This window comes from Chiloscyllium punctatum, chromosome 7, assembly GCF_047496795.1.
Source record: "Chiloscyllium punctatum isolate Juve2018m chromosome 7, sChiPun1.3, whole genome shotgun sequence".
NCBI lineage: Eukaryota > Metazoa > Chordata > Chondrichthyes > Orectolobiformes > Hemiscylliidae > Chiloscyllium > Chiloscyllium punctatum.
Window position 1 is genome coordinate 41690056 of NC_092745.1, and position 70656 is coordinate 41760711.

Here is a 70656-nt window from a genome sequence, read left to right on the forward strand (position 1 = left end):
GTGGTCTACACAGTCCTACATGCTGGGAGGGTAAATGTTCCTGGGTTACAAATCAATGTACTGGGGTGGTGTACACAGCCTTACATGCTGGGAGGGTAACTGTTCCTGGGTTACAGATCAATGTACTGGGGTGGTGTACACAGTCCGACATGCTGGGAGGGTAACTGTTCCTGGGTTTCAGATCAATGTACTGGGGTGGTGAACACAGTCCGACATGCTGGGAGGGTAACTGCTCCTGGGTTACAGATCAATGTACTGGGGTGGTGCACACAGTCGTACAGGCTGGGAGGTTTACTACTCCTTGTTTACAGATCAATGTCCCGGGGTGGGGTACACAGTCCTACATGCTGGGAGGGTAACTGCTCCTGGGTTACAGATCAATGCACTGGGGTGGTGTAGACAGTCCTACATGCGGTCAGGGTAAATGCTCCTGTTTTACAGATTAATTCACGGTGATTACTGCACTGTTCCCTGTGCTGGTCAGACTAACTGGGTGAGGTTTATAGATAGTGTCCGTGAAGCTCCACATACTGGAAAGATACATCTTTCAGGTTCACACATTAGTGCATTGCGGAATTCTGCACAGCGTCCGGTGCTGGACAGATATCTAACCTGGGTTTATAGATCAATGCACTGCTGTGGTCTGCACAGCTCCCTGCCCTGTACAGATATCTAGTCCGGGGTTATAGATCAATGCACTGCTGTGGTCTGCACAGCTCCCTGCCCTCTACAGATATCTCGTCCGGGGTTATAGATCAATGCACTGCTGTGGTCTGCACAGCTCCCCGTCCTGGACAGATATCTCGTCCGGGTTTATAGATCAATGCACTGCTGAGGTCTGCACAGCTCCCACACCTGGACAGATATCTAGTCCGGGGTTATAGATCAATGCACTGCTGTGGTCAGCACAGCTCCCCATGCTGGACAGATATCTAGTCTGGGTTTATAGATCAATGCACTGCTGTGGTCTGCACAGCTCCCCATGCTGGACAGATATCTAGTCCGTGTTTATGGATCAATGCACTGCTGTGGTCTGCACAGCGCCCTGTGCTGGACAGATATCTAGTCGGGGTTTATAGATCAATGCACTGCTGTGGTCTGCAAAGCTCCCCGTCCTGGACAGATATCTAGTCTGGGTTTATAGATCAATGCACTGCTGTGGTCTGCACAGCTCCCCGTATTCCCGTGTATCAGCTTTGAAATGCTGAATGTTCCCTTCCATTTCCTGTGTAACAGGTATGAGAGATTAACTGTTCTTTTCCAATCGCTGAGTAACAGCCTCCAATGGCTGAATGGTCTCATTCGGTTCCTGTTTAAATCTCTTGATGGGTTGAATAGCCTGCTTCAGTATCGATGACGTTGTGAATGGTGCTGAATATTTTGAAACCATCAGTGAATAGCCCACTTCTGACTTTATGATGAAGGGAAGGCCATTGATGCTGCGGCTGTTACTAGCCCACAGTGCCTCATGGTTGGCCAGTTACCATGTGCTCAACCCTTTAGAAGTATGTCCTACTTCACAGGAGGGAGTATCACATAACACAGTGAGCAGTACGCCTAATATGATTTATCTCTCCATCCCGGAGGCTCTCAGCCTCATTCGTTATGAAGGTCTGCTGCCCGAAACGGTGATTTTCCTGCTCCTTGGATATTGCCTGACCTGCTGTGCTTTTCCAGGAACACATTAATCTTGCGGATGTCAAATATGAGGCTGAGACTGTGCCTCCACCAGGACTGTGTGCTGGCTGCTCCTACAGATACTGTCAGGGACAGATCCATCTGGGACATGGAGTTTGGTGAGAATGTTTCCCCCAGTCTGACTGTTGTGTATTGAAGCCTGTCCCTGGTCATGCAGCGGTGGGGCTGTGGGGACACTCTTCATGATGGACATTTAAGTCCCACACCCAGAGGATCGTCTGAGTCCTTATCACCCTCAGTGCTTCCTCTGATTTGTTTCCAAGAGGAGGGGTGGGGGGGCAGGAGACAACCATCATCTGGCGTCTTCATTGTCCATGATCTGTTACCATGAGATTTCCTGGGTTCTGGAATCAATGTTGGGGATTTGCAGTGTAACTCCTTCCCTGACTGTATCCCAGGGTGTCCCCACTACTGGTGGGTCTGTCCTGCCGGTGGCTCAGGATATACCCAGGGATGGTGATGGGGCTTCATGAAACATTATGGGTGAGCACGGTGGCACGGTGGTTCGCACTGTTGCTTCAAAGCACCAGAGACCCGGGTTCAATTCCAGCCTTGGTCGACTGACCGTGTGGAGTTTGCACATTCTCCCCGTGTCTGCGTGGGTTTCCTCCGGGTGCTCTGGTTTCCTCCCACAGTCCAAAGATATGCAGGTTAGGTTAATTGGCTAGGGGAAATTGTCCGTAGTGTGAGTTCAAGGGGTAAATGTAGTGGAATGGGTTTTGGTGGGTTGCGCTTCGGCGGGTCGGTGTGGACTTGTTGGGCTGAAGGGCCTGTTTCCATACTGTAGGTAATCTAATCTAATCTAAATTACCCATCAGGCCTGATCCTGTGAGTATGACGGTGTCGGACTGTTCCCTGACTGGGAGTGTGGTGCTGGAAAAGTACAGCAGGTCAGGCGGCATCCATGGAGCAGGGCAATGAACGTTTTAGGCATAATCCCTTTACCAGGAATGAGGCTTGTGGGCCGGGGAGCGGAGAGATAAATGGGAGGGGGCTGGGGCTGGGGCTGGGGACTGGGGCTGGGGCTAGGGCTGGGGCTGGGGCTGGGGCTGGGTCTGGGGCTGGGGCTGGGGCTTGGGATAAGGTAAGGGAGCTGGGGTAAGGTAGCTGGGAATGTGATCGGGAGACGGAGATGGGGGAGAGTTGATAGGTCAGAGAGGATGGGGGAAGGTCATGGACAGGTCAAGGAGTTCCCCGGAACGTTCTGTCCCTGACATTCTATAACTGGCATTCCCCGGAACATTCTGTCCCTGACATTGTATAACTGCCATTCCCCGGAAAGTTCTGTCCCTGACATTCTATAACCGACATTCCCCGGAACGTTCTGTCCCCGACATTCTATAGCTAACATTCCCCGGAACGTTCTGTCCCTGACATTGTTTGTGAACGGCCGTACGTCAGTGAAATGAACAAACGATAAGATCCTGAGGGAAGAGATCCCGTTCCAGGGAGAAGGAGACACAGTTCCGAAGGCCCCTCAGGCAGTTAAAGGGGTGAATACGTTTTCCCTTCGTTTACATTTCTCCACGACACAGGATCGACCACAATTTAGACCAAATTACAGAAATCCGTTTGTCTTCAGGAAACTGGGAGAGAATCCTTCAGGACAGAAACGTTTCCACCCTCTGTATTAGGAACTGGGAAGGAGTGACCTGTGTCTGTTCTCGAGTGATCGAGTGTGTGGGAATGTTCTAGAAAGCATCTGTCCTTATGGATGTGTCTCTGTGTGTTTGGGGAGGGAGGGTTTCTTGTGGTTTATGTCACATTTTTGTCAGTAATTCAGACCTTCCCATTTGTTATTCCAGCTCCAATTATTTTTAAAAATCCCTGAATACAGGGACACATTTGAAAATCTCACTGGGTCCCCGATCAAACGGGTCCCTTTGCCTCCAGGCTGATGGATAATGGGTTTGTTTTCCTTCCTCACAGTTAACGTAGTGACCATCTACGTCCTGCTTTATAAAGATTGTGGATTGTCTCCATGTGTCAGACGTTACCTGGGGGCCATGGCAGCGGCGGATCTCCTGGTCATTATCCTCGACCTGATCCTGAGACACATTCCCATTGTTTATGGGGAACACTTTTATTTCCTGAAGTACACCATCCCCGTGTGTAATATCCACGCCGTCCTGCTTTATGCAGCCACTGACTGCTCCGTCTGGTTCACCGTCACTTTCACCTTTGATCGGTTTGTAGCCATTTGTTACCAGAAGCTGAAAAGTAAATATTGCAGTGAGAAAACGGCGGCTGTGGTTCTGGGAGCAGTGACTGTGCTGAGCTGTTTAAAGAACATTTTCTGGTATTTTATGCTCAAGGCTTGGTATTGGCTGGGGAACCAGCCCTGGTTTTGTGCTGTAACAGACGCTGTTCGATTCTCCAGTGTCTGGGTCACAATCGAGTTCCTCCACCACATTCTAACCCCGTGTGTCCCATTTCTCCTGATTCTGATGCTCAATGTTCTCACCATCAGACACATTTTAGTGACCAGCAGAGCCCGGAAGAGACTCCGCGCTCACACCAATGGGGACGCTCAGTCTGACACTGAAATGAGAAACCGAAAAAAGTCCATCATTTTACTGTTTGTGATCTCGGCCAATTTCATCCTGCTATGGTCAATGTTAATGCTGTATTCTATATGGTACCGGATGTGGTTTATTGGGTATAAGTCTATGTATCTCGAAGGCTTTGTGGGGGAATTGGGCTTCATGCTGCAGCTCCTCAGTTGCTGCACAAACACCGCGATTTATGCCGTGACCCAGACTAAGTTCAGGCAGCAGCTGAAGAATGTGCTGAAATATCCCTTCACCCAAATCCATCCATTCATCAAATTCCCTCATTAATCAATCCATCCGGGATTTTCTCATTTCAGTTCAGTGTTTCCGCGATGGAATAGCCTGTCGCTCTGGTAACAGACTGAGGGTAGCGCTGGTTTATCAATCCTTATCCCCCAGGGGGGTTACAGGGAAACATTTCAATGTTTCTCAGAACTCAGGGGCCAGTGAGAAAAGGCACCATCCCACTGATCCCACCATCCCACCATCCCACCAATCACTTCCATTTGTAAACAATAAAAATGTTGATTAAAGCGTGCCGAGCAGCAGAGTGACCGATGTTGTTGTGTGTCTTTGTGTTGGAGAAGCTGAGCTGGAGAGAGACAGACTCAGCCCCAAGTCCTGGTCCTCAGGGAAGGGGAGGGCACCGCGCCCTGAGCACAGGAGCTGGGTTTAACTCTCTCTGTCCCCCCCCCACTCCAACCTGGCCTCCCCATTTCCTCTTCCCCACTCTCTCCACCTGCCTCCCCTCTTTCCTCTACCCCTCCCCTGCACTCTCTCTCTCTCCTGCCATCTGTCTCCCTTCCGCAATTCCGTCTCTACCCCATTTTTCCCCCTCCTACCACTTTCTACATCTCTCTATCATCTCACAACCACATGCAGCCACAGCACCAACCACTACACCCCTCACCAGTCTCTGGATCAGATGGAGAGGGGCGCGTCAGGGAGACAGAGTGTGTCAGAGAGGGAGGGAGGGGCAGGAGGGAGAGAGATTTAGTCAGAGAGAAACAGAGGGAGGTGGGGAGAAAGAGACTGAGGTAGGGGGAACGAGAGTGAGAGAGGTGGACAGAGAGAGAAGGAGCAGGGAGAGACAGAGAGAGAGAGGCAAGGGAGAGATAAGGTGATGGAGAGAGAGAGAAATAGGGGAGGACATAATGACAGAGGGGTCAGAGAGTATGGGACAGAGAGAGGGGGACAGAGAGTGGGGGATGGAGAGAGTGGTGGACAGGGGGACACGGGGGATGGAGATGGAGGTGACAGAGAGAAGAGGGAGTGAGAGGCCGACACAGAGAGATTGGCGACAGGGGGAACGTGGGGACAGAGAGGGGGACAGAGAGAGAGCGATAGAGAGAAAGGGGGGACAGAGAGAGAGGGACAGAGAGATGAGGACAGAGAGAGCGTTACAGAGAGGGGGGGGATAGAAAGTGGGGGACAGAGAGAGAGGCGGACAGGGAGAGGGCAACAGAGAGAGGGGGACAGAGAGCAGGGGGATAGAGAGAGGGAGACAGGGAGTGGGGAACAGAGAGGGGACAGAGAATGAGGTACAGAGAGAGACGGACAGAGAGTGGGGGATGGAGAGAGTCGGGACAGAGAGAGGAGGATGGAGAGAGTGGGGGATGGAGAGAGTGGGGGACAGAGGAGGGGACGGGGGACAATGACAGAGGTGACAGAGAGAGGACGGAGTGAGGGGGGCACAGAGAGAGGGGGACAGATAGAGCGTGGGGACTGAGAGAGGGACAGAGAGAGAGGGGGGCCAGACAGAGTGAGGGGACAGAGAGAGGGGGTACATAGAGAGGGCTTGTTCCGAGAAGGCGGGACAGGGGTGGTGCAGAGAGGGGTGTCAGAGAGATGGGGGACAGAGAGAGGGGGGACAAAGAGGGGCGGGACGGAGATGCGGGACAGAGATGTGGGCAGAGAGAGTGGGGAACAGAGAGAGTGGGGACAGGGAGAAGGGGGACAGAGAGTGAAGGGGACAGAGAGACGGGGGGATAGAGAGGGGGGATAGATAGGGGGCAGAGAGAGGGGTAAAGAGAGACAGGGACAGAGGGGGCGGACTGAGAGCGGGGGGCAGAGAGAACGGGGACAGAGAGAGAGGGGGACCGAGAGAGGGGGACACAGAGCGGGAGGGAAAGAGAGAGGGCAGGGACAGAGAAGGGGGGAGCAGGGGGGGGAACAGAGAGAGGGGACAGAGAGAGGGGTACGGGGGGTTACAGAGAGAGGGGGACAGAGAAGGGGGACAGAGAGAGAGGGGGACAGAGAGAGGAGGACAGAGGAAGGGGGGACAGTGAAAGGGAGGTCAGAGAGAGGGGGACAGAGGAAGAGGGGGACACAGAGAGGCGGGTCAGAGAGCGAGGGGGACTGAGAGAGAGGGGACCGAGAGGGGGACAGAGATGGGGGTCACAGAGAGGGCTGGGACCGAGAAGGGGGGTACAGAAAGGGATACTGAGAGAGGGGAACAGAGAGGGGGTGGGGGAGAGAGAGAGGGGGAGAGCGAGAGGGGGACAGAGAGAGGGGACAGAGAGAGAGGGAGAACAGAAAGAGGTGGTACAGAGAGGGAGGGACAGAGAGAGAGGGGGAACAGAGGGGGGCACAGGGAGAAAGGGGACAGAGAGAGGGGCAGAGAGAGTGGGGACAGTAAGAGAGGTGAGACAGAGAGACGGGGCCGCAGTAGAGGGGGGACAGGGGAATGGAGAGAGGGGGGAAGAGAGAGAGGGAAAGAGAGAAGGGGACAGAGGGGGCGGACTGAGAGCAGGGAGAACAGATAGAAGTAGGGGCAGAGAGAGGGGGACAGAGAGCGGGAGAGACAGAGAGAGATGGGGTGACAGAGAGAGTTGGGTTCACAGAGTAAGGGCAGCAGAGGTGGCAGAGAGAGGTGTACAGAGAGAGGGGAACAGAGAGGTGACAGACGGGGGGTGGACAGAGAGAGAGGGGGGACAGAGAGAGAGGGGGGACAGAGAGAGATAGGGGGACGGAGAGAGTGGGGACAGAGAGGGGGGAACAGAGAGCGGGGGGACGGGGCGTCAGAGAAAAGGGGACAGAGAGAGGAGGGAACAGAGGGAGAGGGGGTCAGAGAGAGGTGGGTAGAGGGGAAGAGAGAGGCGTGACAGAGAGAGAATGGAGACAGAGAGAGGATGACAGAGAGAGAGTGGTGACAGAGAGGGGGGTGCCAGAGAGAGGGGAGAAAGAGAGAGAGAGCGGACGGAGAGAGAGAGGGGGGGTCAGGGAGAGGGAAAGGAAAAGAAAGAGGGGACAGAGAGAGAGGGAGAGAGAGAAGGGGGACAGAGTGGGGGCGGTCAGAGAGGGGGGACAGAGAGAGGGGGACAGAGAGAGAGTGGGGACAGAGAGAGGGGGGACAAGGGAGTGGGGGACAAGAGAGTGGGGGGAGAGAGAGGGTGGAGTGATAGGGGATAGAGAGGGGGATATAGAGAGGGAGAAGATAGAGATGGGGATAGAGGGAGAGGGAGGGACAGAGTCAGAGGGTGACAGAGAGAAGGGTGACAGAGCGGGGGGTACAGAGAGGGGGTACAGAGAGAGGCGGACAGAAAGAGCGTGGGGACAGAGAGAGGGGGGACATTGTGAGAGAGGGGTACAGAGAGAGAAGGGTGGAGAGTGAGATGGGGACAGAGGGGGATGGAGGGACAGATTGAGAGGGTGACAGAGAGAGTGGGGACAGAGCGGAGGGTGACAGAGCGGGGGTTACAGAGATGGGGGACAGAGAGAGAGGGACAGAAAGAGTGGGGCAGAGAGCGCGGGGTAAAGAAAGAGGAGGAAAGAGAGAGGCGGAGAGAGGGGACGGACAGAGAGAGTGGAGACAGAGAGAGGGTGGGACAGAGAGAGGGGGGACAATCAGGGAGGGGACAGAGAGAGAAGGCGACCAGAGAGTGGGGGGAACGAGGTAGGGGAGAGATGGGGAGAGAAGGGGGGTGTATAGAGAGGGGGAAGAGAGAGAGGGTGAACAGAGAGAGGGGGACAGAGAGAGGGGGACAGAGAGAAGGTGACAAAGAGAGGGGGAACGGAGAGACGGGGTGCTGAGAGAGGGGGACAGAGAGGGGGGACAGAGAGAGGGGGACAAAGAGAGGGGGACAGAGAGAGGGGGACAGAGAGAAAGGGGGCACCGATAGAGGGGGACAGAGAGAACGGGAGAGAGAGGGGGACAGAGAGAGGTGGAAAGAGAGAGGGCAACAGAGCGAGGGGTCAGAGAGCAGGGGGATAGAGAGAGGGAGACAGAGAGTGGGGGATGGACAGAATGGGCGACAGAGGGGGTACAGGGGGACAGAGAGAAAGGTGACAGAGAGAGGAGGGAGTGAGAGGGGGAAAAAGAGAGAGGGGGGACAGAGAGAGCCTGGGGACAGAGAGGGGGAGAGAGAGAGGGACAGAGAGAGCGGGATAGAGAGAAAGGGGGGCAGAGAGAAGGGGACAGAGAGACGAGGACAGAGAGAACGACAGAGAGAGGGGCACAGAGAGAGGGGGACAGAGAGAGCGGGATAAAGAGGGGGGACAGATAGAGGGGAACAGAGAGAAAAGGGGCACAGAGAGAGGGGGACAGAGAGAACGGGAGAGAGAGGGGGACAGAGAGAGGGCAACAGAGAGGGGGTACAGAGAGATGGGGGCAAAGAGAAAATGGGGATAGAAAGAGGGGGGCAGAGAGAGCGGACAAAAGAAAGAGGAGGAAAGAGAGAGGGGGACAGAGGGTTCGGACAGAGAGAGTGGGGACAGAGAGAGGGTGGGACAGAGAGAGGGGAGCCAGAGAGAGAGGGCGAACAGAGAGAGAGGGGGGACAGAGAGAGGGCGGCGGAGGGGAACAGAGAGGGAGGGGGAGAGAGAGAGAGAGGACAGAGAGAGGGGAGGACAGAGATTAAGGGGGACAGAGAGAGAGGGGGACAGAGAGGGGGTACGGAGAGAGGGGTGGACAGAGAAATGGGGACAGAGGGAGAGGGAGGCACAGAGTCAGAGGGTGACAGAGAGAGAGTGGGGACAGAGAGGAGGGTGACAGAGCAGGGGGTACAGAGACGGGGTACAGAGAGAGGGGGAACCTAGAGGGTTATGGGGACAGAGAGAGGGAGGACATTGAGAGAGGGAGGACAGAGAGATGGGGGCGCAGAGAGAGGGGGAAAAAAGAGGGGAGATAAGAGACCGGGAAAAAGAAAAAGGAGAAAAGAGAGAGGGGTGCAGAGGGGACAAACAGACAGAGTGAGGACAGAGAGAGGGTGGGACAGAGAGAGGGGGAGCAGAGAGGGAGGGGACAGAGAGAGGGGGACAAGAGAGTAGTGGAGCGAGGTAAGGGAGAGAGGGGGTAAAGAGAGGGGGAAGAGAGAGAGGGTGGACAGAGAGAGGGGGCAGTGAGTGGGGGGACAGAGAGAGGGGAACAGAGAGAGCGGAGAAAAGAAAGAGGAGGAAAGAGAGAGGGGGACAGAGGGGTCGGACAGAGAGAGTGGGGACAGAGAGAGGGTGGGACAGAGAGAGGGGGGGCAGAGAGAGAGGTCGAATAGAGAGAGAGAGCGAACAGAGAGAGAGGGGGGACAGAGAGAGGGCGGCAGAGGGGGACATAGAGAGAGGGGGACAGAGAGAGAGAGAGGACAGAGAGGGGAGGACAGTGATTAAGGGGGACAGAGAGAGAGGGGGACAGAGAGAGAGGGGGACAGAGAGGTGGTACAGAGAGAGAGGGGTGGACAGAGAAATGGGGACAGAGGGAGAGGGAGGCACAGAGTTAGAGGGTGACAGAGAGAGAGTGGGGACAGAGAGGAGGGTGACAGAGTGGGGGGTACAGAGAGGGGGTACATAGAGAGGGGGAACCTAGAGGGAGTGGGGACAGAGAGAGGGAGGACATTGAGAGAGGGAGGACAGAGAGATGGGGGCGCAGAGAGAGGGGGGACAGAAAGAGGGGAGCTAAGAGACCGGGGAAAAGAAAGAGGAGAAAAGAGAGAGGGGAGCAGAGGGGACAAACAGACAGAGTGGGGACAGAGAGAGGGTGGGACAGAGAGTCGGGGATCAGAGAGGGAGGGGACAGAGAGAGGGGGACAAGAGAGTGGGGGAGCGAGGTAAGGGAGAGATGGGGAGAGAGGGGGTAAAGAGAGGGGGAAGAGAGAGAGGGTGGACAGAGAGAGGGGGCAGTGAGTGGGGGGACAGAGAGAGGGGAACAGAGAGACTGGTGGACAGAGAGAATGGGGACAGAGAGAGGGGGACAGAGATGGGAGGGACGGAGAGAGGGGAGTCAGAGAGGGGGGGACAGAGAGAGATGGGGACAGAGGAAGAAGGGGCACAGAGAGGGGGGGACAGAGAGAGGGGGACAGAGAGAGGGGAACGAAGAGAGGGGGGACGGGGGCGACGGGGATGAACAGAGAGAGAGGGGATAGAAAGAGGGGGACAGAGAGAGGGGGGGCAGAGAGGGGGAACAGAGAGAGAGGCGTGACGGGCGGTACGGAGAGGGGGTGACAGAGAGAGGGGACATGAGAGAGGGGAACGGAGAGAGGGGGGGACAGAGAGAGGGGGGGCAGAGAGAGAGGAACGGTGAGAGGGGGGGGACAGAGAGAGGGCGGCAGAGAGAGGGGGACAGAGAGAGAAGGGACAGAAAGAGGGGAACGGTGAGTGAGGGGGGACAGAGAGAGGGGATTGGAAAGAGAGGGGGCAGAGAGCAGGGAACGGAGTGGGGGGGTCAAAGAGAGGGGGAAAGAGAGAGGGGAATGGAGAGAGAAAGGGGGGACAGAGAGAGGGGGGACAGAGAGAGGGGAACAGAGAGAGGGGGGACAGAGTGAGGGGGGACAGAGAAAGGGGACAGAGAGAGGGCCACGGAGAGAGAGAGGGAAGACAGAGAGAGGGAGGACAGAGAGTGAGTGACAGACAGGAGGAGGACAGAGAGAGGGGAATAGAGCAAGGCAACGGAGAGAGAGGGGGCATTGAGAGAGGGGGACAGAGAGATGGAGGGACAGAGAGAGGGGAGAGAAAGATTGGGTGACAGAGAGAGGGCGGTCAGAGAGAGAGGGGACAGAGAGGGGGGGAGAGAGGGAGGGGAGAGATGGGGAGAGGGAGGGGGGTAAAAAGAGGGGGAAGAGAGAGGGTGGACAGAGAGGGGGACAGTGAGTGGGGGGACAGAGAGAGAGGGCAGAGAGAGAGGGACAGAGAGAGGGGTGAATAGAGAGATTGGGACAGAGGGAGAGGAGGGTTCAGAGAGAGGGGGGACAGAGAGGAGGGGGACAGAGAGGGGGGAACAGAGAGAGGGGAATGGAGAGAGAGGGGGGACAGAGAAAGGGGGGACAGAGAAAGGGGACAGAGAGAGGGCCACGGAGAGAGAGGTAAGACAGAGAGAGGGAGGATAGAGAGTGAGTGACAGAGAAGAGGAGGACAGAGAGAGGGGGATAGAGCAAGGCAACGGAGAGAGATGGGGCATTGAGAGAGGGGGACAGAGAGATGGAGTGACAGAGAGAGGGGAGATAGAGATTGGGTGACAGAGAGAGGGGCGGTCAGAGAGAGACGGGACAGAGAGAGAGGGAGGGGGGTAAAAAGAGGGGGAAGAGAGAGGGTGGACAGAGAGGGGGAAAGTCATTGGGGGGACAGAGAGAGAGGGCAGAGAGAGAGGGACAGAGAGAGGGGTGGATAGAGAGATTGGGACAGAGAGAGAGGAGGGTTCAGAGAGAGGGGGGACAGAGAGAAGGGGGACAGAGAGGAACGGGGACAGAGGGGATGGGGACAGAGAGGGGGGGACAGAGAGTGGGGAATAGAGAGGGGGACAGAGAGGAGGGACAGTGAGAAGGGACAGAGAGGTGGGGGGACAGAGAGGAGGGGGACAGAGAGAGGGGTGACAGAGAGACCGGAGGGACAGAGAGAGCGGGGACAGTGCGAGGGGGACAGAGTTAGGGGACAGTGAGAGTGGGGCACAGAGAGAGAGAGGGGAAAGAGAGAGACAGGGGTGAGAGGGGGAGACAGACGGTGGAGAGAGGGGAAGAGAGGAGGGGAGAGAGAGGAGGGGAGAGAGAGTGGAGAGAGAGAAGGGGAGACAGAGGGGAGAGAGGGGGAGAGAGAGAGGAGGGTAGACAGAGGAGAGGAGAGAGGAGGGTAGACAGAGAGGAGAGAGGAGGGGAGAGAGAGGAGGGGAGAGAGAGGGGAGAGAGGGGAGAAACGGGGGAGAGAGGAGGAGGGAAGAGAGTGGGGAGAGAACTAAAAAAAGATTCAATTCCTTTCAAAGATGTTCAAAGATGCTTCCCTTTACTCATTCCTGAAATGAAGGCCTTTTGTTATCGGGGATTATCTATTTAGATCTCAGATGAGAAATCTTACTGAACCACGATTTTCAGAGAAGTCTTTCAGCTGGATACATATTTTCTCTGGTTAAGAAGTTTAAAGCTAGATAATATTTTTTTAAGAATGAGATGCTCACATTTTATCCCCCTGGCCTATGCACATGACTCTGACATTAGAATGGGGCTTTGGAGAGAGTTTCTAATGATAAGGTATTCATTCCCTCCTCCGGGAGTCCTTCCTCCCAGACCCTGGGGGTGTAACCATTTTGTGCCACAATTCCAAGGCCCCGGTTCCTTTAACCCCAGGCCTCAAATCCATTTTAAATCAATGAACCTTCCGACAGGACAGTCAGCGCTCTTTCACTTCTCTCTGTCTGTCTGACCCCCTTCACACCCCAATTTTAGAGAGAGAGGGGGAGGCAGTGACATCTGTGGGATCAGACTGTGCAGCAGCTCTTCCTCTATCTCCCCGCCTCGCCCCCTTTGTCTCCCCCAGTCCTGACCCGAACACACCCCCTTGTGGTAAAAATCCCAGACAGCCTGGACCCCGTCTGTGTGTCTGTGCGTCTGTGTGTCTGTGAAGGAGACAGGACAGTTTCTGGTTATTCTCTGGGTCTGATGATTCCTTGCAGCAGAAGTGATTTAATTCTCTCTGTCTCTGCGTCGTCCCAAGCTTCAGCTCCTGGATCCAATCTCCTCCTCATCCCCAGGGTTAGGGGGAGCGGGGGGTGGGGAAACACACTGCGAAATAAAAACAAATCAATTTGAAATAAAATACGACAGTGGCACCAAAAGCACAGCATGATCCCACAGCCCTCTGCCTTCCCCAATCTCCCACGTGACCCTGGTTCAGTTTAATTATTGCAGAGTGAATGAATGAATTGCTGGCCATCACAGCAACATTGAAATACACAGACATCCCCGCAGAGCGGTTGGCCTGAGGCTACAAACATTAATAACCACGTATGCACAGTGAGATCCGACAAGCAGCAATATAACCCCACACACACCATGGGTGATGCTGGTTAAGGGTTGACATGTTTGTTTCAAATCTCAAGGTCCCAGTTACCTTAGCCCCAGGTTTCAAACCTGTTCAAAAACGATAAGGCCGCAATCTGACAAGACCCGGTTGAGCAGAGGTCCTGGGAAAAGCCAGCCCGCACCCCCGACCCCTCCACAGAGAGAGGAGATTAAACCTCGGGGTAATACACGGACAAAACTCACCTGGGCCGAACAGGCTGCAGCCTGTCAAACAGGCCTCAGGACTGCGTTCTCCCCTCTGGAGGAAGCTCTTGTTTGAAGGTTCCCTGCTCCCAAACACACACTTTTCAAATCCTCAACTGGCCAGGAAGATCCCTTTGGGAGGAACTAGGCAGCATTAATGGGAAGGCTGAGCAGGAAAATCTTTCACAGGGAGATAGCGCAGCGAGATCCCTGCTTTTCCCCTCTCAGTGAGACAGACAATTTCTCAGGAATATCCAAACACAAGCACAAGTTGAGTTTTCATGTTGAAAAGTTCTTGAAATGACGGGTTAGCTGATTAAAACCACTCACTGCCTTCAACGATGGCATTAGGGCAATTGACGCACAGCAAGATCCCACAAGTGACAGTGCTGCAGAAGCTCGATAATCTGATCATTTTTATTATTTCCTGTCCCCCAGAATCAAATATTGCAGCTATTTCACAATCTCACACTGCCCCTCTCTCTCTCTCCTGTTTGTCTTGCTCTCACCATTTTCCATTTCTTTCTCTCACTCTCTTTCTCTCTGTGTCCAATTCGATCACCCTGCCCTCTCTATGACCAACTTTCCTCTGATAGTGTGACAATTCTTTCCAGAGGGTCAGATATTTTGGGTTAGAGTTCCCTCCCGAGGGAGTCCCGTCTCCCAGATCCTGGGGGTTTCCCCTGTTTGTGTCACCGATACCCCGGTGACTTTAACCCCAGGCTTCAAACCCGTGATCTGACAGGTCCCAGTGAACCAGAGGTCCCGGCAAACCAGGCTCCCACCCCCAGCCCATCCCTAGAGGTGATGAAACCTCGGGGGAAGAAACAGACCCCCACTCACCTGGGCCCCACGGGCTGCAGCCTGGCCAACAGGCCTCAGGCCTGTTCTCCCCGACCTCTGGAGGTTTTTCTTGTCCAAGGCTTTCTTGGCCCCCAGGCATTTTGGATCTTCACTTTCCTGCTTTCCCAACAAAAGTTCCTCGGGATAAAAGAGAGAAGAGATGAGTTGGTTGGGGAGCAGTGTGATGCAAAATTACACAGCAAGATCCCAGTTTAAACACAATCCCACCACTCCCTTCTCCCGTCCCCAAATGCACTTCATAACCTCACAGCAACATCAAAATACAAACAAATCATAAGAAAGCAATTAACCAGAGGCTGGAAACATTACTAAACACACACACACACACACACACACACACACACACACACACGCACACACACACACACACACACTGTCACAACCAGACATGGAGGGCTGCTCACTCTCCATACAGAGAGAGAACAGGGTATGAGAATGAATCTGACCAATTCCTTGCGCACATTTATTTTCTGGGTGAGGGGTTAGTGGAGCCCAGCCCTGCCCTCTCTCTGACACGTTGCATCGTCTGTCAGTCTGCTCACTGGGGAGGGCTCTGTCTGATTGACATGTTAATTCCCTGGACAGAAGACTTGTGGGATCTTGCTGCCCACTGAGATGTTCATTCTGGGGCAACAAAGTGTCATCTTTCACAGTTGCGACAACTCTCTTTTTTTTTACTGAAGCCTTATTAGTTGTGTCAGTGCGGTTTGAAAATATTAAAGATTACTCCCACACTGGCGTCTCAGAGCCTGGCTGTAGGTAGGCTTCCTGAGACACACACACACACACAGGGCTGGGAATGGAGAGGGTCGGTATTTGCAGAGGTTTTCTTGGGATTTTCCTGCTGTACGTGTGATTCCTAGAATTAATCTCTGTCTCTGTCCCTGTGCGTGTCTCTCTCTCTGTCACTCTCTTTCTCTCTGTCTCTGTCCCTCTCTCTCTGTCTCTCTATTCCTGTGTGTGTGTGTGTGTGTGTCTCTCTCTCTTTCTCTCTGTCCCTATGTGTCCCACTCTCTCTCTCTCTCTCTCTCTCTCTCCCTCTCTCTCTCTGTCTGTCTTCTCTCTCTGTCCCTGTGTCTCTATCTTCTCTGTGTCTCTGTCTCTCTCTCTCTCTCTTTCTGTCTCTCCCTGCCCTGCTCTACATCCAACAATTTCTAATTGATTTTGAGTCTTTTATTTCCTTTCCCTTTCTGAAAAATATTGGCAGAGTTTGGGAATTTAAATCATAGATCACGTGCCTGCCCCTCAACACCCACATTTCACCCTCACAGCTCCCCTGCCCCCATACACACAGAGACACATACACCCCGACACACACCCCGACACACACACACAGACACACACAGAGACACAGATACACGCACACAGAGGCACACACACAGAGAGACACACACCGACATGCACACACACAGAGACCGACACACACCGACACGCACACACAGACACACACACAGGCAGACACACACACACACCGTCATTCACAGAGACACAGACATACACACGCAGAAGACAGACAGAGAGCGCGACAGAGAGTGGGACACACAGGGACAGAGAGAAAGAGAGAGGAGAGACACACACACCCCGCCACACACAGACACACACACACCGACACGCACACACACCGGCACACACACAGACACACACAGAGACAGAGACACAGGCTCATGCACACAGAGGCACACACACACAGAGACACACACACAGAGACAGACACACACCAACACGCACACACACAGAGACAGACACCGAGACACACACAGACATACACACACACAGACACACACACACAGAGACAGACACACACTGACACGCGCAGACACAGAGACACACACAGAGACACACACAGACACACAGACACACACACCGGCACACACACAGACACACACAGAGACACAGACAGAGACAGACACAGACACGCACACAGACAGAGACACACACACACACAGAGACAGACACACACCGACACGCGCACACACAGAGAAGACACAGAGACACACACACAAACACACACACACAGACAGACACACACCGACACGCGCACACACAGAGACAGACACAGAGACACACACAGAGACACACACAGACACGCACACAGACAGAGACACACATAGAGAGACAGACACACACCGACACGCGCACACACAGAGAAGACACAGAGACACACACACAAACACACACACACAGACAGACACACACCGACACGCGCGCACACAGAGACAGACACAGAGACAGACACAGACACACAGACACACACACAGACACACACATAGAGACAGAGACAGAGACAGACACATAGACACAGACACACACACACACAGACACACACCGACACGCACACAGACACAGGCACACACCGACACGCACACACACAGAGACAGACACTGACACACACACAGATACACACACACACACACACTGAGACAGACACACACGGACACGCACACACACAGACACACACAGACACACACCGACACGTGCACACACCGAGACAGACACAGACACAGACACACACAGACAGACATACACCGACACGCACACAGACACAGGCACACACCAACACACACACAGACACACACACACCGACACGCACACACACAGACACGCGCGAACACAGAGACAGACACAGACACACACACACAGACAGACACTCACCGACACGCACACAAACACAGGCACACACCGACACACACACACACACACACACACACAGACACAGACACACACAGAGACACAGACACACGCACACAGACACACACCGACACGCGCACACACACACAGAGACAGACACAGACACAGACACACACACAGAGACAGACATACACCGACACACACACAGAAACAGGCACACACCGACACACACAGAGACACAGACACACACAGACACGCACACACACAGACACACACCGACAACCGCGCACACAGAGACAGACAGACACAGACACAGACACAGACACACACATACCCCCACACAGACACAGACACACACAGAGACACAGACACACGCACACAAAGGCACACACACAGACACACACCGACACGCACACACTCACACACAGAGAGACAGACACACACGCCGACACACACACACACAGACACAGGCACACACACACACACACACACACACACACACACACAGACAGACACACACCCCGACACGCACACACACATACCGGCACTGACACACACAGACACACCCCAATACAGGACATGGGCACTGTGCACAGATTTAGTCTGGGGGTGGGGGGAGAGAGTCAGTGAGGGTCTGAGCTCAAGTATCATCACAGAACTGTCTCTGTGTGTGAGAGAGAGTGAGACCAAGCCTCTGTGTGGGTATGTGGGTGTGTGTGGGTTTGTGAGAGAGTGAGACTGTGTGTGTGAGAGAGAGTGAGACCAAGCCTCTGTGTGTGTGTGTGTGTGTGTGTGTGTGTGAGAGAGAGTGTGTGTGTGTGTGTGTGAGAGAGAGTGAGACCAAGCCTCTGTGTGTGTATGTGTGTGTGTGTGTGTGTGAGAGAGAGAGAGAGAGAGACCAAGCCTCTGTGTGTGTGTGTGTGTGTGTGTGTGTGTGTGTGTGTGTGTGTGTGTGAGAGAGAGAGAGAGAGAGAGAGAGTGAGACCAAGCCTCTGTGTGGGTGTGTGGGTGTGTGTGAGAGAGAATGAGACCAAGCCTCTGTGTGGGTGTGTGCGAGAGTGTCTGTGTGTGTGTTTCCATCGGAGTGCCCAGTTTCCCTGTCAGTGCTGGCGCTCCATAATGTAACTGTGTATAAACCACGTGTTTATGTCCTTGTCTCAGTAATGATCCACAAACTATACACTGTCCCTCACTCTCATTTACTCACATCTCTCACACGTGTACACACACACCCTCACACACCACATTCAGTCCCTCGCACACATGCCCTTTCACACACTTGCAGACATCCACACCGACATGCACACACACACACGCAGTCACTCACAAATGCACACTCAAACATTTTCACACGCACCATCACCATCTCTCTCTCACACTCACACACAAACATACACTCTCTCTCTGTCTCTCTGACATACACACACTTTCACTCACTCATTCTCTCTCTCTACACTCTCTCACACACTCGCTTCCACATACTCTCTCAGTTACACACACTCTTGCACACACAATCTCATATTCACTTTCTGACACACGCACCCCCACACACTCACATTCACCATCTCATATAGGCTCACTTTCACACACTCACTCTCTCTCTCTCCAAAACTCTGTCTCTCACACACACTTGCAAAGTCGCTCACACATGCCCTCTCTCTCACGTGCGCACTCACTCTCGTACACTTGTACACACACTCTCTCTCACATGCACCCACACTCGCATGCACTCACTCTTTCACATACACTCACACACCTCCTCTCTCACTTTCACCCTTTCTTTCTCACACTCATACACACTCTCATGCATGAGCACATCATATCTCACACACACTCACTCTCTTTCTCACTCACATGTGCACATTTTCTCTCTCTCATGCGCGCACACTATCTCATGCACGCACTTGCACACAGGCATTCTCTCTCACACACACACACGAATTCTCTCTCTCTCTCTCTCTCACATGCGCATTCTCTCTCTTGCACACTCATTGTCTCTCAAACACTCATTCTCTCTCTCACGCACGCATTCTCTCTCGCACACTTATTCTCTCACACACACGCATTCTCTCTCAAATACTCATTCTCTCTCTCACGCACCCATGCTCTCTCTTGCACACTCATTCTTTCTCACAAACTCATTCTCTCTCTCACTCATGCTTTCGCTCTCTTTCTCTCCCACACTCATTCTCTCTCTCACGCGTGCATTCTCTCTCTCTCTCACAGACGCATTCTCTCTCACACTCATTCTCTCTCTCTCACACATGCATTCTCGCTCTCTCTCACACACGCATTATTTTTCACACACGCATTCTCTCTCTTGCAAACTCGTTCTCTCTCATACACGCATTCTCTCTCTTGCACACATGCATTCTCTCTCTCACATACGCGCATTCTCTCTCATGCACACTCATTCTCTCTCTCACATACATGCATTTTCTCTCTCGCACACACTCATTCTCTCTCTCTTACACACACATTCTTTCTCTCGCACACACATTCTTTCTCACACATGCATTCTCTCTCATGCACACTCATTCTCTCTCATACATGCATTCTCTCTCTCGCACACATGCATTCTCTCTCTTGCACACGCGCATTCTCTCTCTCGCACACACGCTTCTATCTCTCACATACACGCATTCTCTCTCATGCACACTCATTCTCTCTCGCACACATGCATTCTCGCTCTCTCTCGCACATGCATTCTCTCTCATGCACACACTCATTCTCTCTCTCACACACACATTCTTTCTCTCGCACACACATTCTTTCTCACGCATGCATTCTCTCTCGTGCACACTTATTCTCTCTCATACACGCATTCTCTCTCACACACTCACCTTTTCCTCTCTCGCGCACACGCATTCTCTCTCACACATGCATTCTCTCTCTCACACACATTTTCTCTCTCACACGCACGCATTCTCTATCACACACACATTTTCTCTCTCACACGCACGCATTCTCTCTCTCACACACATTTTCTCTCTCACACGCACGCATTCTCTCTCTCTCACACACGCATTCTCTCTCATACACGCATTCTCTCTCTCACACACACATTTTCTCTCTCACACACAACGCATTCTCTCTCTCACACACACGCATTCTCTCTCACACACGCATTCTCTCTTACACACATTCTCTCTTACACACATTCTCTCTCTTGCACACACGCATCATCTGTCTCGCACACACGCATTTTCTCTCTCACACACAAGCATTCTCTCTCTCTCTGTGTCCCCCACTCTCACTGTCCCCCCACTCTCTCTGTGTCCCTCTCTCTCTCTGTGTCCCTCTCTCTCTGTGTCCCTCTCTTCCTCTTTGTCCCTCTCTCTCTCTCTGTGTCCCTCTCTCTGTATCCCTCACTCTCTCTTTCTCTCTCTGTCCCTCGGTCTCTCTGTCACACTCTCTCCCTGGTGTCCCACTCTCTTTCCCTGTGTCCCCCACTTCTCTGTGTCCCTCTCTATCTTTCTCTCTCGCTCACTCTCACTGTGTTCCTCTCTCTCTCGCTATGTATCGCCCTCTCTCTCTCGATCTCTCTCTGTTCCTGTCCCTCTATCTCTGTCTCTGTCCCACTCTCACTGTCCCACTCTCATTCTCCCTCTGTCTCTCTCCCTGTCCCTCTCTCTCTCCCTGTCCCTCTCTCTCCCTGTCCCTCTCTCTCTGTCTTTCTCTCTCTATCTCCCTGTCCCTCTCTCTCTCCCTGTCCCTCACCCTCTCTCTGTCCCTCTCACTCTCTCCCTGTCCCTCTCTCTCTCCCTGTCCCGCTCTCTCACCCTGTCCCTCTCTCTCTCTCCCTGTACCTCTCTCTCCCTGTCTCTCTCTCTCTCTGTGTCTCTCTCTCTATCTCTGTCCCTCTCCACCTCTCTCCCTCTGTCTGTGTCCCTCTCGCTCTCCCTGTCCCTCACTCTCCCCGTTTCCCGCACTCTCTCCCTGTCTCTCTCTCTCGCTGTCCCTATCTCTCTCCCTATCCCTCACTCTCTCCCTGTCCCTCTCTCTCTCTCCCTGGCCCTCACTCTCTCCCTGTCCCTCACTCTCTCCCTGTCCCTCCCTCTCCCTCTCTCTCACTCTCTCCCTGTTCCCTCTCACTCCCTGTCCCTCTCTCTCTCCCTGCCCCCTCTCTCGCTACCTGTCCCTCTCTCTCTCTCTCCCCTGTCCCTCTCTCTCCCTGTCCCTCACTTTCTCCCTGTCTCTGTCTCTCTGTGTCCCTCTCCCCTCTCTCTCTCTCTCTGTGTCCCCTCTCTCTCTCCCTGTCTCTCTCGTCTCTCTCTCCCTCTTTCTCTATCTGTGCGTCTGTGTCCCGCTCTCTCTCTCTCTCTCTCTGTGTCCGTGTCCCTCTGTCTCTCTCTCTCCGTGTCCCTCTTTCTCTCTCTTCGTCTCCCTCCCTCTCTCTCTTCCTGTCCCACTCTCTCTCTCTCTCCCTGTCCCCCTCTCTCTCCGTGTCCCTCTGTCTCTCTCCCTCTCTCTCTCTCCCTGTCCCCGTCTCTCTCCCTGTCCCCCTCTCCCTCCCGGTCCCTCTGTCTCTCTCCCTGTCCCTCTCTCTCTCTCCCTGTCCCTCTCTCTCTCTGTCCCTCTCTCTCCCTGTCCCTCTCTCTCTGTCTTTCTCTCTCTATCTCCCTGTCCCTCTCTCTCTCCCTGTCCCTCACCCTCTCTCTGTCCCTCTCACTCTCTCCCTGTCCCTCTCTCTCTCCCTGTCCCGCTCTCTCACCCTGTCCCTCTCTCTCTCTCCCTGTACCTCTCTCTCCCTGTCTCTCTCTCTCTGTGTCTCTCTCTCTATCTCTGTCCCTCTCCCCCTTTCTCTCTCTGTCTGTGTCCCTATCGCTCTCCCTGTCCCTCACTCTCCCCGTTTCCCGCACTCTCTCCCTGTCTCTCTCTCTCGCTGTCCCTATCTCTCTCCCTATCCCTCACTCTCTCCCTGTCCCTCTCTCTCTCTCCCTGTCCCTCACTCTCTCCCTGTCCCTCACTCTCTCCCTGTCCCTCCCTCTCCCTCTCTCTCACTCTCTCCCTGTCCCTCTCTCTCCCTTCCCTGTCCCTCACTCTCTCCCTGTCCCTCCCTCTCCCTCTCTCTCACTCTCTCCCTGTCCCTCTCTCTCCCTGTCCCTCTCTCTCTCCCTGCCCCCTCTCTTTCTACCTGTCCCTCTCTCTCTCTCCCCTGTCCCTCTCTCTCCTGTCCCTCACTTTCTCCCTGTCTCTGTCTCTCTGTGTCCCTCTCCTCTCTCTCTCTCTGTGTCCCTCTCTCTCTCCCTGTGTCTCTCGTCTCTCTCTCCCTCTTTCTCTCTCTGTGCGTCTGTGTCCCGCTCTCTCTCTCTCTCTCTCTGTGTCCGTGTCCCTCTGTCTCTCTCTCTCCGTGTCCCTCTCTCTCTCTTCGTCTCCCTCCCTCTCTCTCTTCCTGTCCCTCTCTCTCTCTCTCTCTCCTGTCCCCCTCTCTCTCCGTGTCCCTCTGTCTCTCTCCCTCTCTCTCTCTCCTGTCCCCCTCGCTCTCCCTGTCCCCCTCTCCCTCCCGGTCCCTCTGTCTCTCTCCCTGTCCCTCTCTCTCTCTCCCTGTCCCTCTCTCTCTCTGTCCCTCTCTCTCTCTCTTCCTGTCACGCTCTCTGTCTCCCTGTCCTCCTCTCTCTCGGTGTCCCTCTGTCTCTCTCCCTCTCTCTCTCTCCCTGTCCCCCTCTCTCTCCCGGTCCCTCTGTCTCTCTCCCTGTCCCTCTCTTCCCCCATGTCCCTCACTCTCTAACTGTCCCTCACTCTCTCCCGGTCCCTCACTCTCTCCCTGTCTCTGTCTCTCTCCTGTCCCTATCTCTCTCCCTGCCCATCTCTCTCCTGTCCCTCACTCTCTTCCTGTCCTCACTCTCTCCCTGTCCCTCACTCTCTCCGTATCCCCCTCTCTCTCCCTGTCCCTCTCTCTCCCTGTCCCTCTCTCTCTCCCCTGTCCCTCTCTCTCTCTCTCACCGTGTCCCTCACTCTCTCCCTGTCCCTCACTCTCTCCCTGTCCCTCTCTCTCTCCCTGTCCCTCACTCTCTCCCTGCCCCTCTCTCTCCCTGTCCCTCACTCTCTCTCTGTCCCTCACTCTCTCCTGTTCCTCACTCTCTCCCTGTCTCCCTCTCTCTCTCTCTCTGTCTGTGTCCCTCACTCTCTGCCTGTCCCTCTCACTCTCACTGTCTCTGTCTCTCTGTGTGCCTCACTCTCTCTCTCTCTCTCGCTCTGTGTCCTCTCTCTCTCCGTGTGTCTCTCGTCTCTCTCTCCCTCTCTCTCTCTGTGCGTCCGTGTCCCCTCTGTCTCTCTCCGTGTCCCTCTCTCTCTCTTTCGTCTCCCTCCCTCTCAATCTTCCTGTCCCTCACTCTCTCCCAGTCCCTCACTCTCTCCCAGTCCCTCACTCTCTCCCTGTCCCCCTCTCTCTCTCTCTCTCCCTGTCCCGCTCTCTCTCCCTGTCCCTCTGTCTCTCTCCCTGTCCCTCTCTCTCTCCATGTCCCCCTCTCTCCCTGTCTCTCTCTTTCTCTCTGTGCCTCTCTCTCCTCTCTCCGTGTCCATCCCTCTCTCTCTCCGTCTCCCTCCCTCTCGCTCTTCCTGTCCCTCACTCTCTCCCTGTCCCTCTCTCTTCTTGTCACTCTCATCTCTCTCCCTGTCCCTCACTCTCTCTGTCCCTCTCTCTCTCCCTGTCCCCCTCCCTCACCCTGTCCCTCTCTCTCTCCCCTGTCCCCCTCTCTCTCTCCCTGTCCCTCTCTCTCTCTGTCCCTCTCTCTCTCTCCCTGTCCCTCTCTCCCCTGTCCCTCACTCTCTCCCTGTCCCTCACTCTCTCCCTGTCCCTCACTCTCTGTGTCCCTCTCTCTCTCTCTCTCTCTCTCTGTGTGTCTCTCTGTCTCCCTGTGTCTCTCGTCTCTGTGTCCCCTCTCTCTCTCTCTGTGCGTCCGTGTCCCCCTCTCTCTCTCTCTGTGTCCGTGTCCCTCTGTCTCTCTCCGTGTCCCTCTGTCTCTCTCCGTGTCCCTCTCTCTCTCTTCGTCTCCCTCCCTCTCTCTCTTCCTGTCCCCCCCTCTCTCTCTCCTGTCCCCCGCTCTCTCCGTGTCCCCTCTGTCTCTCTCCCTCTCTCTCTCTCCCTGTCCCCCTCTCTCTCCCTGTCCCCCCTCTCTCTCCCTGTCCCCCTCTCTCTCCCGGTCCCTCTGTCTCTCTCCCTGTCCCTGTCTCTCTCTCCCTGTCCCCTCTCTCTCTCTGTCCCTGTCTTTCTCTCTTCCTGTCCCTCTCTCTATCTTCCTGTCCCTCTCACTCTCTCTCCCGGTCCCTCTGTCTCTCTTCCTGCCCCGCTCTCTCTCCCTGTCCCTCTCTCCCTTCCTGTCCCTCACTCCCTCCCTTTCCCTCTCTCTCTCCCTTTTCCTCACTCTCTCCCTGTCACTCTCTCTCTCCATGTCCCCTCTTTCCCTGTCTTTCTCTTTCTCTCTGTCCCTCTCTCTCCCTCTCTCCGTGAGCCCCTCTCTCTCCGTGCCCCTCCCTCTCTCTCTCGTCTCCCCGCACTCTCTCTCTTCCTGTCCCTCACTATCTCCGTTCAGTCTCTCTATCCCTGTCCCTCACTCTCTCCCTGTCCCTCTGTCTCTCTCCCTGTCCCTCTCTCTCTGCATGTCCCCCTCTCATCCTCTCTCTCTTTATCTCTGTCCCGCTCTCTCCCTCTCTCCGTGAGCCCCTCTCTCTCCGTGTCCCTCCCTCTCTCTCTCCGTCTCCCGCCCTCTCTCCTCTTCCTGTCCCTCACTATCTCCGTTCAGTCTCTCTATCCTGTCCCTCACTCTCTCCCTGTCCCTCTGTCTCTCTCCCTGTCCCTCTCTCTCTGCATGTCCCCTCTCATCCTCTCTCTTTATCTCTGTCCCTCTCTCTGTCTCTCTCCGTGTCCCTCTCTCTCTCTCTCCTGTCCCTCTCTCTCTCCCCTGTCCCTCTCACTCTCTCCCTGTCCCTCTGTTTCTCTCCCTGTCCCTCACTCTCTGTCTGCCACTCTCCCTCCCAGTCCTCACTCACTCCCTGTCCCTCACTCACTTCCTGTCCCTCACTCTCTCCCTGTCTCCCTCTCTCTCTGTGGCTCTCTCTCTCTCTCTCTCTCTCTGTCTGTGTCCCTCACTCTCTCCCTGTCCCTGTCTCTCCCTGTCTCTCTCTCTCTGTGTCCCTCTCTCTCTGTGTCTCTCTCTCCCTCTCTGTCCCTCTCCCCTTCTCTCTCTCTGTCTGTGTCCCTCTCTCTCTCCCTGTCCCTCTCTCTCTCCCTGTCTCTATCTCTCTCCTTGTCCCTCTCTCTCCCTGTCCCTCTCTCTCTCTCTGTCCCTCACTCTCTATCTGTCCCTCACACTATCCCTGTCACTCTCTCTCTCCCTGTCCCTCACTCTCTACCTGTCCCTCTCTCTCCCTGTCCTCTCTCTCTCTCCCTGTCCCTCTCTCTCTCCCTGTCCCTCTCTCTCTCTCCCTGTCCCTCTCTCCCCCTGTCCCTCACTCTCTCCCTGTCCCTCACTCTCTCCCTGTCTCTGTCTCTCTGTGTTCCCTCTCTCTCTCTCTCTCTGTCCCTCTCTCTCTCCCTGTGTCTCTCGTCTCTCTCTCCCTCTCTCTCTCTGTGCGTCCGTGTCCCCCCCTCTCTATCTCTCTCTATGTCCGTGTCCCTCTGTCTCTCTCCGTGTTCCTCTCTCTCTCTCTTCGTCTCCCTCCCTCTCTCTCTTCCTGTCCCTCTCTCTCTCTCCCTGTCCCCCTCTCTCTCCGTGTCCCTCTGTCTCTCTCCCTCTCTCTCTCTCTCCCTGTCCCCCTCTCTCTCCCTGTCCCCCTCTCTCTCCCGGTCCCCCTGTCTCTCTCCTGTCCATCTCTCTCTCTCCCTGTCCCTCTCTCTCTCTGTCCCTCTCTCTCCCTCTTCCTGACCCTCTCTCTGTCTCCCTGTCCCCCTCTCTCTCCGTGACCCTCTGTCTCTCTCCCTCTCTCTCTCTCTCTGTCCCTCTCTCTCTCTCTGTCCCTCACTCTCTATCTGTCCCTCACACTATCCCTGTCCCCCTCTCTCTCCCTGTCCCTCACTCTCTACCTGTCCCTCTCTCTCCCAGTCCCTCTCTCTCTCCCTGTCCCTCTCTCTCTCCCTGTCCCCCTCTCTCTCTCTCTCTCCCTGTCCCTCTCTCCCCCTGTCTCTCACTCTCTCCCTGTCCCTCACTCTCTCCCTGTCCCTCACTCTCTCCCTGTCTCTGTCTCTCTGTGTTCCTCTCTCTCTCTCTGTGTCCCTCTCTCTCTCCCTGTGTCTCTCGTCTCTCTCTCCCTCTCTCTCTCTGTGCGTCCGTGTCCCCCCCTCTCTCTCTCTCTCTCTCTATGTCCGTGTCCCCCTGTCTCTCTCCGTGTCCCCTCTCTCTCTCTCCGTGTCCCTCTCTCTCTCTCTTCGTCTCCCTCCCTCTCTCTCTCCCTGTACCCCTCTCCCTCCCGGTCCCTCTGTCTCTCTCCCTGTCCCTCTCTCTCTCTCCCTGTCCCTCTCTCTCTCTGTCCCTCTCTCTCCCTGTCCCTCTCTCTCTGTCTTTCTCTCTCTATCTCCCTGTCCCTCTCTCTCTCCCTGTCCCTCACCCTCTCTCTGTCCCTCTCACTCTCTCCCTGTCCCTCTCTCTCTCCCTGTCCCCCTCTCTCTCCGTGTCCCTCTGTCTCTCTCCCTCTCTCTCTCTCTCCCTGTCCCCCTCTCTCTCCCTGTCCCCCTCTCTCTCCCGGTCCCCCTGTCTCTCTCCCTGTCCATCTCTCTCTCTCCCTGTCCCTCTCTCTCTCTGTCCTCTCTCTCCCTCTTCCTGACCCTCTCTCTGTCTCCCTGTCCCCCTCTCTCTCCGTGACCCTCTGTCTCTCTCCCTCTCTCTCTCTCTCTGTCCCTCTCTCTCTCTCTGTCCCTCACTCTCTATCTGTCCCTCACACTATCCCTGTCCCCCTCTCTCTCCCTGTCCCTCACTCTCTACCTGTCCCTCTCTCTCCCAGTCCCTCTCTCTCTCCCTGTCCCTCTCTCTCTCCCTGTCCCCCTCTCTCTCTCTCTCTCCTGTCCCTCTCTCCCCCTGTCTCTCACTCTCTCCCTGTCCCTCACTCTCTCCCTGTCCCTCACTCTCTCCCTGTCTCTGTCTCTCTGTGTTCCTCTCTCTCTCTCTGTGTCCCTCTCTCTCTCCCTGTGTCTCTCGTCTCTCTCTCCCTCTCTCTCTCTGTGCGTCCGTGTCCCCCCCTCTCTCTCTCTCTCTCTCAATGTCCGTGTCCCCCTGTCTCTCTCCGTGTCCCTCTCTCTCTCTCCGTGTCCCTCTCTCTCTCTCTTCGTCTCCCTCCCTCTCTCTCTCCCTGTACCCCTCTCCCTCCCGGTCCCTCTGTCTCTCTCCCTGTCCCTCTCTCTCTCTCCCTGTCCCTCTCTCTCTCTGTCCCTCTCTCTCCCTGTCCCCTCTCTCTCTGTCTCTCTCTCTCCCTGTCCCTCACCCTCTCTCTGTCCCTCTCACTCTCTCCCTGTCCCTCTCTCTCTCCCTGTCCCGCTCTCTCACCCTGTCCCTCTCTCTCTCTCCCTGTACCTCTCTCTCCCTGTCTCTCTCTCTCTGTGTCTCTCTCTCTATCTCTGTCCCTCTCCCCCTTTCTCTCTCTGTCTGTGTCCCTATCGCTCTCCCTGTCCCTCACTCTCCCCGTTTCCCGCACTCTCTCCCTGTCTCTCTCTCTCGCTGTCCCTATCTCTCTCCCTATCCCTCACTCTCTCCCTGTCCCTCTCTCTCTCTCTCCCTGTCCCTCACTCTCTCCCTGTCCCTCACTCTCTCCCTGTCCCTCCCTCTCCCTCTCTCTCACTCTCTCCCTGTCCCTCTCTCTCCCTGTCCCTCTCTCTCTCCCTGCCCCTCTCTTTCTACCTGTCCCTCTCTCTCTCTCCCCTGTCCCTCTCTCTCCCTGTCCCTCACTTTCTCCCTGTCTCTGTCTCTCTGTGTCCCTCTCCCTCTCTCTCTCTCTGTGTCCCTCTCTCTCTCCCTGTGTCTCTCGTCTCTCTCTCCCTCTTTCTCTCTCTGTGCGTCTGTGTCCCGCTCTCTCTCTCTCTCTCTCTGTGTCCGTGTCCCTCTGTCTCTCTCTCTCCGTGTCCCTCTCTCTCTCTTCGTCTCCCTCCCTCTCTCTCTTCCTGTCCCTCTCTCTCTCTCTCTCTCCCTGTCCCCCTCTCTCTCCGTGTCCCTCTGTCTCTCTCCCTCTCTCTCTCTCCCTGTCCCCCTCTCTCTCCGTGTCCCTCTGTCTCTCTCCCTCTCTCTCTCTCTCCCTGTCCCCCTCTCTCTCCCTGTCCCCCTCTCTCTCCCGGTCCCCCTGTCCTCTCTCCCTGTCCATCTCTCTCTCTCCCTGTCCCTCTCTCTCTCTGTCCCTCTCTCTCCCTCTTCCTGACCCTCTCTCTGTCTCCCTGTCCCCCTCTCTCTCCGTGACCCTCTGTCTCTCTCCCTCTCTCTCTCTCTCTGTCCCTCTCTCTCTCTCTGTCCCTCACTCTCTATCTGTCCCTCACACTATCCCTGTCCCCCTCTCTCTCCCTGTCCCTCACTCTCTACCTGTCCCTCTCTCTCCCAGTCCCTCTCTCTCTCCCTGTCCCTCTCTCTCTCCCTGTCCCTCTCCTCTCTCTCTCTCTCCCCTGTCCCTCTCTCCCCCTGTCTCTCACTCTCTCCCTGTCCCTCACTCTCTCCCTGTCCCTCACTCTCTCCCTGTCTCTGTCTCTCTGTGTTCCTCTCTCTCTCTCTCTCTCTCTGTGTCCCTCTCTCTCTCCCTGTGTCTCTCGTCTCTCTCTCCCTCTCTCTCTCTGTGCGTCCGTGTCCCCCCCTCTCTCTCTCTCTCTCTCTATGTCCGTGTCCCCCTGTCTCTCTCCGTGTCCCTCTCTCTCTCTCCGTGTCCCTCTCTCTCTCTCTTCGTCTCCCTCCCTCTCTCTCTCCCTGTCCCCCTCTCCCTCCCGGTCCCTCTGTCTCTCTCCCTGTCCCTCTCTCTCTCTCCCTGTCCCTCTCTCTCTCTGTCCCTCTCTCTCCCTGTCCCTCTCTCTCTGTCTTTCTCTCTCTATCTCCCTGTCCCTCTCTCTCTCCCTGTCCCTCACCCTCTCTCTGTCCCTCTCACTCTCTCCCTGTCCCTCTCTCTCTCCCTGTCCCGCTCTCTCACCCTGTCCCTCTCTCTCTCTCCCTGTACCTCTCTCTCCCTGTCTCTCTCTCTCTGTGTCTCTCTCTCTATCTCTGTCCCTCTCCCCCTTTCTCTCTCTGTCTGTGTCCCTATCGCTCTCCCTGTCCCTCACTCTCCCGTTTCCCGCACTCTCTCCCTGTCTCTCTCTCTCGCTGTCCCTATCTCTCTCCCTATTCCCTCACTCTCTCCCTGTCCCTCTCTCTCTCTCCCTGTCCCTCACTCTCTCCCTGTCCCTCACTCTCTCCCTGTCCCTCCCTCTCCCTCTCTCTCACTCTCTCCCTGTCCCTCTCTCTCCTGTCCCTCTCTCTCTCCCTGCCCCTCTCTTTCTACCTGTCCCTCTCTCTCTCTCCCCTGTCCCTCTCTCTCCCTGTCCCTCACTTTCTCCCTGTCTCTGTCTCTCTGTGTCCCTCTCCCTCTCTCTCTCTCTGTGTCCCTCTCTCTCTCCCTGTGTCTCTCGTCTCTCTCTCCCTCTTTCTCTCTCTGTGCGTCTGTGTCCCGCTCTCTCTCTCTCTCTCTCTGTGTCCGTGTCCCTCTGTCTCTCTCTCTCCGTGTCCCTCTCTCTCTCTTCGTCTCCCTCCCTCTCTCTCTTCCTGTCCCTCTCTCTCTCTCTCTCTCCCTGTCCCCCTCTCTCTCAGTGTCCCTCTGTCTCTCTCCCTCTCTCTCTCTCCCTGTCCCCCTCGCTCTCCCTGTCCCCCTCTCCCTCCCGGTCCCTCTGTCTCTCTCCCTGTCCCTCTCTCTCTCTCCCTGTCCCTCTCTCTCTCTGTCCCTCTCTCTCTCTCTTCCTGTCACGCTCTCTGTCTCCCTGTCCCCCTCTCTCTCGGTGTCCCTCTGTCTCTCTCCCTCTCTCTCTCTCTCCCTGTCCCCCTCTCTCTCCCGTCCCTCTGTCTCTCTCCCTGTCCCTCTCTCCCCATGTCCCTCACTCTCTAACTGTCCCTCACTCTCTCCCTGTCCCTCACTCTCTCCCTGTCTCTGTCTCTCTCCCTGTCCCTCTCTCTCTCCCTGCCCAATCTCTCTCCTGTCCCTCACTCTCTTCCTGTCCCTCACTCTCTCCCTGTCCCTCACTCTCTCCGTATCCCCCTCTCTCTCCCTGTCCCTCTCTCTCCCTGTCCCTCTCTCTCTCCCTGTCCCTCTCTCTCTCTCTCACCGTGTCCCTCACTCTCTCCCTGTCCCTCACTCTCTCCCTGTCCCTCTCTCTCTCCCTGTCCCTCACTCTCTCCCTGCCCCTCTCTCTCCCTGTCCCTCACTCTCTCTCTGTCCCTCACTCTCTCCCTGTTCCTCACTCTCTCCCTGTCTCCCTCTCTCTCTCTCTCTGTCTGTGTCCCTCACTCTCTGCCTGTCCCTCTCACTCTCACTGTCTCTGTCTCTCTGTGTGCCTCACTCTCTCTCTCTCTCTCGCTCTGTGTCCCTCTCTCTCTCCGTGTGTCTCTCGTCTCTCTCTCCCTCTCTCTCTCTGTGCGTCCGTGTCCCTCTGTCTCTCTCCGTGTCCCTCTCTCTCTCTTCGTCTCCCTCCCTCTCAATCTTCCTGTCCCTCACTCTCTCCCAGTCCCTCACTCTCTCCCAGTCCCTCACTCTCTCCCTGTCCCTCTCTCTCTCTCTCTCTCCCTGTCCCGCTCTCTCTCCCTGTCCCTCTGTCTCTCTCCCTGTCCCTCTCTCTCTCCATGTCCCCCTCTCTCCCTGTCTCTCTCTTTCTCTCTGTGCCTCTCTCTCCCTCTCTCCGTGTCCATCCCTCTCTCTCTCCGTCTCCCTCCTCTCGCTCTTCCTGTCCCTCACTCTCTCCCTGTCCCTCTCTCTTCTTGTCACTCTCTCTCTCTCCCTGTCCCTCACTCTCTCTGTCCCTCTCTCTCTCCCTGTCCCCCTCCCTCACCCTGTCCCTCTCTCTCTCCCTGTCCCCCTCTCTCTCTCCCTGTCCCTCTCTCTCTCTGTCCCTCTCTCTCTCTCTCCCTGTCCCTCTCTCCCCCTGTCCCTCACTCTCTCCCTGTCCCTCACTCTCTCCCTGTCCCTCACTCTCTGTGTCCCTCTCTCTCTCTCTCTCTCTCTCTCTCTGTGTGTGTCTCTCTGTCTCCCTGTGTCTCTCGTCTCTGTCTCCCTCTCTCTCTCTCTGTGCGTCCGTGTCCCCCTCTCTCTCTCTCTGTGTCCGTGTCCCTCTGTCTCTCTCCGTGTCCCTCTGTCTCTCTCCGTGTCCCTCTCTCTCTCTTCGTCTCCCTCCCTCTCTCTCTTCCTGTCCCCCCCTCTCTCTCTCCCTGTCCCCGCTCTCTCCGTGTCCCTCTGTCTCTCTCCCTCTCTCTCTCTCCCTGTCCCCCTCTCTCTCCCTGTCCCCTCTCTCTCCCTGTCCCCTCTCTCTCCCGGTCCCTCTTCTCTCTCCCTGTCCCTGTCTCTCTCTCCCTGTCCCTCTCTCTCTCTCTGTCCCTGTCTTTCTCTCTTCCTGTCCCTCTCTCTCTCTTCCTGTCCCTCTCTCTCTCTCTCTCCCGGTCCCTCTGTCTCTCTTCCTGTCCCGCTATCTCTCCCTGTCCCTCTCTCCCTTCCTGTCCCTCACTCTCTCCCTTTCCCTCTCTCTCTCCATGTCCCCCTCTTTCCCTGTCTCTCTCTTTCTCTCTGTCCCTCTCTCTCCCTCTCTCCGTGAGCCCCTCTCTCTCCGTGTCCCTCCCTCTCTCTCTCTGTCTCCCGCCCTCTCTCTCTTCCTGTCCCTCACTCTCTCCCTGTCCCCCTCTCTTCCCAAGTCCCTCTCTCTCTCCCTGTCCCTCACTCTCTCTGTCCCTCACTCTCTCCCTGTCCCCCTCTCTCTCCTGTCCCTCTCTCTCTCTCCCTGTCCCTCACTCTCTCTGCCCTCTCTCTCTCCCTGTCCCCCTCTCTCTCTCCCTGTCCCCCTCTCTCTCTCTATCCCTCTCTCTCCCTGTCCCTCTCTCTCTCCCTGTCCCTCACTATCTCCGTTCAGTCTCTCTATCCCTGTCCCTCACTCTCTCCCTGTCCCTCTGTCTCTCTCCCTGTCCCTCTCTCTCTGCATGTCCCCCTCTCATCCTCTCTCTCTTTATCTCTGTCCCTCTCTCTCCCTCTCTCCGTGTCCCTCTCTCTCTCTGTCTCCCTGTCCCTCTCTCTCTCCCTGTCCCTCTCACTCTCTCCCTGTCCCTCTGTCTCTCTCCCTGTCCCTCACTCTCAGTCTGCCCCTCTCTCTCCCAGTCCCTCACTCACTCCCTGTCCCTCACTCACTCCCTGTCCCACACTCTCTCCCTGTCTCCCTCTCTCTCTGTGGCTCTCTCTCTCTCTCTCTCTGTCTGTGTCCCTCACTCTCTCCCTGTCCCTCTCTATCTCTCCCTGTCCCTGTCTCTCCCTGTCTCTCTCTCTCTGTGTCCCGCTCTCTCTGTGTCTCTCTCTCCCTCTCTGTCCCTCTCCCCTTCTCTCTCTCTGTCTGTGTCCCTCTCTCTCTCCCTGTCCCTCTCTCTCTCCCTGTCTCTATCTCTCTCCTTGTCCCTCTCTCTCCCTGTCCCTCTCTCTCTCTCTGTCCCTCACTCTCTATCTGTCCCTCACACTATCCCTGTCACTCTCTCTCTCCCTGTCCCTCACTCTCTACCTGTCCCTCTCTCTCCCTGTCCCTCTCTCTCTCCCTGTCCCTCTCTCTCTCCCTGTCCCTCTCTCTCTCTCTCTCCCTGTCCCTCTCTCCCCCTGTCCCTCACTCTCTCCCTGTCCCTCACTCTCTCCCTGTCTCTGTCTCTCTGTGTTCCTCTCTCTCTCTCTCTCTCTGTCGCTCTCTCTCACCCTGTGTCTCTCGTCTCTCTCTCCCTCTCTCTCTCTGTGCGTCCGTGTCCCCCCCTCTCTCTCTCTCTTTCTTATGTCTGTGTCCCTCTGTCTCTCTCCGTGTCCCTCTGTCTCTCTCCGTGTTCCTCTCTCTCTCTCTTCGTCTCCCTCCCTCTCTCTCTTCCTGTCCCTCTCTCTCTCTCCCTGTCCCCCTCTCTCCCCGTGTCCCTCTGTCTCTCTCCCTCTCTCTCTCCTTGTCTCCCTCTCTCTCCCTGTCCCCCTCTCTCTCCCGGTCCCCCTGTCTCTCTCCCTGTCCATCTCTCTCTCTCCCTGTCCCTCTCTCTCTCTGTCCCTCTCTCTCCCTCTTCCTGACCCTCTCTCTGTCTCCCTGTCCCCCTCTCTCTCCGTGCCCCTCTGTCTCTCTCCCTCTCTCTCTCTCCCTGTCCCTCTCTCACTCCCGGTCCCTCTGTCTCTTTCCCTGTCCCTCTCTCTCTCTCCCTGTCCCACACTCTCTCCATGTCCCTCTCTCTCTCTCTCTCTCTGTCCCTCTCTCTTTCTACCTGTCCCTCTCTCTCTTCCTGTCCCTCACTCTCTCCCTGTCACTCTCTCTCTCCATGTCCCCCTCCCTCCCTGTCTCTCTCTTTCTCTCTGTCCCTCTCTCTCCCACTCTCCGTGACCCCCTCTCTCTCCGTGTCCCTCCCTCTCTCTCTCCGTCTCCCTCCCTCTCTCTCTTCTTGTCACTCTCTCTCTCCCTGTCCCTCTCTCTCTCTGTCCCTCTCTCTCTCTCTCTCCCTGTCCCTCTCTCCCTCTGTCCCTCACTCTCTCCCTGTCCCTCACTCTCTCCCTGTCCCTCACTCTCTGTGTCCCTCTCTCTCTCTCTCTCTCTCTCTCTGTGTCTCTCTGTCTCCCTGTGTCTCTCGTCTCTGTCTCCCTCTCTCTCTCTCTGTGCGTCCGTGTCCCCCTCTCTCTCTCTCTGTGTCCGTGTCCCTCTGTCTCTCTCCGTGTCCCTCTGTCTCTCTCCGTGTCCCTCTCTCTCTCTTCGTCTCCCTCCCTCTCTCTCTTCCTGTCCCCCCCTCTCTCTCTCCCTGTCCCCCGCTCTCTCCGTGTCCCTCTGTCTCTCTCCCTGTCCCTGTCTCTCTCTCCCTGTCTGTCTCTCTCTCTCTGTCCCTGTCTTTCTCTCTTCCTGTCCCTCTCTCTCTCTTCCTGTCCCTCTCTCTCTCTCTCTCTCCCGGTCCCTCTGTCTCTCTTCCTGTCCCGCTATCTCTCCCTGTCCCTCTCTCCCTTCCTGTCCCTCACTCTCTCCCTTTCCCTCTCTCTCTCCCTGTCCCCCTCTCTCTCCCTGTCCCCCTCTCTCTCCCGGTCCCCCTGTCTCTCTCCCTGTCCATCTCTCTCTCTCCCTGTCCCTCTCTCTCTCTGTCCCTCTCTCTCCCTCTTCCTGACCCTCTCTCTGTCTCCCTGTCCCCCTCTCTCTCCGTGTCCCTCTCTCTCTCTCCCTCTCTCTCTCTCCCTGTCCCCCTATCTCTCCCGGTCCCTCTGTCTCTCTCCCTGTCCTTCTCTCTCTCTCCCTGTCCCTCACTCTCTCCATGTCCCTCTCTCTCTCTCTCTCCCTGTCCCTCTCTCTTTCTCCCTGTCCCTCTCTCTCTTCCTGTCCCTCACTCTCTCCCTGTCACTCTCTCTCTCCATGTCCCCCTCCCTCCCTGTCTCTCTCTTTCTCTCTGTCCCCCTCTCTCCCTCTCTCCGTGACCCCCTCTCTCTCCGTGTCCCTCCCTCTCTCTCTCCGTCTCCCTCCCTCTCTCTCTTCCTGTCCCTCTCTCACTCTCCCTGTCCCTCACTCTCTCTGTCCCTCATTCTCTCCCTGTCCCCCTCTCTCTCCCTGTCCCTCTCTCTCTCCCTGTACCTCTCTCTCTCCGTGTCCCTCACTCTCTCTGCCCCTCTCTCTTTCCCTGTCCCCCTCTCTCTCTCTATCCCTCTCTCTCCCTGTCCCTCTCTCTCTCCCTATCCCTCACTCTATCCGTCCATCTCTCTATCCCTGTCCCTCACTCACTCCCTGTCCCTCACTCTCTCCGTCCCTCTCTCTATCCCTGTCCCTCACTCTCTCCCTGTCCCTCTGTCTCTCTCCCTGTCCCCCTCTCTCTCCATGTCCCCCTCTCATCCTCTCTCTCTCTTTATCTCTGTCCCTCTCTCTCCCTCTCTCCGTATCCCTCTCTCTCTCTCCCTGTCCCTCTCTCTCTCCCTGTCCCTCTCACTCTCTCCCTGTCCCTCTGTCTCTCTCCCTGTCCCTCACTCTCTGTCTGCCCCTCTCTCTCCCTGTCCCTCACTCACTCCCTGTCCCTCACTCACTCCCTGTCCCTCACTCTCTCCCTGTCTCCCTCTCTCTCTGTGGCTCTCTCTCTCTCTGTCTGTGTCCCTCACTCTCTCCCTGTCCCTCTCTCTCTCTCCCTGTCCCTCACTCTCTCTGCCCCTCTCTCTTTCCCTGTCCCCATCTCTCTCTCTGTCGCTCTCTCTCTGTATCCCTTTCTCTCCCTGTCCCTCTCTCTCTCCCTGTCCCTCACTCTATCCGTCCCTCTCTCTATCCCTGTCTCTCACTCACTCCCTGTTCCTCTGTCTCTCTCCCTGTCCCTCTCTCTCTCCATGTCCCCTCTATTCCTCTCTCTCTCTTTCTCTCTGTCTCTCTCTCTCCCTCTCTCCGTGTCCCTCTCTCTCTCTCTCTCTCCCTGTCCTTCTCTCTCTCCCTCTCCCTCTCACTCTCTCCCTGACCCTCTGTCTCTCTCCCTGTCCCACACTCTCTGCCTGCCTCTCTCTCTCCCTGTCCCTCACTCACTCCCTGTCCCTCACTCACTCCCTGTCCCTCACTCTCTCCCTGTCTCCCTCTCACTCTGTGGCTCTCGCTCTCTCTGTCTGAGTCCCTCAATCGCTCCCTGTCACTCACTCTCTTCGTGACCCCTCTCTCTCCCTGTCCCACTCGCTACCTCTCCCTCTCTCTCTCCCTGTCCCTCTTCTCTCTCCCCCTGTCTCTCACTCTCTCCCTGTCCCTCACTCTCTCCCTGTCCCTCACTCTCTCCCTGTCCCTCTGTCTCTCTCCCTGTCCCTCACTCTCCCACTGCCCCTCTCTCTCCCTGTCCCTCACTCTCTCCCTGCCCCTCTCTCTCCCTGTCCCTCACTCTCTCCCTGTCCCTCACTCTCTCTCTGTCCCTCTCTCTTTCCCTGTCGCTCTGTCTCTCTCCCTGTCCGTCACTCTCTCGCTGTCCCTCACTCGCTCCCTGTTCCTCACTCACTCCCTGTTCCTCACTCTCTCCCTGTCTCCCTCTCTCTCTGTGGCTCTCTCTCTCTCTGTCTGTGTCCCTCACTCTTTCCCTGTCCCTCTCACTCTCCCTGTCTCTGTCTCTCTGTGTGCCTCTCTCTCTCTCTCTCTGTGTCCCTCTCTCTCTCTGTGTGTCTCTCGTCTCTCTCTCCCTCTCTTTCTCTCTGTGCGTCCGTGTCCCTCTCTCTCTCTCTCTCTCTCTCTGTGTCCGTGTCCCTCTGTCTCTCTCCATGTCCCTCTCTCTCTCTTCGTCTCCCTCCCTCTCTCTCTTCCTGTCCCTCACACTCTCCCTGTCCCTCACTCTCTCCCTGTCCCTCTGTCTCTCTCCCTGTCCCTCTCTCTCTCCATGTCCCCCTCTCTGCCTGTCTCTCTCTTTCTCTCTGTGCCTCTCTCTCCCTCTCTCCGTGTCCATCCCTCTCTCTCTCCGTCTCCCTCCCACTCGCACTTCCTGTCCCTCACTCTCTCCCTGTCCCTCTCTCTTCCTGTCCCTCTCTCTCTCTCCCTGACCCCCACTCTCTCTGTCCCTCTCTCTCTCCCTGTCCCCCCTCCCTCAGCCTGTCCCTCACTCTCTCTGCCCCTCTCTCTCTCCCTGTCCCCCTCCAAATCTCCCTGTCCCTCTCTTTCTCTCTGTCCCTCTCTCTCTCTCCCTGCCCCTCACTCTCTCCCTGTCCCTCTCTCTCTCTGTCCCCTCTCTCTCTCTCCCTGTCCCTCACTCTCTCCATGTCCCTCTCTCTCTCCCTGTCCCTCACTCTCCCTGTCCCTCTCTCTCTCCCTGTCCCTCTCTCTCTCCCTGTCCCTCTCTCTCTCTCTCCCTGTCCCTCACTCCCCTTGACCCTCTCTCCCCCTGTCCCTTCTCTCTCTCCCTGTCCCTTTCTCTCTCCCTGTCCCTCTCTCTCTCTCTGTCCCACTCTCTCTCTGTCCCTCTATCTCTCCCTGTCCCTCTCTCTCTCTCTCTCCATGTCCCTCTCTCCCCCTGTCCCTCACTCTCTCCCTGACCCTCACTCTCTCCCTGTCCCTCACTCTCTCCCTGTCTCTGTCTCTCTGTGTCCCTCTCTCTCTCTCTTTCTCTCTCTGTGTCCCTCTCTCTCCCTGTGTCTCTCGTCTCTCTCTCCCTCTCTCTCTCTCTGTGCGTCCGTGTCCCCCTCTCTCTCTCTCTGTGTCCATGTCCCTATGTCCCTTTCTGGATCCCTCTGTCTCTCTCCGTGTCCCTCTCTCTCTCTCTTCGTCTTCCTCCTCTCTCTCTTCCTGTCCCTCTCTCTCTCTCCCTGTCCCCCTCTCTCTCCGTGTCCCTCCCTCTCTCTCTCCGTCTCCCTCCCTCTCTCTCTTCCTGTCCCTCACACTCTCTCTCCCTGTCCCTCTCTCTCTCTCTCCCTGTCCCTCTCTCTTCCTGTCCCTCACTCTCTCCCTGTCCCTCTCTCTCCTTCTATCCCTGTCCCTCTCCCTCTCCCTGTCCCTCACTCTCTCCCTGTACCTCACTCTTTCTCTGTCCCTCACTCTCCCTGTCCCTCTCTCTCTCTGTCCCTCACTCACTCTCCCTGTCCCTCACTCTCTCCCTGTCCCTCACTCTCTCTCTGTCCCTCTCTCTCTCTGTCCCTCATTCTCTCCGAATCCCCCCTCTCTCTCCCTGTCCCTCACTCAATCCCTCTCCCTCAATCTCTCCCTGTCTCCCTCTCTCTCTGTGGCTCTATCTCTCGCTCTGTCTGTGTCCCTCACTCTCTCCCTGTCCCTCTCACTCTCCCTGTCTCTGTCTCAGTGTGTCCCTCTCACTCTCCGTGTATCTCTCGTCTCTCTCTCCCTCTCTCTCTCTGTGCGTCCGTGTCCCTCTCTGTCTCTCTGTGTCCGTGACCCTCTGTCTCTCTCCCTGTCCCTCACTCTATCCGTCCCTCTCTCTATCCCTGTCCCTCACTCACTCCCTGTCCCTCTGTCTCTCTCCCTGTCCCTCTCTCTCTCCATGTCCCCTCTATTCCTCTCTCTCTCTTTCTCTCTGTCTCTCTCTCTCCCTCTCTCCGTGTCCCTCTCTCTCTCTCTCTCTCTCTCTCACTGTCCTTCTCTCTCTCCCTCTCCCTCTCACTCTCTCCCTGTCCCTCTGTCTCTCTCCCTGTCCCTCACTCTCTGCCTGCCAATCTATCTCCCTGTCCCTCACTCACTCCCTGTCCCTCACTCACTCCCTGTCCCTCACTCTCTTCCTGTCTCCCTCTCTCTCTGTGGCTCTCTCTCTCTCTCTGTCTGAGTCCATCAATCTCTCCCTGTCCCTCACTCTCTTCCTGACCCCTCTCTCTCCCTGTCCCACTCTCTACCTCTCCCTCTCTCTCTCCCTGTCCCTCTTCTCTCTCCCCCTGTCTCTCACTCTCTCCCTGTCCCTCACTCTCTCCCTGTCCCTCACTCTCTCCCTGTCCCTCTGTCTCTCTCCCTGTCCCTCTCTCTCTCTGTCCCTCTCCCTCTCTCCCTGTCCCTCAATCTCTCCATTTCGCTCTCTCTCTCCCTGTCCCTCACTCTCCCTGTCCCTCTCTCTCTCCCTGTCCCTCTCTTTCTCCCTGTCCCTCTCTCTCTCTCCACCTGTCCCTCTCTCACCTTGTCCCTCTCTCTCCCTGTCCCTTCTCTCTCTCCCTGTCCCTTTCTCTCTCCCTGTCCCTCTCTCTCTCTCTCTGTCCCTCTCTCTCCCTGTCCCTCTATCTCTCCCTGCCCTCTCTCTCTCTCTCTCCCTATCCCTCTCTTCCCTGTCCCTCACTCTCTCCCTGTCCCTCACTCTCTCCCTGTCTCTGTCTCTCTGTGTCCCTCTCTCTATCCGTGTATCTCTCGTCTCTCTCTCTCCCTCTCTATCTCTGTGCGTCCGTGTCCCTCTCTGTCTCTCTGTGTCCGTGACCCTCTGTCTCTCTCCCTGTCCCTCACTCTATCCGTCCCTCTCTCTATCCCTGTCCCTCACTCACTCCCTGTCCCTCTGTCTCTCTCCCTGTTCCACTCTCTCTCCATGTCCCCTCTATTCCTCTCTCTCTCTTTCTCTCTGTCTCTCTCTCTCCCTTTCTCCGTGTCCCTCTCTCTCTCTCTCCCTGTCCTTCTCTCTCTCCCTCTCCCTCTCACTCTCTCCCTGTCCCTCTGTCTCTCTCCCTGTCCCTCACTCTCTGCCTGCCCCTCTATCTCCCTGTCCCTCACTCACTCCCTGTCCCTCACTCACTCCCTGTCCCTCACTCTCTCCCTGTCTCCCTCTCTCTCTGTGGCTCTCTCTCTCTCTGTCTGTGTCCCTCACTCTCTCCCTGTCCCTCTCACTCTCTCTGTCTCTGTCTCTCTGTGTGCCTCTCTCTCTCCGTGTGTCTCTCGTCTCTCTCTCCCTCTCTCTCTCTCTCTGTGCGTCCGTGTCCCTCGCTCTCTCTCTCTCTCTCTCTCTCTCTCTGTGTGTCCGTGTCCCTCTGTCTCTCTCCATGTCCCTCTCTCTCTCCATGTCCCCCTCTCTGCCTGTCTCTCTCTTTCTCTCTGTGCCTCTCTCTCCCTCTCTTCGTGTCCATCCCTCTCTCTCTCCGTCTCCCTCCCTCTCGCACTTCCTGTCCCTCACTCTCGCCCTGTCCCTTTCTCTCTCCCTGTCCCTCACTCTCTCCGAATCCACCCTCTCTCTCCCTGTCCCTCTCATTCTCTCTGTCCCTCACTCTCTCCCTGTCCCTCACTCTCTCCGTATCCCCCCTCTCTCTCCCTGTCACTCTCTCTCTCTCCCTGTCCCTCTCTCTCCCTGTCCCCCTCTCTCTCTCTGTCCCTCACTCTCTCCCTGTCCCTCACTCTCTCCGTATCCCCCCTCTCTCTCCCTGTCCCTCTCTCTCTCTCTTTGTCCCTCTCTCTCTCCCTGTCCCTCACTCTCCCTGTCCCTCTGTCTCTCTCCCTGTCCCTCACTCTCTCCCTGTCTCTCTCTCTCTCCCTTTCCCTCTCTCTCTCCCTGTCCCTGACTCTCTCCCTGTCTCTCTCTTTCTCTCTGTCCCTCTCTCTCTCTCTCTATCCCTCTCTCTCTCCCTGTCCCTCACTCTCCTTGTCCCTCTGTCCCTCTCTCTCTGTCCCTCTCTCTCTCTCTGTCCCTCTCTCTCTCCCTGTCCCTCACTCTCTCCCCGTCCTTCACTCTTTCCCTGTCCCCCTCTCTCCCCCTGTCCCTAACTCTCTCCCTGTCTCTCTCTCTCTTTGTCCCTCTCTCTCTCTGTCCCTCACTCTCTCCCTGTCCCTCACTCTCTCCGTATCTCCCCTCTCTCTCACTGTCCCTCTCTCTCCCTGTCCCCCTCTCTCTCCCTGTCCCTCACTCTCTACCTGTCCCTCTCTCTTCCTTTCCCTCACTCTGTCCCTGTCCCTCTCTCTCTCCATGTCCCTCCCTCTTTCTCCATATCCCCCTCTCTCTCTGCATCCCCCCTCCGTGTCCCTCTCTCTCTGTCCCTCTCTCTCTGTCCCCTTCTCTCTCTTTCCCTCACTCTCTCTCTGTCCCTCACTCTCTCCCTGTCCCTCTCCCTCTCCCTGTCACTCTCTCTCTCTCTGTCCCTCTCTCTCTCTCTGTCCCTCTCTCCCTCTCTGTCCCTCACTCTCTACCTGGCCCTCTCTCTCCCTGTCCCTCACACTCTCTCCCTGTCCCTCTCTCTCTCTGTCTCTCTCTCTCTCCCTGTCCCTCTCTCTCTCTGTCCCTCTCTCTCTCTGTCCCTCACTCTCTCTCTCTGTCCCTCACTCTCTGTCTGTCCCTCACACTATCCCTGTCCCTCACACTCTCTCCCTGTCCCTCTCTCTCTCCCTGTCTCTCTCTCTCTCGCTGTCCCTCTCTCTCTCTCTCTCCCTGTCCCTCTCTCTCTCACCGACACTCACTCTCTCCCTGTCCCTCTCTCTCCCTGTCCCTCTCTCTCTCTCCCTGTCCCTCTCACTCTCCCTGTCACCCTCTCTCTCCTTGTCCCTCTATCTCTATCTCTCCCTGTCCCTCTCTCTCTCTCCCTGTCCCTCTCACTCTCCCTGTCACCCTCTCTATCCCTGTCCCTGTATCTCTATCTCTCCCAGTCCCTCACTATCTCTCTGTCCCACACATAGAAACTGAATATAATGTGGAGAAATGTCCATGTGCCGCACAGATTTCCAAACTAACTCAGTGACAGACGAAAACCCCGTTCTCTGCCCAGTCCCCACTTCCAGGCCCAGGGACGTTTTGTCCCTGACCCAGGGCATGTTTCTGACTGGATATTATTACATTGCAACATGAAGGTACTGAGTGTAACAGTTTGCTACATCCCATCATGTCATCTACCCTGCTGTCAGTGTTATGTGAATTATATTGAAAACATTGGCAGGTGCAAGAGAATATTCTGGAAGGTGATTTGCAGTAAGAATAGAAAAAGCTGAATGTTTCTGTGTAGAATGATGGGAAATTCTGAAGCAGTATTGTTGAGATGCTACATCTGATCATGTACGTAAACATCAGTAAGTTAACATGATGGTAGTGCAAGCAGATAGGAGGACCCGTGATACATTGATCATTATTGAGATTAAATTGTGTTGGGAACATGAGCTTAACATGACAGGACGTGGAATCAAATCAATGGGTTCAGGGTGTTTAATATACAGAATAACAGGTAGCCCAGAGTGAGTTACAGCCTGGAATCTAATTGAGGGGTTCAGAGTGGTTTATATACAGAATAACAGATAGACCACGGTGAGTTACAGCCTGGACTCTAATTGAGGGCTTCAGAGAGGTTTATATAGAGAATAAAAAGATTGCCCGGAGTGATTTACAGCCTTGAATCTAGTCAATGGGTTCCCAATTTGAACCCCAAGAAGGTCAGTGTGGGATTTGAGAAACCCTTCAATGTCCTCGCCAGGCATCATTCTGATACAACGCTACAAATCTACAAGTCAGAGGCTGAGCTCTTTCAGGTTTTGTATGTTATGTTTCTCTCATATATTAGGAGCTTTGGAAAGTAAGGCAGACGTTAGTGGAAGGTCACGTTGTCTCTCCGCATTAACTGTAAACAGGTTCTGGGATTTACATTTTAACCACCTTCAAAGAGCTGTCTCCATTTCCTATCTCTGCTAGGATCAATGAATGGAAATGACTTTTGACACATTGCCCCCTCTCCCTTGCTGAAAGTATTCCTGACACAAATCAGACAGGCAGACATTTTAGATTTGTCCACAGCCACCATTTTATATCAGCAAAATGATGACATTGAGTTTATAAATAAGGAAAAGCAAGAGAGACTGGCAACATCAATACAGTTTGAAAATACATAGAATATTGAACATGCACACAGAATCACAGACACATCGAATCACACAAACAGGGATACAGACACCTTCCCGAAGCTGTCTCCATTTCCTATCTTGCAAGAGAATTCATGTTATGATGATGCATTCGTGCAGGACATTAAACAGCTTTTGAGACTTTCCCCATTGTGACAGAAATTCAGCCCCAATCTGAAACTTGGAGATATGTAACAGGACAGAAATGAACCAGCAGCTTTCTGTGTTCCTGCTCCCAATGTAACATTTGACCTTTTAGTCGATCTTGTCTTCGGTCTAACATCCAACAAGGATCACTTCACAGAACCAATAACAGATCACCAGGAGTGAGGGACAGCTTGGAATCTAATTGAGGGGTTTAGGGTTTACATACAGCATATGAGGTACCCAGGAGTGATGGACAGACGGGAATCTAATCGAGGGGTTCGGGGTGGTTTATATACAGCAAACCAGATCCCGAGGAGTGAGTTACAGCCTGGAATCTAATCCAGGGGTTCATGGTGGTTTATATACAGAATAACAGAATGGCCGGAAAGAGTTACAGCCTGGAATCTAATCGCTGACTTCGGGGTGGATTATGCACAAAATAACAGGCAACCCGGAGTGAGTTATATCCTGGAATCTAATTGAGGGTTTCAGGGTGGTTTATAAACAGAATTACAGGTAGCCCAGAGTGAGTTACAGCCTGGAATCTAATTGAAGTGGTCAGGGTGGTTTATATACAGAATAACAGGTAGCCCAGAGTGAGTTACAGCGTGGAATCTAATCAGAAGAATAACCCATCCAGACCCATTTCCCCACATTTACTCATGCCTAATGCACCTCACCTACCCATCCCTGAATACGAAGTGCAATTTTAACAGGGTTTGGATTTAATGGTTAATATACAGACTAACTGAGACCCAGGAGTGTGATACAGACTGGAATCAAATCTAGGGTTTCAGGGTGGTTTATATACAGACTAACAGGTAGCCCGAGTGAGTTATAGAGTTACAGAATCATTGAGATGTACAGCATGGAAACAGACCCTTCGGTCCAACTTGTCCATGCCGATCAGATGTCCCAACCCAATCTTATCCCACCTGCCAGCACACGGCCCATATCCCTCCAAACCCTTCCTATTCATATACCCATCCAATTGCCTCTTACATGTTGCAATTGTACCAGCCTCCACCCCACTTCCTCTGGCAGCTCACTCCATAAACGTACCACCTTCTGCGTGAAAACGTTGTCCCTTAGGTCTCTTTTTCATATCTTTCCCCGCTCAAACTAAACCTATGCCCTCTAGTTCTGGACTCCCTGACCCCAGAGAAAAGACTTTGTCTATTTATCCTATCCTATCCATGCCCCAAATAATTTTGTAAACCTCTATAAGGTCACCCCTCAGCCTCTGACACTCCAGGGAAAACAGCCCCAGCCTATTCAGCCTCTCCCTGTGGATCAAATCCTCTAACCCTGGCGACTTCCTTGTAAATCTTTTCTGGACCCTTTCAAGTTTCACAATATCTTTCCGATAGGAAGGAGACTAGAATTGCACGCAATATTCCAAGAGTGACCTAACCAATGTCATGTACAGCCGCAACATGACCTCCTACCCCTGTACTCGGTACTCTGACCAATTAAGGAAAGCATACAAAACGCCTTCTTCACTATCGTATCTACCTGCGACTCCACTTTCAAGGAGCTATGAACCTGCACTCCAAGGTCTCTTTGTTCAGCAACACACCCTAGGACCTTACCATTAAATGTCGAAGTCCTGCTAAGATTTGCTTTCCCAAAATGCAGCACCTCACATTTATCTGAATTTAACTCCATCTGCCACTTTTCAGCCCATTGGCCCATCTGGTCCAGATCCTGTTGGAAACTGAGGAAACCCTCTTTGCTGTCCACTACACCTGCAATTTTGGTGTCATCTGCAAACTTATTAACTGTACCTCTTATGCTCGCATCCGAATCATTTATGTAAATGACCAAAAGTAGAGGGCGCAGCACCGATCCTTGTGGCATTCCACTGGTCACAGGCCTCCAGACTGAAAAACTACTCTCCACCACCACCCTCTGTCTTCTACCTTTGAGCCAGTTCTATATCCAAATGGCTACTTTTCCCTGTATTCCATGAGATCTAACCTTGCTAATCAGTCTCCCATGGGGAACCTTGTTGAACGCCTTACTGAAGTCCATATGGATCACATCCGCTGCTCTGCCCTCATCACTCTTCTTTTTTACTTCTTCAAAAAACTCAATCAAGTTTGTGAGACATGATTTCCCACACACAAAGCCATGTTCACTATCCCGCATCAGTCCTTGCCTTTCCAAATTCATGGACATCCTGTCCCTCAGGATTCCCTCTAACAACTTGCCCACCGCCGAGGTCAGGCTCACTGGTCTATAGTTCCCTGGCTTCTCTTTATTACCCTTCTTAAACAGTCGCACCACGTTTGCCAAACTCCAGTCTTCCGGCATCTCACCTGCGACTATCGATGATACAAATATCTCAGCAAGAGGCCCAGCAATCACTTCTCTAGCTTCCCACAGAGTTCTCGGGTACACCTGATCAGGTCCTGGGGATTTATCCACCTTTAACCGTTTCAAGAAATCCAGCACTTCCTAATCTGTTTCTCTGGACATTTTGCAAGATGGCACCATCGATTTCTCTACAGTCTATATCTTCCATATCCTTTTCCACAGTAAATACTGATGTAAAATATTCATTTAATATCCCCCCCCATTTTCTGTGGCTCCACACAAAGGCCGCCTTACTGATCTTAGAGGGGCCCTATTCTCTCCCTAGTTACCCTTTGTCCTTAATATATTTGTAAAAACACTTTGGATTCTCCTTAATTCTATTTTCCAAAGCTATCTCATGTCCGCGTTTTGCCCTCCTGAGTTCCCTCTTAAGTATACTCCAACATCCTTTATACTCTTCTAAGGATTCACTTGATCTATCCTGTCTATACCTGACATATGATTCCTTCTTTTTCTGAACCAAACCCTCAATTTCTTTAGTCAGCCAGCATTCCCAATAACTACCAGCCTTCCCTTTCAACCCTGACAGGAAGTTACAGCCTGGAATCTAATCGTGGGGTTCAGGGTGGTTAAGATACAGAAAAACATATAGCCCGGAGTGAGTTTCCCCACATTTACCCCTGACTAATGCAACTCACCTACACATCCCTGAATACCATTTATATATAGAAGAACAGATAGCCCAGGGTGAGGTGTAACCTGGAATTTAATTGAGGGGTTCAGGGTGTTTAATATACAGAATAACAGATAGCCCAGGGTGAGTTACACCCTGGAATCTAATTGAGGGGATCAGGTTGGTTTATATACGGAATAACAGATAGCTCAGGGTGAGTTACACCATGGAATCTAATTGAGGGGTTCAGAGTGGTTTATATACAGAATAACAGATAGCCTAGTGTGAGTTACAGCTTGGAATCTAATTGAGGGTTTCAGGGTGGTTTACATGGTGAATAACAGATAGCCCAGGGTGAGTTACAGCCTGGAATCTAATTGAGGGGTTCAGAGTCTCTTATATACAGAATAACAGATATCCCAGAGTGAATTACAGCCTGGAATGTAATCGAGGGGTTCGGGGTGGTTTATGTACAGAAAACAGATACCCTGGAGTGAGTTAAGGCATGGAATCTAATTGAGGGGCTCAGGCTTGTTTATATACAGAATAACAGGTCGCCCAGAGTGAGTTACAGACTGGAACCGAATCGAGGAGTTCAGAGTGATTTATATACAGAATACCAGATGCCACAGAATGAGATACAGCGAGGAATCCAATCGAGGGGTTCAGGGTGGGTTACATACAGAAAAACAGATAGCCCAGGGTGAGTTACAGCCTGGAATCTAATTGAGGGGTTCAGAGTGTTTTATATACAGAATAACAGGTAGCCCAGAGTGAATTACAACCTGGAATCTAATTGAAGGGTTCAGAGTGGTTTATATTCAAAACAACAGATACCCTGGAGTGAGTTACAGCCTGGAATCTAATTGAGGGGTTCAGAGTGGTTTATATACAGAAAAAAAGGATACCCTGGAGTGAGTTACAGCCTGGAATCTAATCAAGGGTTCAGTGTGGTTATATAGAGAAAACAAAGATAGCCCGCAGTGATTTACAGCCTTGAATCTAGTCAATGGGTTCCCAATTTGAACCCCAAGAAGGTCAGTGTGGGATTTGAGAAACCCTTCAATTTGGGATAACGCCTCGCCAGGCATTATTCTGATACAACGCTGCAAATCTACAATTCAGTGGCTGAGCTCTTTCAGGTTTTGTATATTATGTTTCTCTCATATATTAGGAGCTTTGGAAAGTAAGGCAGACCTTACTGGAAGGTCACATTCTCTCTCCGCATTCACTGTAAACAGGTTCTGGGATTTACATTTTAACCACGTTCAAAGAGCTGTCTCCATTTCCTATCTCTGCTAGCATCAATGAATGGAAATGGCTTTTGACACATTGCCCCCTCTCCCTTGCTGAAAGTATTCCTGACACAAATCAGTCAGGCAGACATTTTAGATTTGTCCACAGCCACCATTTTATATTAGCAAAACGATGACATTGAGTTTATAAATAAGGAAAAGCAAGAGAGACTGGCAACATCAATACAGTTTGAAAATATATAAAACATTGAACATGCACACAGAATCACAGACACACCGAATCACACACACAGGGATACAGACTCCTTCCAGAAGCTGTCTCCATTTCCGATCTTGCAAGAGAATTCATGTTATGATGATGCATTCATGCACGACAGTAAACAGCTTTTGAGACTTTCCCCATTGTGACAGAAATTCAGCCCCAATCTGAAACTTGGAGATATGTAACAGGACAGAAATGAGCCAGCAGCTTTCTGTGTTCCTGCTCCCAATGTAACATTTGACCATTTAGTTTATCTTGTCTTCGGTCTAACATCCAACAAGGATCACTTCACAGATCCAATAACAGATCCCCAGGAGTGAGGGACAGCCTGGAATCTAATTGAGGGGTTTAGGGTTTACATACAGCATATGAGGTACCCAGGAGTGAGGGACAGACTGGAATCTAATCGAGGGGTTCGGGGTGGTTTATATACAGAATAACAGAAAGGCCGGAAAGAGTTACAGCCTGGAATCTAATCGCTGACTTCGGGGTGGATTATGTACAAAATAACAGGTAACCCGGAGTGAGTTATATCCTGGAATCTAATTGAGGGGTTCAGGGTGGTTCATGTACAGAATAACAGGTAGCCCAGAGTGAGTTACAACCTGGAATCTAATTGAGGGTTTCAGGGTGGTTTATATACAGAATAACAGATAGCCCAGGGTGAGTTACAGCCTGGAATCTAATCGGGGGTTTCAGGGTGGTTTATGTACAGAATAACAGATAGCCCAGGGTGAGTTACAGCCTGGAATCTAATTGAAGGGTTCAGGGTGGTTTATATACAGAAGAACAGATAGCCCAGGATGACGTACAGCCTGGAATCTAATTGAGGGGTTCAGGGTGGTTTATATACAGAATAATATGTAGCCCAGAGTGAGTTACAGCCTGGAATCTAATTGAGGGGTTCAGGGTGGTTTATATACAGAATAACAGGTAGCCCAAAGTGAGTTACAGCCTGGAATCTAATCGAGGGGTTAAATGTGGTTTATATACAGAATAACAGGTAGCCCAGAGTGAGTTAAAGCCTGGAATCTAATCAGAAGAATAACCCATCCAGACCCACTTCCCCACATTTACCCATGACTAATGCACATCACCTATCCATCCCTGAATACCAAGGGCAATTTTAACAGGGTTTGGATTTAATGGTTAATATACAGGCTAACAGAGACCCAGGAGTGTGATACAGACTGGAATCGAATCGAGGGTTTCAGGGTGGTTTATATACAGACTAACAGGTAGCCCGAGTGAGTTATAGTTACAGAATCATTGAGATGTCCAGCATGGAAACAGACCCTTCGGTCCAACTTGTCCATGCCGACCAGATGTCCCAACCCAATCTTATCCCACCTGCCAGCACACGTCCCATATCCCTCCAAACCCTTCCTATTCATATACACCTCCAATTGCCTCTTACATGTTGCAATTGTACCAGCCTCCACCCCAATTCCTCTGGCAGCTCACTCCATTAACGTAACACTTTCTGCATGAAAAAGTTGTCCCTTAGGTCTCTTTTTCATATCTTTCCCCTCTCAAACTAAGTGAGGAACACTCTGTCCCTGTCCCTCACTCTCTCCCTCTCCCTCACTCTCTCCCTGTCCCTCTCTCTCTCTCACTGTCCCTCTCTCTCTCTCTGTCCCTCTCACTCTCTACGTGTCCCTCTATCTCTCCCTGTCCCTCTCTCTCTCCCTGTCCCTCTCTCTCACTGTCCCTCACTCTCTCCCTGTCCCTCTCTCTCCCTGTCCCTCTCTCTCTCCCTGTCCCTCTCTCTCACTGTCCCTCACTCTCTCTCTGTCCCTCTCTCTCCCTGTCCCTCACTCTCTCCCTGTCTCTCTCTCTCTCCCTGTCCCGCATTCTCTCCCTGTCCCCCACTCTCTCCCTGTCCCTCTCTCTCTCCCTGTCCCTCTCTCTCTCCCTGTCCCTCTGTCTCTCTCCCTGACCCTCACTCTCTCCCTGTCCCTCTCTCTCTCCCTGTCCCTCTCTCTCTCTCCGTGTCCATCTCTCTCTGTCCCTCACTCTCTGTCCCTCTCTTCCTCTCTCTCTGTCCCTTCCTCTTTCTCTGTGTCCCTCTCTCTCTCTGTCCCTAGCTCTCTCTGTCACTCTCTCCATGTCCTTCTCTCTCTTAGTCTCTCTCTCTCTCTCTCTCTCTCTGTCCCTCTTTCTCTGTCTGTGTCTCTCTCTGTGTCTCTCTCTCTCTCTCAATCTCTCTCTGTCCCTCTCTCTGTCCCTGTGTCCCCGTCTCTCTCTGTCCCTGTTCGTCTCTCTCTCTGTGTCCCTCTCTCTCTGTGTCCGTCTCCCTGTTTCCCTCTCTCTCTATCTGTCTCTCTCTCTCTGTCCCTCTCTCCTCTCTGTCCCTCTTTCGCTCTCCCTGTGCCCCCCCCTCTCTCTCTCTCTGTGTACGTCTCCCTCTCTGTTTCCCTCTCTCTCTATCTGTCTCTCTTTCTCTGTCCCTCTCTCCTCTGTCCCTCTTTCGCTCTCCCTGTGTCCCTCTCTCTCTCTTTGTGTCCCTCTCTCTCACTGTCCCTCTCTCTCTCTGTCCCTCTCTCTCTGTCGCTCTCTCTCTCTCTCTCTGTCCCTCTCTGTGTCCCTCTTTGTCTCTCTGTCCCTCTCTCTCTCTGTGTCCCTCTCTATATGTCCTTGTCTGTGTGTGTGTGTGTGTCTCTCTCTGTCCCACTTTCTCTCTCTGTCCCTCTCTCTCTACGTTGCAGTCAAATATCTGAAGGACAGGGAATCCCTAAGAAGAGACGCAGTGTTAAACTCAGTTTAAACTCTCTCCATCACACATACTCACACACACACACACACACACACACACACACATAGAAACTGAATATATTGTGGAGAAATGTCCATGTGCAGCAAAAATTTCCAAACTAACTCAGTGACAGACGAAAACCCCGTTCTCTGCCCAGTCCCCACTTCCAGGCCCAGGGACGTTTTGTCCCTGACCCAGGGCATGTTTCTGACTGGATATTATTACATTGGAACATGAAGGTACTGAGTGTAAAAGTTTGCTACATCCTATCATGTCATCTACCCTGCTGTCAGTGTTTTGTGAATTATATTGAAAACATTGGCAGGTGCAAGAGAATATTCTGGAAGGTGATTTGCAGTAAGAATAGAAAAAGCTGAATGTTTCTGTGTAAAATGATGAGAAATTCTGAAACGTTATTGTCTAGGGGGTTTAGCTGATCTTGCACAGAAACATCAGGAAGTTAACGTGATGGTACACGACATTACTGACTCCCCACGGTCCTAGTGTGAGGACTATCCTCCTCTGTTTTCGCCTTTCAAAGAAGATATTAGGGTGGAAATAGACTTGGACAGAGGAAGGCATACAGGTTATACTGAACAGGACATGCACCAGACAAGGTCAACATGAACAAGATCACCATTATTTGATCCTAGAGAATCCATTCATCAGTCTAACGTGACTTTCCTAATAGTTTATATGCCTAAATTAACTCTCCCCATGTTATTGTGCAGTCGGTGAGTGAACCCTTTACTAAACGTCAGGTTGTTCACAATCCCCAACAGCAGCCACAATACCTTCCATCTGAAACAGGTAGCCATTCCCACCAGCTTCCGCCCTACATGGAGAACAACAGGCTGTCTTCTTGGAAATGGAAGGTGCCTTCTTGAGACTTCACACAAGACATATGGCTTCCCTCCTCACCACTAGAAAACCACGTTAAAGTCCCACATGCGTATGATAAGCAACGGAGCCAGGAGGAACAACGTGGAGCAGTCTGTCTCTGCAGCCTCTGCTCCATTTGTTCATCATGTTAGAGCATCAATCTGGAGACACTTAAGACTGCCGATGCTGGAGATCAGAGTAGAGCCTCGATTGCTGGAAAAACACAGCAGGTCAGGCAGCATCCGAGAATCAGGAGAATCGATGTTTAGGGCATAAGACATTCATCAGGAATCAGCATCAGTTACCACATTCTGCCCCCGTGTAAGTGCATTGAGGTGGGAATGGCCTCCTGCTGTTCCTGTATAAGTGATTCAAGGGACTGACTGGCTTCTTCCTCGTCGAATTGGACAGGGCCAAGGGCCTGACTGGGTCACCCCTGGTTCCTGTTTGACAGCTCGATGCGCTGACAAGTGTGATGGTGCTGCAGCTTTAAGAGGTCATTTTTATCCTGGTTTCTTTTATGAGAGAGATTGGACGATTGTAACCAAGGTGGCTAGTTAAGACACCTTGAGTAAAGAGCTAGTGAGGCCTTGTGTTTATTTTAATGCAGCCTGAATGGGTGTGGCCAGCTCTCACAGATTAGGATCACTGGGTTTTGGTTTCTCAGTAACATCAGAAACTATTGGGGTCTCCACAGAGTTGGAAGCTTCAGGGAATGTCTCCTGGCTGCTACTCTCTCTGAATTTTCTCTTGATGCTGTTTTCAATTCCTGAATTTTCCTTTTTTCTCAGGGCTTTGTTTATGGGAAATTCTTATGTTGGACTAGTTCATTAGTAATAGCTCCTAGATCTATTATTCTGTTCAGTTGCCCAATACAATTACGTTATTCTAAATTCCTCTTTCTTTGGTTTTATTTTATCTTCCATGTTTAAATAAATGTTGGTTTGCTTCACACTGAGTATTTTGACCAGTCACATTGCATCTGGAACAGATATTTTATATTTCCTTTAAATTAAGAAAACATTAGAGTCTAGGTTACTGCCTTCAAATATTTTCGAGGGGCTCTGGTGTGGTCCATCACACTAGACTCCTTCTCTTCCTGAGTAATAGGCTGGATGCACTGAATGGGCTGTCCTTGTTCATCTCCAATACTGTCAATGGGCTGAATGACTTCCTCATATTCCGTTGAAACCAGCGTGAGGTGTTGAATGAACTCTTGTTTCACTGTGACAATGTGCAGTGTTAGGAAGTGCTGTTACATGAATGTTATGGACACTTTAACAGCACACGCCTCAATGGAGTCTGGGACTTGTTGCACATGGACAAAGACCAGTTCAGGAACTGACCGGGGATAAAATGTTCTGAACATTGTGGAATCTTCAGTGACCATCCCCACTTCTGATCTTATGGTGGGGAGGGTGGGGGCGGGGAGACATTGATGAAGCAGCTGAAGATGTTTGTGAAGAGGAAGCTACCCTGAGGATCTCCCACAGAGGTGACCCAGGACTGAGGTGATGACCATCTTCCTTTGTGCCATGTTTGACCCCAAACACTGGAGAGTTTACTCTGATTCCCATTAAGTCCAGTTTTGTTAAGCTCCTTGATGTCAATAAAAGTCAACCACTGACTTGATATCAGGGCCAGTCATTTTTATCTGAGCCCTTGAGCCAAAATCTTTTGTTCATAAATATAGGCCATGGTATAGGAACAGCACGTGTTTCCTTCAAACAAATGGTATTGAATGTCAGGGTTCCCTTCTTAAGAATGTTCGGGAGCAAGATGACTGAACGTATTTGAACAGGAGGTAAATGGATATTGACCTGTCAGAGAGATGAGGGCGATGAAGAATTGGGTTTGCAAGAGGATTTCAGACCAAGAGCAGATCAGTCATGATCTTAGTGAGGGGCAAGGCAGGTTTGGGGAGTGAGCGACCTGTCCCTGTTTCTGATGTTCTCCCATTCTGTTATTGGAAAGTTAGTGGGTGTTATTTTCATGGATGTTCTGTTATTGAATGTTGCAGACAGGGTGACCAGAGGATTTTGTGAGCCATCTCTGGGTGAGGTATGAGGGCTGTATTCACAATGATTCTGGGTCTACAACATGACCAACAAATGAATCACAAGTTGCAGAGTGAGGAAGCTCTGCAAAGAGAGATGAGGGTCCTCTTTCATACCCAGCCTGGGCTTCCCAATTACATTTCCCAAATCATGTCAAACAGTGTGGGACAGTCTTGAAGGGCCGAATGGTCACCTCTGTTTCTGTGCACCAGGTTATAGGAGTAGTAGCCTCCAACTGCTCCTGTCTAGTAGGTTTGAGGGGCTGAATGGAACACAGGAACATGGGACTGAGGAGCAGGAGTGGGTCATTAGATGCGTTGAGCTTTCTCCACTCGGCACTAAGATTGTGGCTGCTCAGGTTGTGGACTCAGCCTCACTTTCCTGTCACCATCCCATTATGCATGACTCACTTCTCTGTCAAATATTTACCTAACGCAGCTTTCAATCAACATGAACATAAGGCACGATAAAATTCCAGTGAAGGGAATTATGACTTGAAAGGTCCTTTCAGAATTTTTTGTCATCCCTCTTATAGACTCAGAGAGTCATGCAGAACAGAAACAGACCCGTTAGTCCAATCTGTTCACTCCGATCTGATATCAAATCTTATCTAGTCCCATTTGCCAGCAATTGGCCAATATCCCTGCTCTTTCAGATTCTTTTTAAATGTGCGATTGTAACCGCCTTCAGCACTTCCTCTGACAGCACTTTCTGTACACACACCACTCTCTGTGTGAAACATTTACCTTCCGTTCCCTTCTAAATCATTCGCCCTCTCCCCTTCAACCTATGCCCTCTTGTTTTGGAACCCCCTATCCTGGTGGAGCAGAGTGTGGCTGTTCAGAATATCCATGCCCCTGATGGTTTTATAAATCTCTATAATGTCACCCCTCAAATTCTGACACTCCAGGAGAAAGCACCTCAAACTAATCAATCTCTCACTAAAGCTCAAACCTTCAGTCCTGGAACATCCGGATAAGTAATTTTTGCAGAAAACCGAATTGTACGCCGTATTCTTAAAGTGGCCTCACCAATGTCCTGTACAGATACAACATGCCACCACAACCCCAGAGAGGGCGACAGAGAGGAGGGAAGAGAGGGCTATAGAGCGAGGGGGGACACAGAGATGGTGACAGAGAGAGCGCGACAGAGAGTGTGGGAGAGAGAGGGGGTCAGAGACAGTGGGACAGATATAGGGGTAGAGAGAGTTGGGGTAGAGAGAGGGGGCAGAGAGTGGGCGACAGAGAGGGGAGTAGAGAGCGGGGGAGAGAGGGGGGACAGAGAGAGGGGGCAGAGAGAGAGGGGGACAGAGAGAAGGGGGCAGAGAGAGAGGCTTTTGGAAGAGAGAGGGGATCAGAGAGAGGCGGGCGGGAGAGAGAGGGGAACACAGAGAGGGGGCATAGAGAGGGGGACAGAGGGGGGGACAGAGAGAGAGGGGGACAGGGAGAGGGGGCATAGAGAGGGGGACAGAGGGAGGGGAACAGAAAGAGGGGAGGTAGAGGGGATCGGAGAGAAATGGGGACAGAGAGCGGGCACAGAGAGAGAGGCACAGAGAGTGGGGGAGATAGAGGGTGACAGAGAGAGAGGTGACAGAGAGAGGAACAGAGAGAGAAGGGAGCAGAGAGAGTGGGACAAAGTTAGGGGTCAGAGAGAGAGTGGGACAGAGAGAGGGTGACAGAGAGAGGGTGACAGAGAGAGTGGGACAGGGAGAGGGTGACAGAGAGAGGGGTACATAGAGAGAGGGACAGAGAGAGGGGGAACAGTGAGCGGGGGAAAGAGAGAGACAGGAGGAATGGAGAGGGGGTCAGAGAGAGGGGCACCGAGAGAGGGGCATCGAGAATGGGTGAGGTAGAGGGGGAGAGAGAGAGGTGGGACAGAGAGAGAGGGGACAGAGAGAGAGGGGCAGAGAGAGAGGGGGCAAGAAGGGGGGCAGAGAGAGGGGGGAACAGAGAGAGGGGGAAGAGAGAGGGGAAAGAGAGAGAGGGAGAAAGAGAGAGGCGGGTGGGAGGGAGAGGGAGGCAGAGAGAGGGCGACAGATAGAGGGGCACAGAGAGTGGGGGAGTTAGACGGGGTTAGAGAGAGGGGGACAGAGAGAGTTGGAGATAGAGGTGGACAGAGAGAGGGAGACAGAGAGAGGGGGAGATAGAGGCGGACAGAGAGAGGGAGACAGAGAGTGGGGGACAGAGAGAGGGGTACAGAGTGGGGTGAGAGAGGGGCTCATGGAGTTGGTGGATGGAGAGTGTGGGGGACAGAGAGGGGGACAGAGAGAGTGGGACAGAGAGAGGGGGAGATAAAGGGGTACAGAGAGAGGGGGACAGAGAGAGGGGAACAGAGAGAGGGGTTACAGAGTGGTGTGAGAGAGGGTGTCAGAGAGTGGAGGGATGGGGAATGTGGGGGACAGAGAGAGAGGGTGACAGTGAGAGTGGGGGACAGAGGGAGTGGGGACAGAGAGAGAGGGGGCAGAGAGAGGGCGACAGAGAGGGGGCAGAGAGCAGGGGAGAGAGAGAGAGGGGACAGAGAGAGGGTCAGAGTGAGGGGGCAGAGAGAGAGGAGGATAGAGAGAGAGGCGTGATAGAGAAAGAGAGGGATCAGAGAGAGGCGGGTGGGACAGAGAGAGGGACAGAGAGAGGGGTACGAAAAGTGGAATAGAGGGAGATGGGTGGGAGAGAGAAAGGGGCAGAGGGAGGCGGACAGAGAGTGGGTCAGATAGAGTGGGCCAGACAGAGGGGTACAGAGAGAGAGGAGGCAGAAAGAGGTCGACAGAGAGAGGGCGACAGAGAGCGGGGGTCAGATAAAGGACAACAGAGAAAGGGGGACAGAGAGAGGGGGAGATAGAGGGGGTCAAAGAGAGGGGGAACAAAGTGAGGGGGAGGAGAGAGAGGGGGGACAGAGAGAGGGTGGCAGAGAGAGGGGAACACTGACAGGGGTAACAGAAAGAGGGGGACCAGTGAGAGGGGTAACAGAGAGAGGGGGACAGAGAGACGGTGACAGAGAGGTGGGGCAGAGAGAGGTGGGGCAGAGAGAGAGGGTGAAAGAGAGAGCGGAACAGAGGGAGATGGGGCAGAGAGAGAGGGGAGAGAGAGATGGTGACAGAGAAGAGGTAGAGAGATGGGGACAGAGAGAAGTGGGACAGAGAGAAGGGGGACAGAAAGAGGGGGCAGAGAGAAAGGGGACAGAGAGAAGGGGACAGCGAGAAGGATGTCAGAGAGAGGGGCACAGAGAGAAGGGGGACAGAGAGAGGGGACAGAGAGAGGGGACAGAGAGAGAGGGGACAGAGATAAGGGGACAGAGAGAGAGGGGGACAGAGAGAGAGAAGCGGGTACAGAGAGAGGGGGACAGAGAGAAGTGGGATAGAGAGTGGGGGACAGCGAGAAGAGGACAGAGAGAAAGGGACAGCGAGAATGGGGTCAAAGAGAGAGGGACAGAGAGAGGGGGACAGACCTAGGGGGCAGAGAGAGCGCGGGACAGAGAGAGAGGGACAGACAGAGAGGAGGACAGAGAGAGAGAGAACGGGGACAGTGGGAGGGGGACAGAGAGAGAGGAGGACAGAGAGAGAGAGAGAGAACGGGGACAGTGGGAGGGGGACAGAGAGAGGGTGGCAGAGAGAGGGGACAGAGACAGAGGACAGAGAGAGTGGGGACAGAGAGAGGGGGACAGAGAGAGAGGGGGCAGAGAGAGGGGAACAGAGAGACTGGGGAAGAGAGAGTGGGGGACAGAGAGAAAGGCACAGAGAGAGAGAGGGACAGAGAGAGAGAGGGGTTGCAGAGAGACGGCTATAGAGAGAGGGCGACAGAGATAGGGAGGGGGGACATAAAGGGTGGACAGATAGAGGCAGAACAGAGAGGGGGGAAAGAGAGAGGGGCAACAAATAGAGGGGGACAGAGAGAGAGAGGGGGACTAAGAGACGGTAACAGAGAGAAGGCAGAGTGAGGGCAACAGACAGGAGGGCAGAGAGGGGTATAGAGGGAGGGGGGCAGAGAGAGAGGGACAGAGAGTCGGTGACATTCAGGGGGCAGAGACAGAGCGACAGAGGGGGCAGAGAGAGGGCGACTGAGAGATGGGGACTGAGAAAGGGCGGACAGAGAAAGGGGGAGAGGGAGAGAGGGAGAGAGAGGGGTGACAGAGAGAGGGGGTACAGAGAGAGGGGGAGAGAGGGAGGGGGGTCCAGAGCGACGGTGACAGAGAGGGGGGAGAGAGAGAGGTACAGAGATAGGGGGGAGACAGAGACAGGGGACAGAGAGAGGGGGGACAGAGAGCGGGGGGACAGAGTGAGGAGGACAGTGGGAGGGGAACAGAGGGACGGGGGACACAGAGATGGTGACAGAGAGGTGGCAGAGAGAGCGCGACAGAGAGAGGGTGACAGAGAGAGGGGGGCAGAGAGAGGGGGGAGAGAGAGAGGGGGGCAGAGAGAGAGGGGTGACAGACAGGGGGGTGCAGAGAGAGGGGGAGAAAGGGAGGGGGCCAGAGCGACGGTGACAGAGAGGGGGGAGAGAGGGGTACAGAGATAAGGGGCAAAGAGAGAAGGGGGACAGAGAGAGGGGTGGCAGAGAGAGGGGGGCAGAGGGAGGGGACAGAGGGAGGGGGACAGAGGAAGGGAGGACAGAGAGATGGTGCCAGAGATGGAGCAGAGTTAGCGCGACAGAGAAAGGGGACAGAGAGAGGGGGGCAGAGATAGAGGGGGGGGGACAGAGAGAGGGTACCGCGAGTAGGGGAGATAGAGGGTTTCAGAGAGAGGGGGACAGAGAGAGAGAGAGGGGACAGATAGAGGCGGGAGAGAGTGGGGGACAGAGAGAGGAGGGCACAGAGAGGGTGACAGAGAGAGAGGACAGAGAGTGGGGGAGATGGAGGTGGCTAGAGAGAGGGGGACAGAGAGAGAGGGGGATAGAGAGAGAAGGGGACAGAGAGAGGAGACAGAGAGACGGGGGGAAAAGAGGGGGCAGAGAGAGGAGGAGACGGGGGGGACAGAGAGAGAGGGCTGAGAGAGGGGAGAGAGAGTGGGGGAGAAAGTGGTGGTCAGAGAGAGGGGAACAGAGATACAGCGGAAGAGAGAGAGGGGGACAGAGAGAAAGGCACAGAGAGAGAGAGGGACAGAGAGAGGGGGGGGGCAGAGAGACGGCTATAGAGAGAGGGCGACAGAGATAGGGACAGGGGACATAAAGGGTGGACAGATAGAGGCAGAACAGAGAGGGGGGAAAGAGAGAGGGGCAACAGATAGAGGGTGGACAGAGAGAGAGGTGGGGACTAAAGACGGTGACAGAGAGAGGGCAGAGAGAGGGCGACAGAGAGGAGGGAAGAGAGGGCTATAGAGCGAGGGGGGACACAGAGATGGTGACAGAGAGAGCGCGACAGAGAGTGTGGGAGAGAGAGGGGGGTCAGAGACAGTGGGACAGATATAGGGGTAGAGAGAGTGGGGGTAGAGAGAGGGGGCAGAGAGTGGGCGACAGAGAGGGGAGTAGAGAGCGGGGGAGAGAGGGGGGACAGAGAGAGGGGGCAGAGAGAGAGGGGGACAGAGAGAAGGGGGCAGAGAGAGAGGCTTTTGGAAGAGAGAGGGGATCAGAGAGAGGCGGGCGGGAGAGAGAGGGGAACACAGAGAGGGGGCATAGAGAGGGGGACAGAGGGGGGGACAGAGAGAGAGGGGGACAGAGAGAGGGGGCATAGAGAGGGGGACAGAGGGAGGGGAACAGAAAGAGGGGAGGTAGAGGGGATCGGAGAGAAATGGGGACAGAGAGCGGGGCACAGAGAGAGAGGCACAGAGAGTGGGGGAGATAGAGGGTGACAGAGAGAGAGGTGACAGAGAGAGGAACAGAGAGAGAAGGGAGCAGAGAGAGTGGGACAAAGTTAGGGGTCAGAGAGAGAGTGGGACAGAGAGAGGGTGACAGAGAGAGGGTGACAGAGAGAGTGGGACAGGGAGAGGGTGACAGAGAGAGGGGTACATAGAGAGAGGGACAGAGAGAGGGGGAACAGTGAGCGGGGGAAAGAGAGAGACAGGAGGAATGGAGAGGGGGTCAGAGAGAGGGGCACCGAGAGAGGGGCATCGAGAATGGGTGAGGTAGAGGGGGAGAGAGAGAGGTGGGACAGAGAGAGAGGGGACAGAGAGAGAGGGGCAGAGAGTGGGGGAGATAGAGGGTGACAGAGAGAGAGGTGACAGAGAGAGGAACAGAGAGAGAAGGGAGCAGAGAGAGTGGGACAAAGTTAGGGGTCAGAGAGAGAGTGGGACAGAGAGAGGGTGACAGAGAGAGGGTGACAGAGAGAGTGGGACAGGGAGAGGGTGACAGAGAGAGGGGTACATAGAGAGAGGGACAGAGAGAGGGGGAACAGTGAGCGGGGGAAAGAGAGAGACAGGAGGAATGGAGAGGGGGTCAGAGAGAGGGGCACCGAGAGAGGGGCATCGAGAATGGGTGAGGTAGAGGGGGAGAGAGAGAGGTGGGACAGAGAGAGAGGGGACAGAGAGAGAGGGGCAGAGAGAGAGGGGGCAAGAAGGGGGGCAGAGAGAGGGGGGAACAGAGAGAGGGGGAAAGAGAGAGGGGAAAGAGAGAGAGGGAGAAAGAGAGAGGCGGGTGGGAGAGAGAGGGAGGCAGAGAGAGGGCGACAGATAGAGGGGCACAGAGAGTGGGGGAGTTAGACGGGGTTAGAGAGAGGGGGACAGAGAGAGTTGGAGATAGAGGTGGACAGAGAGAGGGAGACAGAGAGAGGGGGAGATAGAGGCGGACAGAGAGAGGGAGACAGAGAGTGGGGGACAGAGAGAGGGGTACAGAGTGGGGTGAGAGAGGGGCTCATGGAGTTGGTGGATGGAGAGTGTGGGGGACAGAGAGGGGGACAGAGAGAGTGGGACATAGAGAGGGGGAGATAAAGGGGTACAGAGAGAGGGGGACAGAGAGAGGGGAACAGAGAGAGGGGTTACAGAGTGGTGTGAGAGAGGGTGTCAGAGAGTGGAGGGATGGGGAATGTGGGGGACAGAGAGAGAGGGTGACAGTGAGAGTGGGGGACAGAGGGAGTGGGGACAGAGAGAGAGGGGGCAGAGAGAGGGCGACAGAGAGGGGGCAGAGAGCAGGGGAGAGAGAGAGAGGGGACAGAGAGAGGGTCAGAGTGAGGGGGCAGAGAGAGAGGAGGATAGAGAGAGAGGCGTGATAGAGAAAGAGAGGGATCAGAGAGAGGCGGGTGGGACAGAGAGGGGGACAGAGAGAGGGGTACGAAAAGTGGAATAGAGGGAGATGGGTGGGAGAGAGAAAGGGGCAGAGGGAGGCGGACAGAGAGTGGGTCAGATAGAGTGGGCCAGACAGAGGGGTACAGAGAGAGAGGAGGCAGAAAGAGGTCGACAGAGAGAGGGCGACAGAGAGCGGGGGTCAGATAAAGGACAACAGAGAAAGGGGGACAGAGAGAGGGGGAGATAGAGGGGGTCAAAGAGAGGGGGAACAAAGTGAGGGGGAGGAGAGAGAGGGGGGACAGAGAGAGGGTGGCAGAGAGAGGGGAACACTGACAGGGGTAACAGAAAGAGGGGGACCAGTGAGAGGGGTAACAGAGAGAGGGGGACAGAGAGACGGTGACAGAGAGGTGTGTCAGAGAGAGGTGGGGCAGAGAGAGAGGGTGAAAGAGAGAGCGGAACAGAGGGAGATGGGGCAGAGAGAGAGGGGAGAGAGAGATGGTGACAGAGAAGAGGTAGAGAGATGGGGACAGAGAGAAGTGGGACAGAGAGAAGGGGGACAGAAAGAGGGGGCAGAGAGAAAGGGGACAGAGAGAAGGGGACAGCGAGAAGGATGTCAGAGAGAGGGGCACAGAGAGAAGGGGGACAGAGAGAGGGGACAGAGAGAGGGGACAGAGAGAGAGGGGACAGAGATAAGGGGACAGAGAGAGAGGGGGACAGAGAGAGAGAAGCGGGTACAGAGAGAGGGGGACAGAGAGAAGTGGGATAGAGAGTGGGGGACAGCGAGAAGAGGACAGAGAGAAAGGGACAGCGAGAATGGGGTCAAAGAGAGAGGGACAGAGAGAGGGGGACAGACCTAGGGGGCAGAGAGAGCGCGGGACAGAGAAAGAGGGACAGACAGAGAGGAGGACAGAGAGAGAGAGAACGGGGACAGTGGGAGGGGGACAGAGAGAGAGGAGGACAGAGAGAGAGAGAGAGAACGGGGACAGTGGGAGGGGGACAGAGAGAGGGTGGCAGAGAGAGGGGACAGAGACAGAGGACAGAGAGAGTGGGGACAGAGAGAGGGGGACAGAGAGAGAGGGGGCAGAGAGAAGGGGGACAGAGAGACGGGGACAGAGAGAAGAGGGTCAGAGAGTGGGGGACAGAGAGAAGGGGGACAGAGAGAAGGGGGACAGCGAGAAGGGGGTCAGAGAGAGGGGGACAGAGAGAGGGGGACAGAGAGAGCGAACAGAGAGAGGGGACACAGAGAGAGGGTGGACAGAGAGAGGGGGACAGTGAGAGAGGGGGCAGAGAGAAGGGGGACAGAGAGACGGGGACAGAGAGAAGAGGGTCAGAGAGTGGGGGACAGAGAGAAGGGGGACAGAGAGAAGGGGGACGGCGAGAAGGGGGTCAGAGAGAGGGGGACAGAGAGAGGGGGACAGAGAGAGGGGACAGAGAGAGGGGACACAGAGAGAGGGTGGACAGAGAGAGGGGGACAGAGAGAGGGGGGACAGAGAGAGAAGTGGGACAAAGTGAGGGGGGACAGAGAGAGGGGGACAGAGAGAAGGGGGACAGAGAGAAGGGGACAGAGAGAAGGGGGACAGAGAGAAGGGGACAGAGAGAGAGGGGATAGAGAGAGGAGACAGAGAGAGAGGGACAGAGAGAGAAGTAGGTGGGAGAGAGAGGGGGTCAGAGAGAGACGAGTGTGCGAAAGATCGGGACAGAGAGAGAGGGAGACAGAGGGAGAGGGGGACAAAAGAGGGGGGATAGAGGGAGGCAGGTGGGATAGAGAGGAGGTAGAGAGAGTGGGGACAGAGATAGTGGGGACAGAGAGAGGGGGCAGAGAGAGAGGGACAGAGAGGGGGGGACAGAGAGAGAGGGATAGAGAGGGACAGGGAAAGGGGTGAGAGAGAGGTTGACAGAGATGGGGTCAGAGAGAGAGGGACAGAGAGAGAGGGGGACAGAGAGAGGGGGACAGGGAGAGAGGGGGACAGTGAGAGAGGGGATAAGAGAGAGGGTGGACAGAGATAGGTGGTCAGAGAGAGAGGGACAGAGAGAGAGGGGGACAGGGAGAGGGGGACAGGGAGAGAGGGGGACAGTGAGAGAGGGGATAGGAGAGAGGGGCGACAGAGATAGGGGGTCAGAGAGAGGGGAGAGAGAGAGAGAGAGAGAGAGAGGGGAGAGAGAGAGAGGGGAGAGAGAGTGGGGGAAAAAGAGGCCGTCAAAGAGAGGGGAACAGAGAGAGAGGGGGACCGAGCGAGAGAGGGGGGGAACAGAGAGAGCTATAGAGAGAGGGGGACAGGGAGAGGAGGTGGGGTCAGAGAGAGGAGGGACAGAGAGAGGCGGAACAGATAGAGGGGGGTACAGAGAGAGAGAGGGTGACTGGGAGATGGTGACAGAGAGGGGGCAGAGAGTGGGCGACAGAGAGGGAGCAGGGAGAGGGCGACAGAGAGGGAGCAGGGAGAGGGTACTAAGAGAGAGGGGGCAGAAAGAGAGCGACAGAGAGAGGGCGACAGAGAGCGGGGGTCAGAGGAAGGGCAAAAGAGAAAGGGGGACAGAGAGAGGGGCGATAGAGGGGGTCAAAGAGAGGCGGAACAGAGTGAGGGGGAAGAGAGAGAGAGGGGCACAGAAAGAGGGGGGCAGAGAGAGGGGAACAGTGAGAGGGGTAACAGCGAGCGGGGGAACAGTGAGAGGGGTAACAGAGAGAGGGGGACAGAGAGAGGGTGACTGAGAGCGGTGTCAGAGAGAGGTGGGGACAGAGAGCGAGGGTGAAAGAGAGAGCGGGATAGAGGGAGAGGGGGCAGAGAGAGAGGGGAGAGAGATGGTGACAGAGAGTGGCAGAGAGAGGCGGACAGAGAGAAGTGGGACAGAGAGAAGGAGGACAGAGAGAGAGGGACAGAGAGAAGGGGACAGAGAAAAGGGGGACAGCGAGAAGGGGGTCAGAGAAAGGGGGACAGAAACAGGGTGACAGAGAGAGGGGACAGAGAGAGAGGACAGAGAGAGAGAGGGACAGAGAGAGGGGGACATAGAGAGAGGGGGACAGAGAGAGAGAAGGGGGACAGAAAGAGCGGGACAGAGACAAGTGGGACAGAGAGTGGGGGACAGAGAGAAGGGGCAGAGAGAAGTGGAAAGCGAGAAGGGGGTCAGAGAGAGGGGGACAGAGAGAGATGGAGAGAGAGAGGGGGTGACAGAGAGAGAGGGACAGAGAGAGAGAGGAGGACAGAGAGAAGGAAGGGGGACAGAGAGAGGTGGACAGAGAGAGGATGGCAGAGAGAAGGGGACAGAGAGAGGGGTGCAGAGTGGGGGTGAGAGAGAGGGAAAGAGAGGGTGTCAGAGAGAGGAGGTCAGAGAGAGGGAAACAGAGGGAGAGAGTGGGAAGGATGTAGAGGAATAAACCTGCAAGGAATTTACAGAGAGGTGCAAACATTAGGGGATTTTAATTGGCAGAATATCAACTGATACAGTAACTGGATCTTGGGAATCAGGAGATCCAAGTGGATCAATTGACTGTGAGTGGACATTTAGGGAAGAGTGATCATTGTATCATAAGGTTTAGGGGGACAGTGGAAAAAGACAATGGACAATCCAGCATAAAGTCATGATCATGGATCATTTCACATGGATCACCTCCAAGTTTCACTCTTAGAATTTTTCATATTTTATTTTAAAACCGAATATGAATGAGTTACCAATCTAATATTTTGCCGCAGTATTTACAGTTGCGAAGGACATGGAAGTGAAGGGCATTTGGGAAATAAATGTTGATGTCTTGAGAAGAGTCCATATCACAGAAGAAGAGGTGCAGTAATCTGTTCTTTAAACTCATGAAGATAGATAAATCCCCAGGACCTGATCAGCTCCATCCCAGTACTTTGTGGGAAGCTTGACGCCCCTTGTGGAGATGTTTCTGTCATTAACAGCCACGGGTGATGTGCTGAAAGACTGGAGTGTGTCTAATGTTGAGCTGTTATTTAATAAGGTCTTCAAGGAATACCCAGAGAATTATAGACCGGTGAGTCTGATAATGGTAAGTTGTTGGAGGGGATTTTGACAGACAGGATCTAAATGGATTTGGAAAAACAAGGATTGATTAAGGATAGTCCACATGGCTTTGTCAGTGGGAAAATGTGTCTTACAAAATTTTTTTGTGGATATGACCAATAAGATAGCTGAGGGCAGAGTGGTAGACATTGTCTACATGGACTTTAGCAAGGCCTTCGACAATTTCCTGCAAGGATTGATTAAGGATAGTCCACATGGCTTTGTCAGTGGGAAAATGTGTCTTACAAATTTTTTTTGTGGATATGACCAATAAGATAGCTGAGGGCAGAGTGGTAGACATTGTCTACATGGACTTTAGCAAGGCCTTTGACAATTTCCTGCATGGACATCTGGTTAGTAAGTTAGATCAAATGGGATCCAGGGAGAAAGGTTAATTGATACAAAATTGGCTTAATGGTTGGAGACAGAGTGTGGTGGTAGAGGGTTGTTGTTCGGACTGGAAGCCCGTGACAAGCAAAATTGCTTCCAGGTTCATCATTGTTCGTCATTCATAGAAACAAATTGAACGAGAATATAGGAAGGATAGTTTGTGAGTTTGAAGATGACACCAAAATTGGCCACTTCATGGTCAGTGAAGAAGGCTATTTGAGAGTACATTTACATTATGTATTGAGATAATCGCGAGGTGTTGCATTTTGGTACAAAAACCAGGCCAGGGCTAACACAGTTCATTACGGGGCCATGGGGAGTGTTGTCAAACAGGGAGACCAAGGGGTGGAGGCACATAGAGGATTGAACCTGGTGTCACGTGTAGACAGGGTGGTGAAGAAAGCATTTGGTGCACTTGCCTTCATCGGTTATGGGAGTTGGGACATTATGTTACAGCTCCCCAAGATATTGGTCAGGCCACGTTTCCAATCACCCTGCTATTGGAAGGATAGCATTCAAATGGAAACAGTGTAAAAAGGATGACAAGGATGTCACCGAGATTGGAGGGTTTGAGTTATAAGGAGAGGCTGGTTAGGCAGGGCGACTTTCCTTGGAAGCTCAGAGGCTGCAGGGTGACATTTTAGAGATTTATAAAATCATAATGGGCATAGATAAGGTGACTAGCCAAGGTCTTTTCCCCAGGATAGGTTATTCCAAACCTAGCGGGCAGAGGTTTAAACTGAAAGAGGAAAGATTCAAAAGGGACCTGAGGTATCCCTCTTTCAGGCAGAGAGTGTTATTGAATGAACTGCCAGAGGAAGTCGGAGAGGCGAGAATGATTAAAACATTTAAAAGACATTTGAACAGGTACATGGGAAGAGAAAATGATAGGAAATGAGCCAAATGTAGGCAGATGGTACTACAGGGAATAGAAAAGGGATATATTTCACAAAGGATGTGAATATGTTGCAGTTGTCGTTAAAGAAAATTCCCATGAAAGGTTCAGGGATGAGGAACGTCAGTTAAGAAAATATATTGGAGAAGTTCAGACTGTCTTCTTGGGAGAAGAGAAGGCTGAGAGGAGATTTGTTTGAGAAATTCAACATCAGGAGAGGTCAGGAGAGATTAAATAAGGAGAAAATGTTCCCACTCATTAAAGGATCGAGAGCGAGAGCCACAGATCGAAAGTAATTGGTAGAAGAAGCAGAAGTGAGACAAGGAAAAACATTTTCAGCCAGTGACTGGTTAAAGTATGGAATGCACTGCCTGAGAGTGTGGTGGAGGCAGCTTCAAGAGAAACATTCCGAAGGGAATGAGACTGGTATTTGAAATGGAACAATGTGCAGGGTGACAGGGAGAAGGCAGGAGAATGACACTCAGTGAATTGCTCATTCGGAGAGCCAGTACAGTCAGGATGGGTAGAATGGTCTCCTTGTGCACTGTAACAATTCTGTGATTGTCTGATTGAAAAGAGTTAAAGCTGGGGGAAGTGGGAGCTCGGTGTCTCACTGTGCTGATGCTGCTGCTGCTGAGGTCAGTGAGACCAGAGACTGGGACAGGGAGCCAGAGCTCACATCAAACTCTGCCCGTGTCTGTCACACTGAGACTGACAGGAGGCTACTCACTGATTTCACTCCATGCTGCAGGAATGGGACCACAGGCTGCAACTGGACAGAGCTCCTCCACATGGTGAGTAAAACTGACTGACTTATATCTTGCTGCTTAAAGGGGGCAATGGAACTAAAGAAATACAGCTGGACACCCTGTTAGAGATAGTGCTCCTCAATCAACCATTTCATTCACTGCAGCTCCTCACTTACACCTTCAACAACTCAGCATTTGTGTTTTAGCAAGTTTTGTATTAAAAGGGTTTACTTACTCAGTCTGAGCTTGGTTCCTTTACCGAACGTGTACCACAGTGAGAGCTCCAAGTGCAGAAGCTATACAAAAATCTCTGCTTTCTGCTTCCCTCTTTGACTCTCACCCTCTCCCTATCTGTCTCTGTCTTTCACTTACTCTCAACTTCTCTTTGTCATTCATGTTTTTCTGTTTTTTCTCATGCTGTCTCTCTCTCTCTCTCTCTCTCTCACACACACACACACACAAACACACACACTTTCTCTTTGGTTGAGTCCAGCTGAGGTCAGGAGGTTTGTGAACTTTTTATTTTGATGTTAAATCTTGCAGTTGCTCTTCACATGTGACCATGGAATGTAAGAGGGAAACTTGAGGCCTTCAGTGAGCGTTGGACACCACAGGGACTGGAGTGTGCAGTGGACAGTGACAATCCCTGCATGGGGTAATTTGCTTAGTTCCATTTATCTCTAACTGTGGACTTGTCAATATAGGTGGTGTATGTGTGTGTTCTCTATTATATAGTAAATATATACGATTGTGGGAGGTGTCAGTACAGGAGGTGGGACTGTGTGTCAATTATTATATATTATATATAGCGGTCGGATGTGTCAGTACAGGCAGTGGTGCTGTGTGTATTGAGGTTTTTGTACAGCTGTGTGTCACTGTGCGAAGGCAGGCTCTCACTCTGCTGACAGTAATAATCAGCGACATCCTCATTCTGAACGTTGCTGATTGTCAGGGTGAAGTGTGTGCTGGATACTTGTGTCCCGGTGAATCTGCTGGAGACTCCTGTGAATCGAGATCAGGAGAGAGGGTTTCTGTCCTTCCCGCTGCTGGAACCATTCAACATCAGCACTGGCACTCTGACTGGATTTACAGGTGATGGTTGCAGTCTGGCCCAGTCCCACTGACAGCACCAGGGGAGACTGGGTCATGATGATGTCCCCACTGATACCTGAGGGGTCAGAGAGAAACACAGTGAAGTCAGAACTGTCACAGAAAGAGACTGTCATATGAGAGATTGTTGGAGACACTGAGCATTCCTCTGGTTTCAGCAATTTTCCTTCAATCACAAGTCAGTGGAATTGGAGTGAAATGGAGAGCAGCTAAAGATTCAAGGTGGAAGGAGAGAGATTTGTACCTGCGACACAGAATGCCAGGGGCCAGATCAGCTGGATGTGTGAGATCATGATGTGTTCTCCTGTCCCTGTGTCTAGTTCCTGATAAACTCTCCCTTCACTGGGCTCTGCTTTAAAAAGGTGCCGCCTGTGAGAGTTTGACTGGGTGTTCCTCAGTATGTAAATGGCATCAGGCAGGGAGAGCCACGTCAGCCCCTCACACTTCCTGTTTTTGTCTCTCGGTCTTATCCTTCCCTGGTACCTCCCACCCTTTTCCGTTCTATCTCTTTTTCACCTTTTGGTTGAATATAATCCTGTCTTTGATTGACTTACTACCTCTTTTTCTTTTGATCTCCCTTTCCTTCTGTGTTGGTTGGCCTGTCTTTCTCTCTCTCTCTCTCTCTTATCATCCATTCCTCTCCATCACAACCTGTTTCCTCACTCGTCCCCACAATCTCTCATTGCCTCACTCCATCTTTGTCTCTCTCCCTTCTGTCACTCTCTAACTAATCTCTACAGCAGGCGTTATTCCAGGACATTGGAACACTGAGTCCTGGGGCAGCAGTTAAATGCCTCGACCTCTCTTACTCAAATCCACAACGTGCGCTTGCTCTCTCTCTCTGTCTTCTGTCTATATCTCAATCAGAAGCTCAATGACATGAACAGCGTTTAACGACTTGTACAAATCTTCAACACTAATCCCACCTTGGCATTGAGGGAGAGGATCAGCCAGGATCATAGTGAATGACAGAGCAGCCTCACAGAACCAAACCAAATCCCTAACCCTAATCCGAACACTAACCCTAACCCGCACCCTAACCAGAACATTACTCCTGCTCCCTGTTTCTATCTTTGTATGTCTGTGTTATCTTCAATCTCTGCCACTGGGTATTGATTCCTCTACTCATGGAAAAAATACCTTCCGGTCCACACTATCCCTGCCCCTCATAATCTTATAGCCCTTTATTCGGTCCCCTCTCAACCTTCCCAGCTCCAAGATAAAGAAACCCAGCCTTTCCAATCCTTCCTCATAGCTCAGACCCTCCAGGTCAGGCAGCAAGCTGGGAAATCTCTGCACCCCCTCGAGTACAGTCATATCCTTCTCATAATGTGGTGACCAGAACCTGTCTATCTCTCTCTCTCTTTTACTAGGTTCGCTTTACTCCTAGTCTCACACCTACTCTGCATCTTTCTCTTTCTCTCTTCTCTCCCTCAGTCACACTGTTTCATACTCGATCTCATTCTCTCTCTCTCTCTTTCTGTCTCTCTATTATTCAACCCCACCATCTCTACCTCCCTCTAACTCTCTCCCCCTCTCTACCTTTGCTCATATTACATTTCCTCAGACTCACTCTACCTCTCTCTCTTATTCAGACTCTGTCCTTCACTCTTTCTCCCTCTCTCTCCCTCTCTCTCCAACTGTTCCTCTCCCTCTCTCTCTTTCTCTCTCTGTCTTACTCTATCTCCCTCTCTCTTTCTTTCCCACAGCATCCCAGGAGGTAACAGTTAAATACAGGGTAAATCTCCCTCTGCTCTGTCCCACCAATAGATGTTAACCCTTGTCCCCGGAAGCATGTCTTCTCCTGTAGGACGGTCCCATTTCCCACATTGACCAGGCTTTGGTATCTCTCAGGAAGACAGACGTATTCTTGCCAAATGAAGGGCAGTTCTGTGCTGTTGGTCTATTCTCACTGTGGACTGGTTTGGACGCAAACCTCATTCCATGAATGCCCAGCAGAGAGAGGAGATCTTTAGGCCATCAGTGTGAGCTGGAGGGACAGGACAGTCTCTGACCCACTGACCCATCCTGTCCATTCACAACATTTTCCAATCCCTTCTCCTCTCCTTCCCCTTCCATGGTCAAGCTCCAGTTTTACTGTCAAGGGCAGAACCTCCCTGGCCCTCACCTTCCACCCCACCGACCTTCGTATACATTACATCACCCTCCGTTATTTCCGCCATCTATAAACAGACTCCAGCAACAGAGATATATTTCCCTTCCCATCCCTATCCGCTTTCCATAAAGACCATTCCCTCCGTGACTCCCTCATCAGTTCCACACCCCCCCCAGCAATCCACCGTCCCCAGCCGGCACTTACCCTGCCGTCACAGGAACCTGAGCCCACAACTCCCCCCTCACCTTTGTCCAAAACACCAAAGGAGCCTTCCACATCCATCAAAGTTTCGCCTTCACTTCCACACATGTCATTTACTGTACCCGTTGCTCCCAATGCAGTCTCTCCTACATTGAGGAGACAGGACATCTACTAGCAGAGTGCTTCAGACAAAATTTCTGGGAAACTCACACTAACCAACCTCACCACCCCCGGCCAAACACTTCAACTCTGCCTCCAACTCTGCCAAGGACATGTAGGTTATGGGCCTCCTAAATCACCACTTCCGAGCCACCCGACACCTGGAGGAAGAACGCTTCATCTTCCACCTCAGGACCTTCCAACCCCACGGCATCAATGTGAATTTCTCCAGGTTTCTCATTCCCCCCTCCCCATCTTATCCCAGTTTCAACCTTCCAACTTGGCACTGTCCAATCTGTCCCTTCATGACCTGTCCCATCTGTCAATCTTCCTTCCCATCTATCCTCTCTACCCTCCTCTCTGACCTATCACCATTACCCATACCTCCATCTACCTATCACACGGTCAACTTCCTTCCCTCCAACTTTGGAATGAGGAGCAGGAAGAGATAATTCAGTCCTTCAAGCCCTGATCTTGCCTGATCTTATCCTCATCTCCACTTTCCAGACTGCTCCCTATTGCCCCCGTCCTGCTTTTCATCAAAATGATATCTGTTTCTTTATTGAATCTGTTGATTGATTCTGCCTCCACTGCGCTCTGGGGGCAGTGACTTCCACAGATTCTCAACCCTCTGAGAGAACGAGTTACAATAGAACAGAATCCATTCAGTATGGAAACAGGTAATTTGGCCCAACAAGTCCATAGCGGCCGTTCAAAGAGCATTTCACCCAGACCGATCCCCTTACCCTTTCCCTGTGACCCTACATTTCCCATGACTGATGAACCGAACCTACACATCCCTGAACACAATGGGAAATTTAGCATAACCAATCCTCCCAGTACATACATCTTTCGACTGTGTGGGCAGCACCCTGATAAAACCCCCACAGATAGGGGGAGAATCTACTAACCCTACAGCTGCCCAAGGGTGGGATCAAACCCAGCT